Source organism: Lethenteron reissneri, unplaced genomic scaffold (assembly GCF_015708825.2).
Source record: "Lethenteron reissneri isolate LAM-NWPU_2019-01 unplaced genomic scaffold, ASM1570882v1 scaffold_1640, whole genome shotgun sequence".
NCBI classification, from domain to species: Eukaryota; Metazoa; Chordata; class Hyperoartia; order Petromyzontiformes; family Petromyzontidae; genus Lethenteron; species Lethenteron reissneri.
Genome location: NW_026891378.1, coordinates 4,012,485 through 4,084,338, shown reverse-complemented (window position 1 = coordinate 4,084,338; position 71,854 = coordinate 4,012,485). Strand labels below are relative to the sequence as shown.

Genomic DNA, 71,854 nt, shown 5'->3' with positions numbered 1-71,854 from the left:
AGTGTAGTGTATAGTGTAGTGTATAGTGAGGAGGCCGCTTATATGCGCCTCGGCGTGTCCGGGCGCACACCCCGGCCACGCCCACCTTCGAGAACTCTCGAGAAGGCTATTCTTCTGACCACGTGGCCCCAGGGTGCCCCCAGGCCCCCACCTTGATCCGGTCACGTATCCAGCCGGGTTCATCCAGAGTGCCACGGCCTCACACAACCCCCGCGGCCCTGACCCACGGCCTCCAGACCCCCCGGTCCGGCCGTGATGTCATTCCCGCATGCAGACGTAGTGACGTCATGTGCGTATGGACCCGCGCGATATAGTGACGCTCCCCCAGGTAGTGACGTCACGCGTGTGTGTGTAGGCGCTGTTGTATATTTGCCGGGTTTTGAAATTTTGATAAAAATTGGGAAAATGTGTAATCGCGGAAATTATGCTAATTTATGTAATTATATGCATAAATTATGATAACCATGTAGATAATCGTATTAATGCATGCGAATGCTTGCGCTTATGTTAATGTGGGCAGTTATGATAATTAGGCTTAGCTTCGTTATCCAGAGTTGTATCAATCGGGATAAAACGATTATCTTTGATTAAACATTTATTGATTATCTTAGTGTGTTTATGTTATGTTAGGTCTCCAAATTAATATCTCAACACAGGATACAGTTCTTATAATTAAGATGGTTATGCATAAACTTAGGAACGAAACACTCAACCACTTTTGTGTTAAGCAATTTTAATTCTAAACAAACATATGACACTTTAATGTGCGAACTCTCATGCTCGGAATTATCCACAGTACCATCGGGGAGATTTCTCTCAGTGTGCAGCACTCTTAACCATCAAGGCTTGCGTTGTTTCACTTTGGCAACTGCACACATCATTAATTCCACCGCGTAACGAGCACATCCGGCGACAGGTAGGGTCTTAAAACAGGCATGCAACGAAAGTCATACGAAAGGCAATAAGCAAATTATTATATCCCGAGGGCAAAAGTATACGTCAATAGATTCATCGGCAAGATTATGTAATTAACGAAAATGAATGACTAAAACACTTCTAACAACCGTATTCATGTAACTCGACGGGCAGCAACTGTTTTGCACGATCAGTTGATATTGAACGCACCACCTTGAATTGGCAACCCTTTTCGAAACACCAAGATAACTTTTTTGAATAGTCTTATTCGTCCCGATGTGTGTGTTGTGTGTGCGTTGTCCCCTTGGCAAATTATTTATTTAGTTTTCTTCTAAGAGCCGGGAGTTGTGTTGTGAGCTTGCGGGGGGGGGGGGGGTATAGTAGCGAGCCACGCCGGCTTTCTCTCTCCGCAGCTAGATTGAGCGGCGTTGGCATGATGTCCTTGAAGAGGCTCGGTCACTTGACGCTCGGTGGCGCCCGGGTGGTGCTGCTCGTGAACTCGTGCGCTGGCGGCTGGCTACGCTCGTTCGCTTGTGCGCTGGTGGCTGGCACCTTTGTGCTCTATGGCCGTTGCAGCTGTTTGTCCACAGCTAGATGACGAGTCGGCATGACGCTCGCCGTTGTGGTGCGCGATGATTTCGTCGTCGGATAGCGCGCAGCTCCTCCGCTGCTGGATGTCTTGTCTGTCCTCAGCGGGTGCTGGTCGATGTGTGTGTGTATTAAACACACGGCACATTCGATGGCGCTTTCCTCTTCCTCACGGGCGGCAGATCAGGCTCTTTCCACTGCTCCGTTTTCTCTCCTTGCTTTCGCATTTGGCGTGCAGCTGACAGCTTCACACGAGCACCCGCTGATGCCCCTCCCGCCCTCACTTCAGGGCTGCGCTGGTTCAGGTTCACTTCGTTCTGCGAGAAGCGACACTGGCCATCGGTATTGGTGTTTGCTCCCTCGCGACGGCACCGCCAGTAGTGTGTGGTGGTGCTGTGTGAGGTGGTGGGGAGTACGTGTAAAAGTGAGTTTGTGTAAAGTTAGGTGCTCATAGTCTGTTGTGGACTATACAGAGGGATCGTCATCTGTGGATTTATGTGTAGTGACTGACTCATAAACACTAAGAGTAGGAGGCACTTTATTTACACGGCCATAACAGTTAACACTTGGTAACTACGGTTCCCAGTCAGGACAGCTGATAGACTGCCTGACTGGTGACGCCGAGATGGTGAAGACGGAGACGATGGTGAAGACTCCAGCAGCATGACGAGATCCCACTACAAACGACAGCCCCGAGGTACCCTCCCGGAGCCCCTCTTATACTGCCAGTGTGGCCTGGCTCCGCCCCTGTCCACGCCCCCTTCTGGAACCTACTAACGGATTCTCGATGTGCCCTTTCGTAACCTTCCCCTAGATCCCTCTCTGGTCTATCACGTGACTTGCTGTCAGTCAGGGCTGCTGTGAGCTGCAGATCACTTTCCCTGTCAGCAGACAGCGCTATGCTGCTACGTGACCGATTCCACGTCACTACACTAGTGCAGTGTATAGTAGTGTAGTGTATAGTAATGTGTATAGTAGTGTATGGTGTAGTGTATAGTAGTGTAGTGTATAATAGTGTAGTGTATAGTAGTGTAGTGTATAATAGTGTAGTGTATAGTAGTGTAGTGTATACTAGTGTAGTGCAGAACCCCTCCCCAACGATCACCTCTGTTAACGACTAATCGCTTAACAACGGGTCTCCATTGAGCACATTCCCCTGTACGTTTTTGGGTGAATAAAGGGTAACTTTCGAAGCTATCAGAACAAATTAAACCTTTAACGGGTATTTCATATTTAAATCTTTCGTGACTGCAGGGATTCATCTTCTTGGTTCTTTCGGTAAAGTCACGTAGAAGGGAAGTAATAAAATAATAAAAAGAAAACATAATAAAATAATTCTCACGACGTTTCGGCCACAACGCAAGCAGCTGTCCTCAGGTGAAAACCAGGTCTGTCGAGGCGACTGCGTCTGAATGAAACAGCACACGTGCTTGGAGCATATATATAAGCTGGGTTGGAAGGGGGGGAAAGGGTGCCTTGACAAAAGAAATTTGCATATCAAGAGGAATTTAGCATATTTATGGGAAATGCAGGTATGTGATTAGTACTACTTATGCCCGTGCATTATGCAGGATTAGCAGCATCAAAGGGAGGGGATATGGGAAATGCAGGTATGTGATTTGTACTACTTATGCCCGTGCATTATGCAGGATTAGCAGCATCAAAGGGAGGGGATATGGGAAATGCAGGTATGTGATTAGTACTACTTATGAGGAACCCTCACAATTTGCATGCCTGCGATCGTGATCCAAGGTATGCGGTGATGTTGATGTGTTACGGCCGGTCCGCCTGGTGGGGCACCTGCCCCTCGCCCACATGAGCGGGTAACGGTGCTGGGTTCAGCAAAGGGCCTCGCTCGGACTTTGAGCCACAGACCCGTGACTCAGTTAAACACGAGCAACTCTCACCGGTGAGGTGAGTTGAGATGAGGTGAGTTGCAATGAGGTGAGTTGAGGTGAGTTGAGGTGACGTGAGTTGAGGTGAGGGGAGTTGAGTTACGATGAGGTGAGTGAGGATGAGGATTTGAGACGAGGTGATCCGAGTCTTATTAAGCCATCCCTGGAGTGGAGACGTCTGTACTCTCTCACACGTCAACACATTCCACGGCACGCCTCGTGACATGCAAATCAAACTGCAAGACTTCCTACTTGTCACCTATTAACGTGGCTTGTTCCTCGTTTAGCGTCTGAGACGCAGCCAGAGACTGCCTGAGATACAGACAGAGACTGCCTGAGCTATAGCCAGAGACTGTCTGAGAAACAGACAGATACTGCCTAAGATACAGTCACTGCCTGAGATACAGTCACTGCCTGAGATACAGTCACTGCCTGCACTGTAAAAATATATCCGTAATTTTTCGTGAGAAAATACTGTATTTGGTCATGGAAAAATTACTGTAATAAAAAATTAAACGGAATATCCGTTATATTCCGGAGTAGTGCATTGTGGGATAGCTCGAGAAGAAGGCGGGAAAGAGATTGAGAGTTACTTAGTCTTCAACACTCTGCCATATTTCTCTTCCTCGGTTTTTGCTGGTAAGACTCTCTCTTGCTGTGTGATGAAATGTAAAGGCATATAAAACACATATACTTCAATTATCATCGACTGGACTGAAAAAAAAACAATTGGACAAAGGCCAGGACTTCAACAAAACGTTAGTAAGTAGCCTACAGTTTAGCAAAGTGTGATTTTAACGGGTTGCAAAGTTTTGTTCCTGGTGGGCTTAACTACCTAATTTAACTAATTATTGTGTTAATTGGACCATTTTAATTTCTCTTCTTGGTTCAGAAGGTATTGGTCATTTTGGGAGACCTATAAAACATGCTAGACTGTGGCTGCCAGCACCAGGGTTGAGAACCACTGCTGTGAAGATGCATCAGTGTATACTATGATGCTAGTTTGTTTAGACTTCTTTTCGAAGCCATTAAAGATTATCCATTGCACACACAATGTCCAATAGAGGTGAGTTGAGGTGAGGTGACATTAGTTGAGGTGAGGGGAGTTGAGTTACGATGAGGTGTGTGAGGATGAGGATTTGAGACGAGGTGATCCGAGTCTTATTAAGCCACCCCTGGAGTGGAGACGTCTGTACTCGCTCACACGTCAACACATTCCAGGGCACGCATCGTGACATGCCAATCAAACTGAAAGACGTCTTGCTTGTCACCTATTAACGTGGCTTGTTCCTCGTTCAGCGTCTGAGACGCAGCCAGATACTGCCTGAGATACAGACAGAGACTGCCTGAGATACAGACAGATACTGCCTGATATACAGACAGACTGCCTGAGATACAGAGACTGTCAAGAGCTACAGCCAGACACTGCCTGAGCTACAGCCAGACACTGCCTGAGCTTCAGCCAGTGCCCATCTGAGTGGAGCCACAGGACCATGGCGAGAACAGCTCCCAGTGGTCACGAGGCTCCAGGGGAGTTGACCTGCCCCATCTGCCTGGACGCGTTCCGCTGCCCCTGCACGCTCAGCTGCGGCCACTCGTTCTGCCTCAAGTGCGTGGAGGGCGCCTGGGATGTGGCCAAGTCCTTCTCCTGCCCCCAGTGCCGAGTGACCTTCCCTCAGAGGCCCCAGCTGAACAAGAACTTCACGCTCGCCAACCTGGTGGAGCAGCGCAGTGCTGCAGAGAAAATGGCCACCGTGGTCTTGTGTGACTTCTGTAACGATGGCACGACTGCTGCCTTGAAGACCTGCCTCAGGTGTGATACCTCCTACTGTGTGACTCATGTAAAGCATCATCAGGAGAACGCGAAGTTCAGAGACCACATTCTGGTGGCTCCAGCCACGAATGCTGAAGAACGCAAGTGCAAGAAACACAGAAAGAAGATCAAGTTTTACTGCCGACAGGAAAAGAGCTTGGTCTGCACAACCTGCATCATCGCAGGAGACCACAAGGGTCACGATGTGGCGACGCTGGAGGATGAGCACAAGACACGGGAGGTGAGACGGTCTGAGTGTGTGAGAGGGATCCTCTCCTGCGTGAAGTCATAATTTCCCAGTACGATCTGAACAATGATATCCAACTAAATATTATATCATTCCTTTCTCAGCTGCCCCTTGTTTCTTAAAAAATTAACAACGTTGGTTTAATATAAAGTATGCTGAGGTTATCATAGTGCAGAAATAATACAAACACATGTTATGATCAATCCTGTTATATGACAAATATTTAAACGTGCTCTTCGTATATTTTAATAAAACTGAAGGACTTACGTGCGTAGAATGTGTTCTCAAAATGACGTGAGTGCATAGACCATGGTTCGAATACAAAAGCAGTCTAAAGAGGAGCATTCACTAAAATATAAACGAAATGTAAAACGACTGGAACTGCGTGAGCCGCAGTGCTCACCACTTGCTAGCCTCGTGCCATTCTGTCCCAGTTTAGCGCCGCACTCTACAGACCAAGTAATTCGTGACCATACTTATATTTTCATCAAGATTCTCTCTATCAAATTTCTCCGACACTCAACAGTGACATGGCACTCTTGATTAACACTAAACTAAAACTTGTTTTATTTTACCAAGTGAAGCTCACCGAGCTATGTAGCAATTTTGCAGAGGCAAACATGGCCACAAATGACAGCTCAAAGAAGTGGCTTATCAAGTCGAAATTCTTAGCAGCCAAATTCTCTAAACGCACGTTTTAAATGTAGAGGGAAAACCGGAGGACGTGGACAAAAATCCATGCGACCATGGGGAAAACAAACTCCAAACATTCAGGTGTCAGGGTGGGATCGAAACCATGACCTCCTGTATACCAGGCAAGGCAGATTAACATCTCGCGGCGCCTTTTCCACTCACTACTCAGAGCCCCACCCATTGCTCAGGTAGCCTCACCCACTGCTCAGGTAGCCCCGCCTACGACTCAGGTAACAGTGTAGAGTGATTGGGTCCACAGGCTTACGCTCCTGCGCGTGCTATCTGAGCCCAGCTATATGTATGCTGAACTTATTTTGCACCAAACGTGGCCAACCGTGCTTATCGGAGGTGCGACGGAATGACAACTAAAGACAAAATGCTCCAGGAGGCGTGTGAGCTCCTCGTGAAATCGGTTCCCTGCAGCGCTCGCTCCCCCAGCCTCCATTGCTGCACAGGGGTCGCTGCAGCCTGGAGATGGAACCGTCACTGTGGAGGGGTCCGTGTGGAGCAGGGGTGAGAGGGGGCGCTCAGAGAGTGAGCGGAGTCTCCCCTGGTGACGTCTCTCACAGAAACAAGTGGGAGAGGACACGCGGGCGGTGGAGAAGAAGAGGAGGATGGCGAAGGAGTCTGTGAGGCGGATGGAGGCCGCTCGCAGGGACGTGCAGGTACCGTGTCTGGGCCAGACTCTGTGACCCCGTGACTCCACTCTGAGTAGGGTTTGTGATGGAGGACAACTCCATTCATTCACGTGGACTTCCATTGACTCTGAACACATCGTGGGACTAAAGACACAACGGTCAAAACGCCTCAATACCCAGGACAAGCAAATAAGTGGTTCTCATCTCCAATAAGGAACTGAATCAGTGGTGGAAATTCCACATTTTTCAGATGGGGGACCAATATCCCCAAGTGAACTGACAATTAATCTTCTGTTATAAATCTATCTATTCTGGCCAGATGAGGTGGCACATACCTGTTATCCAGTACATTGGTGGCAGGGTTCATATTATATATGTTTACAATATGTATCGCTTTGTGCAAGTCACCTGAGATCAACTCCCTGCGATTACAAACATCAGTAGCGAGTAATATCTGTCAAGCCACAACAACGCAATACACTGAATGCACGCAGTGTGCTTTATACAATGTGCATAATCACGTATCCTATTCACATAGTACACTCCCATTCAATATATTGCAATGTGCTATGTGAGCATTAATGTTCATTTGAATTTAGAAAGAGTATCCGACAAAGCACAGAGACATTTCGAGGTAAGGTCACCAAGTTGCATGTCCAGTTCTCACCGGTGCACCGATCTTATCACTTAATTCTAGATTTGAAGCTTTCGTGACTGCAAGGATTCATACTCTTAGTTCTTTCGGTAAAGTCACGTAGGTAAAAAAATTAAATTAAAATTTAATAAAAATAAAATAATAAAAATCACGACGTTTCAGAGGCAACACAAGTCTCCATCATCAGGTGGGACCGTCACAGCCAGATTAGCTGCATCAAGTGAGGGAGGGATTCAAGATGTAAGCTCTTAAGTACCAGTTAAGGGAGGAGGGGGGGGGGGCTTTTCAGAATGTGGTAGCCAATGAATGGAAAGTATCGGGAGGGGGGGGGCGGTACTTTACCGAGTGTTAACATCCCTAACGTTTAACAGTACTCTCTTTATTGTCAGCCAACATTGGTATAAACATGGGCATTTTCTTTCCTTTCCTATTATGTACATCCACAGTGACTTGCGCATAAACACGTCCTTGACCTCGACCACGAGTACCCCGTCCCTCTGTTAGCCCCTAAGAGTATGGATCATATCACTGCCCAGTCACGAAACCCAGCTCTCATGTCCAGTCCCAGCTGGGCTTGTTTTATGGTAGGAATACAGCTTGGAAGCGTTGCTGATCAGGCAGCTTCAATGATGACCTTTAGCTTTGTCACTCTTCTCGCATTACACACACCTTGCGCAACTCTACGAAAAGATGGTGTTCATATTTAATTACAATTTAAATTCCTTATTTTTCTCATATTTGTGATGTACTATTTGCGATTGAGTCCTGTGTTATTTGCAGGGTTATGAAAGATGGCAAATCAAGATTGACAATTGTATTGTTTATTGGCTACCATGGCCGTGATTCACAGGACGTTGTTCATCCTCCATCAGGTCACCTGGGTTACAGGTCAAATCGTCTCCCATAGTATGGGTTGCATGGCCACAGTGGCAAGAGTGTGGATTGACGTTAATGCATCTTTATAGGTCTCGATGGGTCTCTGTGTATCTCTGAGTGTCTCCATGGGTTTAGTATACAGTCCATAGTTTGGGTTGTAAGACCACAGTCACACTGTCCTGGATTGACTCAAATGGGTCTCTATGTGTCTCTATTTGTCTCCATGTGTCTCTGTTTCTCTATGGGTCTCTATATCTGAGTCTCTATGTGTCTCTACGGATCGCGAGGTATATCTATGGGTCTCTATAGGTTTACTTTATTGCCCATAGTTTGCATTGTATGGCCACAGTCGCTTTTATATTTATGATTCAGGAAGAGTGTTGTAAACGCCACCTCCCTAAGACATAGATCAACTGTTGCGAGATTAACTCCGTTAATTATTTAATACAAACAAACCACACGCCCTGGCAGAGATCGATGACCGAGGTGAGGCAGCGAGTCAATGGCGAGTTCGCCCGCATAAGAGCAGCTCTGGACGAGGACGAGAAGGCAGCTCTGGCTCGTGCGGCCAAGAAGGAGCGCGAGCTGCTGACCCAGATCGAGAAGAACATCGCTCACTACCAGCGCGAGATTGGGGAGCTCCAGGCAGCAGCCACTCGCCTGCAGGCCCTAACGCAGGAGAGGGACTCGCTCACATTCCTGCAGGTGAGCGATGAGTCTCCTGTGTCGCAAATTTGTACAGAGCCATCGGCAGCGTCAAAGTTGAGGCTCCTGAATGAGGTTTTCACATCGACTGCGCTTTGTCACGCACGGCCTGAGCTTCCGCCCAGTCCTTGCGTGGCATTGTCCCCAATCACGAGGTCATAAGCCAAGACTTTGTAGTGTAAATTCCACCTGCGGTGTTGCAGTGGGAACTCCACTGATCCCATAGGAATAAAAGCAGAGATACAGTAATGCACCGCTCTCTATATCTCCCACAGGGTTACCTGGAGGAGACGCGCAGGTACAGACGACGATCACTCACGATTCGACACACGACAACATGGGACTGAGTGTGAGGCGCGGGCAGTGAGACACTGGCTGTTTGTGGGGATGCTGTGTGTGTGATGATGCTGTCTGTGGTGAAGCTGTGAGTGGTGGTGCTGATTATGATGATGCTATGTGGTGATGATGTGAAATGTGAGTGGTGATGCTTTGTGATGATCCTGTGTAACACAATTTTTGTCCCTGGGTAGTAAGTGTTATTTAGTAATTGTTTATGCTTATAAAGTATAGAAAATGGCTATTATTCCCCACAAACATTGTTTTTGTGACCAGGACAATGATATTTAGAAATTGACCTATTTTCAATGAGAAAACGGGCCGAATTTGTGTCTTTTCGTTCACATAAAGTCAGAAAAAAACAACATATTAATCCAAATTTACATATATTTATCCTAAAGTAATACAAGAATGACTACAAAATATTTGGAAGTGAGTAGTTTTTCGAGATTTACGATTATACTGTAAATCACTATGACGAATCAATTTGAAAAATCTTAACAAATTTTATAACATTAAATTCCGAGCAACAATTTTCCATCTTACCTTCCAGAAACGTTTTTGCATTGTTCGCAGGTGAAATTAGGTGCCCAGGGTTTGTCTTGATCCTCGACAGGCATGCTGAAATATGCCTTGTAGGCCTCACATATCTTAGCAGATGCTTCCACAGGGTACTTTTTCGCTCTTGTCTTAATAAATTGGCCGCAGACATAGCAAAATGCGTCTGCCGGATGCTTGCAGCCTCTTGATGCCATCTCAGAAAAATGCAGATATGTATCCACTTAGGCAGCTGGAACTAAACTGAACTGGTGGGCTTAAGGTCCTTGTATTTATACCATTTGTTTTACTGGAAAGTTCCAGTATGTTCTAGAAGTTACTCAGTACTGAATCTATTTGGAATGTTTTGGAAAATAGGTAAATTTCAAAATATCAATGTCCTGGTCACAAAAGCAAAGTTTGTGGGAGTAGCCATTTTCTGTACTTTTGAGGCATAAGCAATTAGGAAATAACACTTACTATCCGGGGACAAAAACAATTATGTTATTTGTGAGAAAGTGGCTGTGTCTGCTCTGTTTTCACAGGACAGGGAGGGTTAGAACAGCTCAACCCTCAGCTCCCAGCCAAGAGGCCATTGCCTCACTTAAAGTCCTGGAGACAACTACTGTCAAGTTCATGTGTGAGTTATTCAGTGTGAATCATGGGTGATGGGGGCCATCTTGACAACAGATGAACTCCGTGTTTGTGCTCGAGGTCAACTCACCCTCAAATAATTACGTGGTGCTGTGTAAACATCACCACGAGGTAGACAAAGTCGGCCATGCATAGTGCTGGCCACCCACCCCCTCGTGTGTCGTGCCAGCCTTCAACGGCGCTGATTTGCCCCAACAGTCTGTAAAGGCTAGGCGGGGGATATTGCGCCTTTTGGCGTCATCTGGTCCAACACCATGTGAGACTAGGCTCTAAGAAAGCTGTCTCGGGTTTGGACCAATCAACTTCAAGGACAGTGCATATCATTATCAGAGTTATGTTTTTTGTTTGCATTACGGCTGCAGGTATTGTGGTCTATGCAAACATGACTCCTTGTAAAAAAGGTGTCAGTTTTGTTGCCAGATAGAAGGGTAAAAAACCAATTAGGATATTTCTTTGTTTACATCATGATGTTGATGTTCATAGTGTTGATGATGGTGGTTGTTTATGTTGTTGTCATCGATGATATTGATGGCGAGAATGTTTGATGATGATGTTTGTGATGTTATCGGCCAGTCATCTCAGTCGACCCATGGCACCTGGGTTTGCCCCTGACCTCCTGCCAGTGGGTGTTCTACACTTCACGTGGCCTCAACGTTCAAAGCGCCGTTGTGACGTCACCGCCACTTAGTGGCGAATGGCGGTTATTGTTGTTGGTAATGATGCTGATATTGGTGATAATGTGAGGGATGGGAATGGTGACGAATTTGGTGAGTGATGGTGTTGGTCGTGGTGATCGTAATGATGGTGACATTGGTGATAATATAGGTGATGGTTTTGCTGATGGCGCTGATAATATTCGTGATGATATTGGCTTTGGTCATAATGGTAGTGATGGTCGTGATGGTTATGATGCTTTTCGCGTGGGTGATGGTGATGAAGATGTTAGGGATGGTGGTAATGGGGATAGTGGTGATGGTCGAGGTGATGGTATGGTAGTGATGGTATGGTAGTGATGATGCTAGTGGTGGTGATGATGATGGTTGTGATGTTGCTGATGGTGATAGTGATGTTGCTGATGTTCATAGTGTTGATGGTGATGTATATGTTGTTGTCATCGATGCTATTGATGGCGAGGATGGTTGGTGATGGTGATGTTTGTGATGTTATTGTTGATGGTGAAATGATGGTTGGTGATGGTAATGTTGATGGTGGTGATGGTGGATAATGGTGATGATGTTGTTTTGTAGTGATGTTGCGATCACTCTTATCACAGATGGATGCTCACCGACTCTGGAAACAACCTCTGCTCATAACCAACTCCAGATGTCCTCGGATCTCAGGACGATGACAGCAGTCCTTGCCTCCCAGGGTCGCCCCGATCACCCACACCGGTTTGATTACTGGTCACAAGCCCTGTGCTGTGAGAGCTTCTCGTCGGGCCACCACTACTGGGAGGTGGACGTGGGGGACGCGCGGTGGTGTCGGGTTGGAGTCGCGTACGGGACAATCCCACGGAAAGGGGAACGTGCTGCACGGCTGCTGGGAGGGAGCGACGCATCCTGGTGTTTAGAGAAATGTGATGACAACTTCTCAGTGGTTCATGGTGGAGTGAAGACTGCACAGTCGGTGAGGGGGGCCCCCTCCCCCCGCAGAATCGGGCTTCACCTGCACTGGGAGGGGGGGCTCCTGGCGTTTTACCGCGCCGACTCCATGGAGGTGATCCACGAGGTTCGGCAGAGATTCTCGCAGCCTCTCTACCCTGGGATGTGGGTGTTGTATTGTAATGATCGATTGAAGATCGTGGATCTGAGTTGTGCATCCTGAGGATGGGGAGAGACAGAAACCCAAAAAACCGAGACAGAAACCCAAGAAATGGAGGAGAGGGAGATGGTGGGTGACTGAATGATTGAGTGAGTGCATGGTTGATTGGGTGAGATGGTGGGTGAGTAGACTTGGGAGATGGTTGGTGGGTGAGTGAGTGCATGGGTGAGTGGATTGGTGGAGTGTTTGAGTTAGTGAGAGGGCAAGTGGGTAAATGATTGAGTGCTTGAGTGAGTAGATTAGTGAGTGAACGATTGAGTGCATGGGTGAGTGAGATGGTTGGTGAGTGAGTGGCTAAATGGGTAATTGGTTAAGTTAGTAAGCGAGAGGGTAGGTTGAGTGAGTAAATGATTGAGTGAGTGAGTTCAAGTGTATCGTCTGTAACCGGGTGTAGAACTCGAAAGACCAGGACAGGAGTCTCATTTGCAAGAGTGACCTGGGGCTGGGGGGGGGTCTCCAAAATAACAAAAATGACAACGTGCGCACAGGGAACAATAACGAAGCGAAAATAAATTAGCGCAAAAAAGAAAACAACAACCACCACCGTGTTACAGACGGAACCGGAAAAAAACAGCGTCCCGAACAAACTCCCAAAATTGCAAGGGTGGAGACAGCGTCTGTACACCCAACTCACAGTCGTGTCCACGTGTCGTCTACCCAGGGCCACCTGTCCGGCGTCCAATTCGACGAAACGACGACTCCCACAGACAACACCGACAGCCCACTCTGCCCGGTCCCCCCCCCCCCCCACCATGGTTCCTGGGTTTGTCGTCACGGAAGCGGACCGGTAGCCGCTGCAAGCTGCGCAGGGCGTAATGTGTTCAAAGCGGCTAACCCGCCGGATCATCCGGGCAGCTGCATTCTGAACTGGAGCCTCTGCACCAATCCAAGTGGAAGCTCTGCATCATAATCCAGGCGTGTTGAGACAAAGGCATGAACTAATGATTACAGGTTAGGGGCAGAAAGGAGCGGGCACAACCCTCTAAGTGTTTGTAGGTGGTAGAGATCTACTCTGAACGTAGCTATGAGCGGCGAGCACACGGTCAAGCTCTGATCGAACAGCACACCGCGGTTGCGTACTTTGGACACACGGAGAGGCGAGTACAACCACCGTCTTGTTGAGTGCATACTTCTAGAGATCAGTTGTAAGTTCAAAAAAAGACACCCCTGCTGGGTGCTGGGAATCCTTGAGGCTGCAAACGACCTTCACTGCAGGTGTGTGTATCCCCGGTTCATGCTGCCTCATCCCTTCACCCAAGAGTGGAGCGTGTGTGAGGGTTTGTACGACGATCGCCGTGCTAATTGATAATTGTTTTTGTTACCATTTTATCTGCCAACAAAACTGACCACAATACTTGCGGTCGGAATGCAAACAAAAAACACAACTCTGATAATGTATGCACTGTCCTTGAAATTGATTGGTCCACACCCGAGACAGCTTTTCTTAGAGCCTAGTCTCACACGGCCCCTCTTATACTCTCAGCGCCGCCTTGCTCCGCTCCAGCCACGCCCCCTTTCTAGAACCTTCTATCGGGTTCCCGGGGATTCCCGATGGGCCCCTTCTGTGACCTTTCCCCGAGATGTCCCCCTGTTGTGTATATCGTGGCCTGCTGAATAGAGCACTGCCGAACACCTCAGTTCCCCCTTTTCACCAGCAGCCAGCGCTATGCTACTACACTTGGACCCGGCTTGTATCTATGTTGTGAGGATGCACCGATACCAGAACACCATGTTCATAATTACAAGCCCATGGATTGCACAGAAGTCTAGGAGGCTCCTACCGTATTATTGAGCTAGTTTGGCCCATGCCTTCTGGTCGCTCTAACCCAGGTGTCTGCTTCATGACCCGCTCGGGTATTAAAGTCACCCAACAGGATGACTATCCTGGGGGGCCACTTTAGCTCTCACCTGGGACAGCAGGTTATAAAAGGCATCGGACTCATCGGCCTTCTCTGCATCCCTCCACTGATGTTCATCTTTGGTGGGGGCGTAAGCAACCACCACCACCATTCCTCGCCTCTTGTTGATGGGGAGGCAAGCCCACCGTAGCCTGGGACTTACAGATTCTCACACCTCACTGCCACACTCCCAAACCACCTTAATTTTTTCGCTAAAAAGAAGTGCCACTCTCTGTTGTTTCCTGCCCCGAGTGGAGAAGTGTCCACCCCTCATGATGACTGGAGCCAGAACCGGTCCACCGGATCTCCTGTATACCACAGAGGTCCAGGCATTACCGGTCCATCTCCCAGCAGTGCAGTGGCAGCCTCTCTCCCACAACGAGAGTCCGAACATTCCACGTGGCCAATCGCAGTGTTCTCCTGCTCCTGGAGAAACCCTGATGGGAGGGGGCGATGGGTTCAGTCTGGCTCTACCAGATGGGAGTGTCCCCCTGGTCTCTGGCATAAGCCTTTCGGTGTTTCCGTCGTGGTGCTTGATAGAAATAGTGTCAGGAGAAGGGGTTACCAGCCCCTAACACGCAATAATCTAGCTACATACACTCATACCACTACGGCTCACACACACACACAGCCTGCAGCACACTCACAACACATGACTCGCACTGTAAACACTGTAGTGCACTACATGCTGTGCTATACAAGCTACAATGGACCAGAGACTACAGTCAACCACTACATTACGCCACGCTTCTCGAACACTGTACAGTAATCCACACGAGGGTGTATCGCACACTAATGTATAAAGTCCACCACGTTAAAAAGGAAACCATGCACACGTAAACACACAAGTACACAAACACACAGATACATAAACACACATATACACAAACGCACATATACATAAACACGCAGATACACAAACACACGGACACACAAACACACAGATACACAAACACACAGATACACAAACACACAGATACACAAACACAGATACATAAACACACAGATACATAAACACACCGATACACAAACACACGGATACACAAACACACAGATACACAAACACACAGATACACAAACACACGGACACACAAACACACAGATACACAAACACACAGATATACAAACACACAGATACACAAACACACAGATACACACACAGACACAACTGTGGTGCCACGACCGTGGAGCAACTCTGCAAGCGCCGCGACTCCGTCCCGCCCCAAGCACTAAACACCCACCCGCATGCAGCGCACCCACGTAGTGTCCTGGCAGGGGGTTGCCTGGCACAACGGGTTTTAATACAAATGGCCCCTAGGGGGAGAGTCCCACAGTTTCCCGGTGCCAGGAGATTGGCCGACCCCCACAGGACAGGTTACATTGCGGTGCCCCTAAATTGGCTTAACATTGTATGGGCGCAAACAGCAGAGGTTCCCTGGGCCAACCGCAATGAGTTACTCACAACATCGGGGGGAGGATGGAGGGTGGAAGATTAGGCGTGAAGAGAAAAACCGAAGGCTCAAACTCAGTGGCGGCTCCTGCAAAATCTCTCAGGGGGGGGCAAATGTTTGGATGATTGATAAGGATAAGGTCCACCCATGCAATGGATAAATTAACAGCTTAAGCATGTAAAGGCAACTTCACTTCTTTAATATTAATGAAAAATAAAGTGACTCTTACAATACATCTTGTTTGTTTCTATACTCACTATTATTACAATCCACTCAGTTTCTTTTATTAAAGATTCCACTAGGTGGCGACAAATAATATTGTTGACTGAAACGTGCTTACGTATGATGACGTAAGTGCGTTAGTGCGAGCCCTCCCGGAAGCCATAGAAAATGCATTGGAGCGCCCGCCGTTCGAAAAAAAACATCTTGGAATGTAAGTCTATGGGAACACTCTGGGCGATTCTCAGCCAGAGTGAAATCGCCCAAAAAGAGGCGGTACTCCACAGAACGTGACATGACGCTGATTGGACTATATCCAGAGGCACAGTAACGGCTAGCGTAACTCTGTGGTTGAATGACATTGGTGGTGCGTCGTCCAATCGCCCTAATGAAGAAACCGCCCCTGCTCAAACTAAGAAAACGATGGTTGGAGGCATAAAGGACGCTCCAGGTGAGGGCGGGGCATCACTTGAAAGGTAGGCACGTGATTGGCTGCGCGACGCGACGCCCCCCCCCCCCCCCCGGGCCTTTAAAGTTTAGAGTATAAAGGTGGGAGCCCCGGGATGATTGGGTTAGTTGTCTACAACCTCCGGGCCGTCACGACCCACTCCCTGCCTGCCGTCCTGCCGCTTCAAGCCACTCACAGCATCCGTGTGATGCTAGCCAGCTAGCGAGTGCTGCTGCGAGACAGTGATTGGGCAAGTCTTCTTTCGTCCTTCTCCCTCCGACTCTCTCGGCGTCCGTGAGACACCGCGAGTCCAGTTTCAAGGTACGTGGTAGGACGTGTGAGTAACTGGGTTCATAGGCAGAGTTACGCTAGGCTCTCCGCGCGAAATATTCATCCGCCGGGTAATGCGTATTGGCGCCATTAATAAACTCTAGTACAGAATATCGGTGCAGTGTGATTTCTGTGTGTGTGGGCAGAACCTCGGTGTAGTGCCTGTGATCTGTGTGTGGTGCGTCAGCGTGGAGAGACGGTGTGCCCGGCGTGAGCGCGAGCACAGGGCTGCAGCGAGGGGGTGGTGTGAGTGTTTTGAGCGTGAGGCGCGTGAGGCGCGTGGACTGCAGCACACAGAGCCGCCGTCGTGTGCACGTGCTCGCGCTCGCGTGCGTGTTTACACAGCGCGCTTTTCGCAGCGCGTTTACACAGTAGAAATCGCGTTAACGGTGAGGCGTGCCCCATAGCCCTGTCCCAGCCGTTCCTTTTCCCGCTAGCATTAGCCTCAGTTTGCTTTTGGATTAAGGCTTATCCACGTGGAGGTAGGGGTGCATATTCATACCGCCACCGTTTATTTTCAGTTTACATTAGTGTAGAGGTGTAATTGCGCATGGCTACGAATGTTGAGGTGTGATTATGCATGGCTACGGATGGCCAACAAACACAAGGGGCGGGGTTACGGCCGTACACAAGGGTGGCGCTCGCACCGACGTCCGAATGTGCATCCCCCACGGGCCCCCCCTCGGGGGCGAGTCCTATAAAAGGTGATGAGCTCGAGGGCTCGAGGTCGGGACTCAGCTTAAACCAGAGAAGAAGGAAGACCTGCTAGAATAGGCCCCAGAGCTCCCCTGGCTCGCTGTCCTTATAAGGGCCGACCAGGGCAAGCCGGTGGCGTGGCCCCGAGAGCCCAGACTAAGCTGGTCTGGTGACTCAGGGTGCCGGGGTCCCAGCTTAACCAGGCTGGGACAGATAGCCTCCCCTAGCCCCGTAGTGGAGGAATTGGCTTAGGTTAGAGGGGTTAGCTGTCGTGAAATCCCTGTAGCCAAGTGACCTGTAATTACTGTGTTGGTGTAATAAACAAGTGTGCCTCCGATCCTGTCGTCAAGCCTCCCATATACTTACTACATCTGGTGTCAGAAGTAAAACGTCCAACGATGGACACACGAGGGACGACACGTACCAGGGAGTCGGAGATGGAAGATGCCGCGGCCGAATCAACACCAGAGATGGCCGGGGTCGGATCGGAGCAGCCGGGGCCGAGTACGCCCGCGCCGCTACGACAAGAGGGGGGGGATGCGTCGGCCGAAGGACTCCGGCTGGCCCACTCCTGCCTGGCGGAACTGCTCTACGCCGCGGCCGCCGCGTTGGAGGAGATCACGCGGCTGGGGGCTGGAGGGGCAGCGCGGGTCGACGACGGCAGCCGATGCGCGGCGACGTTTCCCGCCACCCCGACGCGGCTCGCGGTTAAATTTCCCGCCATCACTACAGTGCGAGCGGAGGGCGGGGCCGGCCCGCGTCACGTGACTGCTGAGCGCCAAGCACAAGCCGTGACATCATCAACACCGGCCAGCGCGTCAACATCAGAGCGACCGGCGATGCCATGCTCACAGCCCGCCCACACTGTATCATCGGCGGGGAGCGACGGAGAGCGATCTGCAGCCACGGACGTCGCCTTGCAGCAGCGTCTGCCGCCTCTAAAAGAATTCGTAGGCGCAGACAGAGACTGGGGCGGCTTCAAGAGGCGGTTCATCGCTCATCAAGAGATGGCGAACTGGACGGACGCCGAGGCTCTACGCGCGCTGCCGGCGATGCTGGACAACGACGCCCTGGCTACCCTCACCTCGGCGCCTAGGGAAAAGCGCGCCACTCTACACCTGGCGTTGCAGCTGCTGTCAGCCGTCTATGGGCCGCCTTCGGACTGCAGGCAGCTGTTCCACGATCGGCGTCGGGGCGCCAACGAATCGCCCCTGGCCTTCCGGACGGCTCTCCTGGCCCTGGCGAAGGCTGCTTTTCCAAGGATGGACGAGGAAGGAGTGGATGCCATGGTGGCTGAGAAGCTGCTGCTACTCGCTGATGAGCTGGACGTCAACGTCCTGGCTCAAGACGACGCGGAGATGTCGTCCCTGCTGGTCGCGCGCCACATCCACGGGGGCTTGCGGTCCCTACGTCGAAAGGCGGCAAAGGGGGCGGCCGGCCATGCCATGGCGGCCACCGCCCTCCCATCGGAGGAGGTCTGCGGGGTGGAGCGGCGAGGGGAATGGAGATCGGCGGCACCACAGGCTCGGAATGGACCGAGCCGCCAGGAGCAGCCCAGGACATCTGGGGCGCTCACACGCTGCTACAACTGTGGCCTGCAAGGCCACGTTGCGTCAGGATGCCGGGCTCCCCGTCAGCGCGGGGCGACACCTCGTCAGGACGCCACGCCGTCTCCTCCCAAGCTCCAGCAGAGAAATACGGCGAGTCGCGGCACCTCACACGTTTGGCCCACGCACACATCTGACACACACTCACGCGCTCAACTAAACAGAGCTCCAAATTCCCCGTCCGTCGCGCGCGATTGTTCTGTAATGCGGCGAGCGCTCCAACCGGGTCAGTGGTCGGAGCTCGCCCATCGTGTCGTTGCTGCGTCGGCGGGATCATCGGTTGTGGTCGGTCATATTGATGGGGTAGAGGTGCGGATTTTAATTGACACAGGGGCATCGGCGACCATTATATCTGATTTGATTTATAACATCCTTCCCGTTCAAAGTCGTCCCTTGATCCCTGTTGACGTGCCATGCTATGCTGCTAACGGGGGCTCGCTGGGCATTATTGGGCAAATCCGCGCCACTATCTGCATTGGAGACATTAAATTATCCGGGCCTGTTTTGGTTTCCTCCTCACTCGCGGTTCCGTGCCTGTTGGGGACGGATTTCTTGGCCAAAATGCCCATCCGTATCCTGATTGACCAGGGGTGCATTGAGCTCCCATCGGGCCGACGCGTTACATTTTTGTCTTCCCCCACCACGGAGCGTCGGGCATTTGCCACCGTGCAGGCGCTCGTGACAAAAACTGTGCGCGTACCTCCGGGGGCTCAGATGCTCGTCCCTCTTAGGTTGCGTTGGCCGTTTAATGAAGGGGTTGCGGATCGGGGGGTCTTGTTGGGACCATCTCGAGCCGGGGTCAATGGACCCGATTTGCTCGCGGCTCAGACCATGGTGAGAGGGGATGGGGACCCCTTCATTGCAGTCCTTAATGTAGGATCGCGAACGGCCGTGGTTCCTCAAGGGACCGTGCTTGCACACGCAACGCCGGTACCCTATGAGGAACCACTCGTGGGTCAGGTATCCACCGATCCTCCGTCGCGACCGCATTCGGACTGTGATGACGGATGGCTGGATGCGCTTTGCGCGGGTTCAGTGGACCTGTCCGACTCGCAGCGCGCGCAGCTGCGAGTTCTTCTGAGCGAATTTGCTGACGTTTTTAGTCAACACAAATTTGATATTGGTTGTACTAAATTGCTGCGACACCATATTGACACGGGTGACAGCGCGCCAATCCGCCAAAATCCCTTTCGGTTGAGTCCCGCCGAAAAGGATCATGTCAAATCGGCTGTTGATGACATGCTAGCCGCCGATATCATTTCCCCTTCCAACAGCCCGTGGGGCGCGCCGATCGTTTTGGTGAAAAAAACACGATGGCTCACTGCGGTTTTGTGTCGACTTTCGGCGTCTGAACAAAATCTCTGTGGCAGATGCGTACCCGCTTCCTCGAATGGATGAGTCGCTCGATGCCTTGGCGGGGGCGCGATTCTTTTCCACCCTCGATTTGCTATCTGGATTCTGGCAGCTTCCTCTGGATGACGAATCAAAACCTAAGACTGCTTTTCGTACACCGCAAGGTCTCTTCCAATTTAACCGCTTGCCGATGGGTTTACATTCTGCGCCGGCAACTTTTCAGCGGTTAATGGAATTGGTCTTGGCAGGCTTGCAATGGGATTCGTGTTTGATTTACTTAGACGACGTCATCGTCTTTAGCAAATCCTTCGAGGAACACCTCCAGAGGTTGCGTGCTGTTTTTCTCAAGATGCGGGCTGCCAATTTGAAATTTAAACCGCAGAAGTGCCATTTACTCCGCGAATCGGTGCGGTATTTGGGTCACATTGTTGGGCGCTCGGGGATATCCACTGATCCCGCCAAAACGGAATGCGTCAGCTCCTGGCCGACTCCCACCTCGGTGGGAGAGGTCAGGAGTTTCATTGGGTTCGTGTCGTATTATCGACGGTTTGTGGCTGACTTCGCTACGATTGCGAAACCATTGCATGCCTTGACGTCCAAGGGAGTCAGGTTTCATTGGGGGCCGGAGGAGGAGGCTGCTTTTCGCGCCCTCCGGAATGCTTTGATGGGGGCTCCGCCGTTGAATTACCCCGATTTTTCACAACCCTTCTTGCTCGATACGGATGCAAGTAACACGGGCATCGGGGGCGTGCTGTCCCAGCTCATTGGGGGCGTAGAGCATGTGGTGGCTTACGGTAGTCGGGTACTGTCTCCAGCCGAACAGCGGTACTACATTACCCGTCGGGAATTATTGGCGATTGTTTATTTCATTCAGCAGTACCGCCCGTATCTGTACGGTCGGCGGTTCACCGTCCGTACAGATCATGCGGCCCTACAGTACGCCCTGCGGGTTCAACAACCATCGGGCCAGTTGTCTCGATGGTTGGAGATTCTCCAAGACTATGACTTTGTCACCACATATCGTAAGGGTGTCCGCCACACGAACGCTGACGCCCTGTCACGATTGCCACCCGCTTCGGAGTGCGCGTGCCTCTTGGGTTCGGGGCGTTGTAGGCCCCCGAACGTCACCACCGATTCGGTCCTCGTGGCCGCTGCCGATGCGCCTTCGGCTTCGGGTCCTATCGAGCAAGAAGGGAGGGATTCGTTGCTGGGGTTGTCAGTCGCGGAATGGGGACGCCTCCAAATGGAGGACACCTCCCTCCTCGCTCTGCGCCGTCGCGTCGGGGGGGCTGGTCAGGGGGTGGCGAACGTTGACTCGTGGGGGTTGTTCCAGGGTCTTTTAATGCACTGGGATGGAAAAACCCGCCGCCAGCGGCTCGTGGTGCCTGCAGCATTAAGGGGTAAGGTGGTATGGGCTGTTCATGAGCGGCTTCTGCACTTGGGGGTTCACAAGACCTTTGCCACGCTCCAGCTCGATTTCTTCTGGCCGGGCATGGCAAAGGACGTGGGGGATCTCCTGGGGTCGTGCACGCAATGCGCGCAGAGGAAGCCACCTGCTAGGGGGTCCAACCCTCCGCTGCAGTCCATAAAGGTTTCCCGGGTTAACGAGCTCGTCGCTCTGGACATACTCGGCCCATTTCCCGCTACGCCCAGGGGCAATAGGTATTTATTAACGGGGGTCGAGTACTTCACAAGATGGCCTATGGCCTGGCCCCTGGCCAACCAGTCGGCAGCAGCCATCACGGAGGCCTTTGTCCAGGGCTATGTCCTCGACAAGGGTGCTCCGGAACGGCTGCTTACTGACCAGGGTAGGAATTTTTCTGGTAAACTCCTACGCGAGGTGTGCGACCTCTTGGGTACGGAGAAGGTTCGGACCTCTCCGTATCACCCACAAACTGACGGGATGGTGGAACGGCTGCATCGGACCATCACGTCTATGCTGTCCCAGCAGGTGTCAGTATCCCAGACGGATTGGGACCTTCGTATAGCCGGTGTGTTGCAGGCCTACAGAATGGCTCCCCATGCGGCCACCGGATTTTCCCCTTTCTTTTTAATGTATGGGCGCGAGGCTAACCCCCCTGTGACGACCCAGCTGAAGCTCTCGGCGCCCCAGGCGAAGTCTAACTTGTCCGAACACGTTAAATTTAACATCAGCAAATTGTCTGAGGCGCGGGAAGCGGCCGTGCAAAATTCTGAACTCCGCCAGAGGGCGAACGAGAGGCTTCGGTTGGGGCGGGTACAGGTGGTCAAATGGAAACCAGGGGACAGGGCGTGGTTGCACTGTCCCCAGGTGCCGCTGGCAACCTCGTCAAAATTGGTACGGCCGTGGCGGGGGCCAGTGGAGGTCGTACAGGTCTTGCGGCCGCAATGTGTTCGCGTCAAATGGGGGAGGCGCCGGTGGTATGTGCACCCCTCAAGGTTGAAACCATTCATCGCGCCGCCCCGTGGTTCACACACACACACGCATGGCCAAACGTGTGAGGGTTCCGCCGATTCCCCGACGTCGCTGCACTCGCCTAACCTGACATCAACTGTTCCGTCCCCAGGTGCAACAGGAGTGACGGGTCCACACCCACCAACCCCTCCCGGAGGGGTCGGGGGTCACTCGGCAGCGACGCCTGACTCTCTTGCACCCGGACCGTCAACAACCGTCACTGAGCGTGCCGGGACGGGCCCTTGTGACGGGCCCGCCGCGAGAACGCGCGCCAAAACGCGCAGACTTTTGTGAGGTCGGCCGTTGGGGGGCCTTGCGGACAATGGGAGGGGTGGCGTCCGGAGTCTGTGTATATATGTTGGTTTTGGGGTGTTTATTCGGGGGGGGTCCGTCGGGTTATTTTTTTTTCTCTCTCTCTCTCTCTTCCTGTTTTTGTTCTTGTTGAGGTTCTCTTGTTCTTGTTAAAAATTACGCGAGGCACACACACGGGGTTTTCGTGAGGGATGCACCTTTATTCTGATTTTTTTTGCAGCCAGGGACGGCTGCGAGCTGTACAGGGGGGGGGGGTGATGTAGAGGTGTAATTGCGCATGGCTACGAATGTTGAGGTGTGATTATGCATGGCTACGGATGGCCAACAAACACAAGGGGCGGGGTTACGGCCGTACACAAGGGTGGCGCTCGCACCGACGTCCGAATGTGCATCCCCCACGGGCCCCCCCTCGGGGGCGAGTCCTATAAAAGGTGATGAGCTCGAGGGCTCGAGGTCGGGACTCAGCTTTAACCAGAGAAGAAGGAAGACCTGCTAGAATAGGCCCCAGAGCTCCCCTGGCTCGCTGTCCTTATAAGGGCCGACCAGGGCAAGCCGGTGGCGTGGCCCCGAGAGCCCAGACTAAGCTGGTCTGGTGACTCAGGGTGCCGGGGTCCCAGCTTAACCAGGCTGGGACAGATAGCCTCCCCTAGCCCCGTAGTGGAGGAATTGGCTTAGGTTAGAGGGGTTAGCTGTCGTGAAATCCCTGTAGCCAAGTGACCTGTAATTACTGTGTTGGTGTAATAAACAAGTGTGCCTCCGATCCTGTCGTCAAGCCTCCCATATACTTACTACATTAGCATTAGCATTGCGGGCACGCGGATTAGGGCTTCACCACCAGCAGTGGAACGTGCATATTCATACCGCCGCCGTTCCTTTTGGCCAGCGCCAACATTGAGGAAGAAACGCACCTGCAGGGGCGCTTACGGGCACGCCTCCATGTTCGTTTTTGTGTGGTGGGGATCGTGTGCGTGGGGGAGATAACCGCGGTTGGTGGTGAGCCAGCCGAGTAGCGATGTCCCTCAGAGAGGGCGTTGGCGTGGGGGGGGGGCGATCACCCGATTGGTGGGGGCCCGGCGAGAGGCGGCCGAAGAAGAGGAGGGGGAGTGGAGTGGGTGGACGTTGCGCCCCGCCCGCTCACAGGGATTGGGGAGTCGGACGTCGGCCCCCACACAACACTACAAATGGCACAGATACTACAGACGCACGTGTTTGCTCACAAGTACGTGGACGATTAAAATGCGCACCAAAAACAAACCTCTGAGAAAAACGTCAAACAATCATTAATGTTAAACAATATTTAACGCTACATAAATGGACACGAATAAACATCTAGATACATACACCCAAAGATAAAGATCCCCCTGTATGGTCCACAACAGACCCACTCACTTTCACACGTATTCCCCACCACCTCACACAGTACCACCACTACTACACAGCACCACTACAACCAAACACACTACACTATAACACACTACAGCACTATACACCAACAGCAGCCGCCATTCGCCAGTGAGTGGTGGTGACATCACCACAACGCGTGTGCCAGGCCACGTGTACCAGATGGAAATTCTTCTGGTACAGCCATCGAAGGCTTCACGAACTACGTGGTCGAAAAAGTTGTTAAATAATGTGGGAGCTAGAAGACATCCCTGTCGCACCCCAAGGTGAACAGGGAATGGCTCTGACTTCCGGCCACGTAGTTTTACACAGGCCCACTCACCATCATGAAGGTCCTTAATGATCGTGATCACAAGGTCAGGGACTCCGAAAGCAGGAAGAATAACCCAGAGCCCAGGCATACTTATGGTATCATAGGCCTTGACCAGGTCAATAAAGCAAAGATGTATGTTTTATTGGAATTCCCTACACCTCTGCTGTAGTAGACGGACAGAAAATATGGCATCTGTGCAGGACTACCCTTTCCTGAAACCGCATTGGGGCTCAGCAAGCCTCTCCTCAGCGTGACTCGCAAGGCGATGTTGAATAATTCTTGCCAGGACCTTTCCCGGCACACTGAGGAGTGAGATGCCCCTGTAGTTGTTATAGTCTGTGCGGTCCCCCTTCTTAAAGAGGGGGACCACCAGGGCATCCTTCTAATCCTGTCCAGTGGTCTAGACTGTTGTTATGTTTCGATTTTTAAAGCTTTCGTGACTGCAGGGATTCATCTTCTAGGTTATTTTGGTAAAGTCACGTAGAAGGGAAATAATAAAAGAATAACAAATAAAACATAATAAAATACAATTCTCACGACATTTCGGCCACAACGCAAGCAGGTGAAGAACAGGTCTGTCGGAAAGACAGCGTCTGAATAAACACCACCAAGCTTGGCAGCGTATATTTAAGCTGGGTTAGAGGAGGAAGGGCGCCTTTACAAAGGAATTTGCATATCAACAGAGGAATTTAGCATATTTATGGAAAATGCAGATATGGAATTAGTCCCTACTTGTGGAATGCGTAGGAGGTGGGGGGGGGGGTCTCAAAGTCATGTTATGTAGGATTAGCAGCAACAAAGGGAGGAAGTAGGGTTAGCATTAATAAAGGGAAGGAATTTTAATAGTAAGGAGCTGCAGCAGCTAAACCACCACGTAAAAAAATAAAATATAAACTACATCAATATCATCAATATACTAAATATACTCTCCATAAGCTGAGCTACTAACAGTAAGTCATACATTACAATTCTATGTCGCAAAAAATATAATATGCCTCCAGCTAAACGTTTTCATTATATCACACGGATCTACCCCGTACTATATACTGCCATATGTTGTATGTGTTGGATTATGAAATTTTTATAAAAATAATAAAAATTAGTAATTTTCAGAAAAATGCGCAAATCGCATTAATTATGTTAATGTGTGTAATTATATGCAGAAATTATGATAATCAAGGAGATAATCGTAGTAATTTATGCGGATGCTTGCGACTATGTTAATGTGTGCAGTTATGATAATTAGGCTGTTTCGTTTATCCAGAGTTGTATCAATCAGGGTAACACGATTATCATCGATTAAACATTTACTGATTATCTTAGTGTGTTTTAGTTATTTTAGGTCTCCAGTTTCAGATCTCATCACAGGATACAGTTCTCAAGAATAAGACAGTTTTGCATGGACTCGGAAGGAACACTCGATATGCTTCTGTGATAACAATTTTATTCTAAATGTAGAGGTGATACGCGCTGGGATTAGAGATTGTATGCCAGCGCGTAATGATTGGCTGTGTAGGTGGTGACGCGCGCTGACGGTGGAGGATCAGGGGTCAGCGCGGGGTCGTGGGTTACGGGGTACTGATTGGCTGTGGGCCGGTGACGTGCTGAAAGGGAGTGATCGGGTGGCAGCGCGGTGTGATTGGTGGAGGAGTGTTAACACGCGCTGGGGAAAACGGATCGTAAAGAGAGTGCGTCGTGATTGGTTCTTTAAGGAGCGAGGCTCACGTTGACGTACGCATCAGCTCCGTCTCTCGTGAGCAGGGGCTATAAAAGGGGATGCACACAGGCGTGAGAGCAGTGTGTAACCAGCGAAGAATGAAGACGGGGATGAAGACCTAGGGCCCTGCGGTACCTAGTCCCGCTGTCCTAACGGGACCGGGACTCTGTGTAACCCAGAGGCGAGTGTAGTGTGTGTAGCCAGAGGCATAAGGTCTACACGAGCCGAATGCAGTGTGTGTAGCCAGGGACATAGGGTCTACACGAGTCGAGTGTATTGTGTAGCCAGAGGCATAGGGTCTACACGAGTGAAGGGTATCGTGTGTAGCCAGAGGCCTAGAGTTTACACGAGAGTAGTGGAGTGTGAAGTCGGAAGAAAGGAGACTACACGTTGTATTTTGATACGTAAAGATTTAATAAAAAGTGTGTTCCCGTCAAGAAGTTCCTGCCGTCAATTCCCATACTTCAACTGGCGTCAGAAGTGAAACGGTCTTCCAAGCATGGATACAAGGAGGAACCGTCGGACCCACGGGATTGACCACGGGGACAACCTCGACGACGCGGGCCAGCTGGCATCGGGGGGTGAGGAAGAGGAGTTGCCCACGGGGCAGGATCCGCCGACGGCGCCGGACGAGCGACGGGGGACTGACGCCGTGCTTCGCGAAGCGCACTGCCGTCTGGCGGAGCTGCTGCTCGCCGCCGCGTCCATCCTGGCGGAGATCAGCTCGTCGGGAGGAGCGGGAACGGCGGCCGACGTTCTGCAGGGTCGCCCTGCAGATTCCCGCCAAAACGATTTGGCGATGGCCGCCATTTCATCTGCACCGACTTTTGGCGGGAACGGCCATCACCACGTGGCAGCGGTTCTCCATGCGCGCCCGCTGACGTCACCAACGCGCGCGGCGGACCGCCATCACACACCCGCCGAGGGGGCCGCCATCTTACACACCGACGGGGCGGCAGAGAGGAAGCACGAGGAGGAGGACGACTTCATCTTTCAGCAGCGCCTTCCCACGTTGTCAGCCTTCAAGGCGGAAGGCGGGGATTGGAGCCAGTTTCAGCGCAGATTTTTGGCGCATCAGGAGATGTCCGCCTGGTCCGACGCTACAGCACTGCGGGCACTGCCTGCCATGCTGGATGACAACGCGCTCGCGGCCTTCACGTCCGCACGCAGGTCGGACCGCTCCACGCTCAAGGATGCGCTGGCTCTCATGGCCAAGGTCTATGGTCCTCCCTCGGCGTGCCGCCATCATTTTTATGCAAGACGGAAGGCGGACACGGAGACCGTGCTCGCCTACCGCACGGCGTTGCTTGCTCTCGCCGACGCTGCGTTCCCTCGTATGGACGAGGAGGGCCAAGATGCCATGGTTTTGGAGCAGCTGCTCAAGTTGGCGCAGGACCTGGGGGTCCCCATCAACACGGCCGATGAGACCGATATTTCATCCTTACGGGTCGCCACAAGCATACAAGCGCACGAGGTCCTTCAACGTAAACAGGGAGTCGTCTGCAACGCTGCCGTGGCCTCAACTCCGGGCCCAGTTGTCACCGTGCCCCAAGTCGTCAGCCCACGAGAGGAGGCGTTCATCGCGGGACGACCGGGGGACTGGAGATCGGGGGGTCGTTCGCCTCTGCGAGCGGCCCGCAAGCTGGAGCAACCGAGATCTCCGACGACTGTCATCACCTGCTATAACTGCGGCCTCCGGGGCCACGTGGCCTCCGGTTGCCGCGCCCCACGTCAGCGCGCCATGGGACCTCGGCTGGACGACGACCAAGGCCCCAAGTCGTCCCTGCAAACCCCGGCAAGTCGCGGCACCTCACATGCTCGGCCCGCATACTCGGCACATATGGGTCGTCGCGTTGCGGCGGGGGAGAGCCGAGTAGAGTTCGGGGATTCGGTTCAGAGAGGGCGATTCGGCCGGGACCGGGGAGACATTAAATGGTCGGAGTTGGGGCACAGAATAGTGGCTGCCTCAGTGGGTTCATCCGTCGTTACCGGATCTATTGATGGGGTCGAGGTCAGGGTGTTAGTGGACACGGGGGCATCGGCGACTATTATATCGGATCTCATTTATAATATTCTCCCTGTACAATGTCGTCCGCTTCTTCCGGTGGATGTGCCATTTTACGCCGCTAACGGGGGATCGTTGGGCATTATCGGTCAGATTAGGGCGTCCATTTGCATTGGTGATATCAAATTGTCGGGACCCGTTTTTGTTTCGTCCTCCCTGGCGGTCCCTTGTCTATTGGGCACTGATTTTTTGGCAAAAATGCCCATCAAAATTCTCATTGATCAGCGTTGCATTGAACTACCATCGGGTCGCCGTATTTCATTTTTGACGAGCCCTAATGAAATTCGGACGGCGTGCGCTACCATACAGGCGTTAGCGACACAGACCGTGCACGTGCCCCCGGGTTCACAAATGTTAATTCCCCTCCGGTTGCGGAAGCCATGGGGGAAGGAGGCCTCGGAACAGGGCATGCTTTTGGGTCCTTCTAATAGGGCTGTTGGAGGTCTCGATTTGTCGGTGGCTCACACTTTGGTGGGGGCTGACAGGGATCCGTTTGTGATGGTTTTAAACGCTGGGGCGCGGCCGGCCGTCATTCAGCAGGGCACCGTGCTAGCTCACGCGGCGCGGGTCCCTGCGGAGGAGAGGCTGGTTGCGCAGGCGGATCCGAGTCCCACGAAAAAAGTTACATTGAAGGAGGACCTCGATTGGGTTGATTCACTGTGCGCGGACTCTGACGATTTGTCAGCGGTACAGTTGGGTGCGCTGCGCGGGTTGCTCATTGAATTTTCGGATGTCTTCAGTAAACATAAGTATGACATTGGGTGCACGGACCTGCTACGCCACCACATTGAAACGGGCGATGCGGCACCGGTCAGGCAAAATCCCTTCCGACTGAGTCCTGCTGAGAAGGAACATGTTCAGTCGGCAGTTAACGATATGCTAGAAGCCGACATTATTTCGCCTTCCTCCAGTCCTTGGGGAGCACCTATCGTGCTCGTTAAAAAGCAGGACGGGTCCCTGCGATTTTGCGTCGATTTCCGTCGCCTGAATAAGATCTCTGTGGCCGACGCGTATCCGCTCCCCAGGATGGACGAGTCTCTCGACGCATTGTCTGGTGCGCGATACTTTTCGACTCTTGATTTATTATCCGGATTCTGGCAGTTGCCACTCGACGAAGAGTCTAAGCCTAAGACTGCATTTCGGACTCCAGGGGGCCTGTTTCAGTTTAACCGGTTACCCATGGGACTTCACTCCTCTCCGGCGACGTTTCAGCGTCTTATGGAATTGGTTTTGTCGGGCTTGCAGTGGGATACGTGCCTCATTTACCTTGACGATGTCATTGTTTTCGGTAAAACGTTTGAAGAACACCTCCAGCGATTGAGGGGGGTGTTCTTGCGAATGCGATCGGCTAAATTAAAGTTTAAACCGGCCAAATGCCACCTTTTTCGTAAATCCGTGAGGTACTTGGGTCACATTGTCGACTCTTCGGGGATTTCTACCGATCCTGCGAAGACGGACTGTGTCAGTTCGTGGCCGACGCCCACGTTAGTGTCAGACGTACGCAGTTTCATCGGTTTTGCTTCGTATTATCGCCGATTCGTTGAGCACTTCGCCACCATTGCAAAACCCTTGCACGCTCTAACGGCGAAAGGAGTGAAGTTCCGATGGGGACCCGAGGAGGAGGCTGCATTCTGCTCCCTCCGGGACGCCTTGGTTAGGGCCCCACCCTTGCGCTATCCGGACTTCGCGAGTCCCTTCTTGCTAGACACGGACGCTAGCAACACGGGCATTGGGGGAGTGCTGTCCCAAGTCGTTGGAGGGGTCGAACGAGTGGTCGCCTATGGTAGCAGGGTGTTGTCGCCGGCAGAGCAGCGCTACTGCGTCACCCGTCGCGAACTGCTTGCCATTGTTTTTTTTGTACAACAATTCAGGCCATATCTCTATGGTCGTCATTTCACGGTCCGGACGGACCACGCGGCGCTCCAGTATTCATTGCGGGTCGCCCAGCCCTCGGGCCAATTGTCGCGGTGGTTGGAAGTCCTCCAGGACTATCAGTTCACGACTACGTACCGTAAAGGGTTGCGACACACAAATGACGATGCCCTGTCGCGGTTGTTGCCTTGTCACAAATGTGCGTGCTTATCGGGATCGGCGCGCTGTAAACCGCCGGTTACGGAAGGTAGGGAGGCGTTGGTTGCGGCTGCGAGCACACCAATTGGGGATGGTCCCGCTACCCCTGGGGGTCAGGACTCGCTGCTCTCACTGTCATTGATTGAGTGGGGCCGTCTCCAAATGGCGGACAGCTCCCTGCTGGCATTGCGCCGCAAGACGGGGGGTTCCGAAGGCAACCACGACCGAACTGGCTCCTACGAGCTTAAGCAAGGCCTATTGATGAGATGGGACAGTTTGTCCCGGCGGCATGCGATTGTGGTGCCTGCTGCTGTAAGGGGGAAGGTTGTCTTGGCCGCACACGAACGCCTCTTGCATTTGGGAGTTAACAAAACGCTTGCCCTGCTTCAGCGTGACTATTATTGGCCGGGAATGGGGGGTGACGTGGTGAATATTCTGAAGGGTTGTGTTGAGTGCGCCAGACGGAAACCACCGCCTGTGGCAGCTAATCCACCGCTGCAATCCATCCAGGTCTCGCGCACTAACGAGCTCGTTGCACTCGATATTCTGGGGCCTTTTCCGGTCACGCCTAGGGGTAATAAGTACCTGTTGGTGGGGGTCGAATATTTTACCCGGTGGCCTATGGCGTGGCCACTCGCCAACCAGTCGGCGGCGGCTGTGACGGACGCCTTTGTCCAGGGCTACGTCCTGGACAAGGGGGCTCCCGAACGCTTGCTGACTGACCAAGGGAAACATTTTTCGAGTAAATTACTGCAAGAGGTGTGCGACCTGTTGGGTACCAAGAAGGTGCGTACCTCCCCGTACCACCCGCAGACGGACGGGATGGTGGAGAGGCTTAACAGGACATTGACTTCTATGTTGTGCCAGCAGGTGTGTGAGGCACATGTTGATTGGGACCTGCAGGTCCCTGGGGTCCTCGCCGCGTATAGAATGGCCCCCCATGCAGCTACGGGATTTTCCCCGTTTTATCTGATGTACGGTCGGGAAGCCGACCCGCCCATGGAAACGCAGCTGGGTCTGCCCGCACCACGAGCTAATTCAAAATTGGCAGAGCATATTAAATTTAATATTCATAAGCTGACAGAGGCAAGGGAGGCCGCACGGCTTAATTCGCGGGCTCGCCAAATTGCAAACGAGCGGTTGCGGGCACGGAAGGTGTCCGTGCACACTTGGGAACCAGGTGACAGGGCCTGGCTGCATTGCCCTCAGGCACCTTTGGCTACGTCGCCTAAATTGTTGAAGCCGTGGCGGGGACCCGTGGAGGTCGTGCGGGTTGCACGCCCCCAGTGCGTTCAGATAAAATGGGGAAAACGCCGTTGGTACGTCCACCCCTCCCGACTGAAACCGTTCTCGCCTCCGTACGGCTTCCCCTTGTGTCATGAGGGCCGAGCATGTGACGTGACCAGCGACCCTGAGGGGAATTGTCTTTGCCTGCTCCTCACATGTCTCCGCCTGATCCGCTCCCAGGTGTCTCGGAACTGACAGCTGCCGACCACCGGCGGCCGGATCTTGAGCGGCCGGAGCCACCGGACGGTCGCCAACGTCCCGTCCCATACGACGGACCAGCCAGACGGACTCGCGCTAGGTCGCGCTACTTTGTGTGACCTGCCACGTGAAGAGTCGAGGCAGCCGGAGCGCCTCGGCACTGCGTTTAGTCACGGAGACACTTGGCGCGTTCGTTTTTCGGTGTTCGCTTCTATTGTGTTGTTCGTCGGGCTGTATATTGCTTCATATTTAAGTGTTGTGTTGTGTTGTTGTTGTTGCGTTACGGGGCACACTGGGAGGTGGAGTTCTTTATTAATGCGTTGACGTTAGGTTGTATTGTTGGTTAACAGCCGGGCCGGCTGCAAGCTATGTGGGAGGGGGTGATGTAGAGGTGATACGCGCTGGGATTAGAGATCGTATGCCAGCGCGTAATGATTGGCTGTGTAGGTGGTGACGCGCGCTGACGGTGGAGGATCAGGGGTCAGCGCGGGGTCGTGGGTTACGGGGTACTGATTGGCTGTGGGCCGGTGACGTGCTGAAAGGGAGTGATCGGGTGGCAGCGCGGTGTGATTGGTGGAGGAGTGTTAACACGCGCTGGGGAAAACGGATCGTAAAGAGAGTGCGTCGTGATTGGTTCTTTAAGGAGCGAGGCTCACGTTGACGTACGCATCAGCTCCGTCTCTCGTGAGCAGGGGCTATAAAAGGGGATGCACACAGGCGTGAGAGCAGTGTGTAACCAGCGAAGAATGAAGACGGGGATGAAGACCTAGGGCCCTGCGGTACCTAGTCCCGCTGTCCTAACGGGACCGGGACTCTGTGTAACCCAGAGGCGAGTGTAGTGTGTGTAGCCAGAGGCATAAGGTCTACACGAGCCGAATGCAGTGCGTGTAGCCAGGGACATAGGGTCTACACGAGTCGAGTGTATTGTGTAGCCAGAGGCATAGGGTCTACACGAGTGAAGGGTATCGTGTGTAGCCAGAGGCCTAGAGTTTACACGAGAGTAGTGGAGTGTGAAGTCGGAAGAAAGGAGACTACACGTTGTATTTTGATACGTAAAGATTTAATAAAAAGTGTGTTCCCGTCAAGAAGTTCCTGCCGTCAATTCCCATACTTCATAAACAACATGTGACATTCTAACATGCAGGTCAAACATGCGTCATTCAATTCATGAGCAAGATTATGCAATTAACGAAAATGGATAACTAAAAATACTTCTTCATTTGCGAGACTATGCATTTAACTAAATTGAATAACCAAACTCTCATGCATTTGCGAGATTATGCATTCGACTAAAATGAATAACTAAAACTCTTATGCATTTGCAAGATTAGGCATTTAACTAAAATGAATAACAAAAAAACGTATGCATTTGCGATATTATGCATTTAACTAAATTGAATAACTAAAACTCTTATGCATTTGCGAGATTATGCATTTGACGAACTGAATGACTAAAAACCCTCCTAACAATTGTAACCTCTACCTTTCTACCAGGCATCTCATTAGTTTCCCCATGTATCGATCACAATCGGCGACTGGCCGAGTTTGAAAACAAGCATGACACTCTTCATATGGCGGTAATAAAAGCACTTATTGTACCCCGAAAGCGAAGCATACTTCAATCGATTCGTCGGCAAGATTACATCTGTTAACAGAAGGTTTGAAACAATGGTGCGTGAGGCGTGTGTTGGAGGTGTGAGAGCGAATCTGGCTCTGTTTTAATTAATTCTTAGGCGAGACTCTGACAAAAGAACTGGTTTGACAAGATATTTCTCTCTGTGTACGGGTCGATTCGTAATGAGGATTTCGAGAGGTTGAGTTTGCCTCGACGAGTCTATTGATCGCCTATGTGATGAGCGGAACAAGGGAAAGGCACGGAAAACAACCTCACTCTTATAACCGACGGACTCTTAATCACTCGATGGGCCACGATTCCTCATGGCCAGCTGATGGTTCATGTAATTGATAATCAGTCTTCCGATAATTGTGTAGGGTTGATATGATGGTAAGGACGAAATAGATAGTCTCACAGGGGGGTGGGCGTCGACGCGAGCGCGTGTGAGCCTAGGTGAGGGAAGTTGTGGGTACGAACGACTTTCGGAGAAGGGCCCTCTGGCTGGCGCGGCTGCGGTGATCGGCTGCTTCCAACTCCTCCCTCGGCTGAGCCCGTACGAGGATTGACAGCGCGGCCGCGCTCGTTTGCGTGGTCAGGCGAGCGCCTCGGCGTGGTGGCGGCAAGGGAGCTGGCTCGTTCACTCGTGTGCGGCAGGCGAGCACCTCGGCGATGCACGTCAAGGCGATGCACGTCGCCACCCCACGAGCCTCGTCCTTCTGGATGACGAAAGCTTCTTCGTTGGCGGCGACGAGGAGAGATGGCTGTAGCCCTGGAGATCTCTGGTGGGCTGAAGCCCCGGAGACGAGATGCTTTGAATGGATTTTGCCTTTGCTTATATCGGGAAAATCCACTAGTTTTTTTTTTGAGTTGTTCAAAAGGCTGTGTCATAAAACATTCCTGTGGGGGTGAACGCATATGCGTCCGTGTGTGTTAGTCCGTATGTTTATTAACTTTGAAGACACATCTGTGTAATTATTCTGGAAGGAGGGGTGGGGGCCTCGTGACGGCGCCACCTAAGTTATCCATTAACCAGACCGACGATCCATGTTTTTGTTTCTAAATAATATTTGTCGCGAAAGCCTACACGTTAAGCGAGCTTAATGATTCCCTCCCTTGCTCGGGAATCATATCTTTTGTCTCGCACAGCTCAAGTTGTTTTGGTTTGGAAGTTGAAATGCGACTTATTTGCTGCTTGGTTCCATTGTGAGTTGATTGCAAGCGACCCAAGTTAATGCGTAACCGTGTTCACGGTATTTCATCGTGACCCGATCTCCCATGGAAATGTTATTTGCTCGCGTGTGCAAATCCTGCTGTCCGTGTTGCGGGGAGACAAAGGTGGCTGTGATGCTTCGGCCCGGCCGCGTAGAAACTACCAAGTGTACATAATGTCCGTATGGAATTAATACATGAGGATTCAAACCCGTCTGTGTTTTTTTTGTTGTCGATGCTATTTTCTTTGTTAAGAATATAATTATATCTTCCTCTGTGGTGCCTGGTTTTGTAAGACTTTTTAACGAAAGAATGTCATTCTAACCCCCCGCCTGCAATTCTCCCCTCCCCTGTTCCTCTTGTGTGAAATTCGGGGAGTTTTTATAACCTTGACTGCCCTCTTTCATGCCCTCTTTCCTTTGAAATGAGGTATGCGCGCATCTGTGGAAGTGTGGGTGCGTGTCCGTTCCCACGTTGCCCCGTGTCTATTAAAAAAAACAATATTATATATGTTGGCAGAATAATTCTTAATGGAAATAATAAAATAAAATAAAAATGAAAAAGGGGGTATAGACACAACACATAGACAAACCCAACATTAAATTATATACTGCATTACTATACACCACCTTAGACTATACATTGTTATATTACACTATATTATTCTACCCACCCTACTGTATACCACACTGCTGTATATTCACTATACAATTACGATACTATATATTACCTTATACATTATATTAAACATTACACTTTTATACTATTTATTATGATACAATCTGCTATATGCTATGCCATTGACCGTCGCGTGAAAGATACTAAGAGGAAGCAACGAAATATGTCAATGGGAGAGTGGTGAAATGAGACTTGCAGCGGAGCAAAGACTTCATTCCCTGCGGAGAACACAAATGATATATAGTCAATGCCAATGAGTGGACTGCGGTCTGAAACTCACCGTAAATGTGAACACAATCAGTTAAGATCCGAAATGGTTTATTACGTCCTTCCAATGATTGCTGAGCCAGAATCCATCTTCTCGGTTGAAATTGTCTGTGTTTGTATATGTGGATCGCCTCATGAACGAATCTCTCATAGTAGCCAGATGGCTTGCAGAGAACCTCTGTCTTCTTGGTTCTTTCGGTAAAGTCACGTAGAATGGAAATAATAAAATAATAAAAATAAAACATATTAAATAATTCTCACGACGTTTCGGGTCTGTCGAGAAGACAGTCTTCTCGACAGACCTGTTCTTCACCCGAGGACGGCTGCTTGCGTTGTGGCCGAAACGTCGTGAGAATTATTTTATTATGATTTATTTTTACTATTTTATTATTTCCATTGTACGTGACTTTACCGAAAGAACCAAGAAGATGAATCCCTGCAGTCACGAAAGCTTTCAATCGACAGAGAACCTCTGTCTTGGAGAAGTCAATGTCATGTGAGCCCACTGAATTGTAACAGTGATCTGCCACGGCTGAGGTGTTTGTCCTACCGTGTTTCAAGTCCGCTTTATGTTCACGATGTGGTCCGAGACGTGTCGTTTGGTTTCTCCAATGTAACTGCTACCACAGAGGAAACTTAGTTTGTAGACGCCAGAGTACTGTATGTCTGGAACCACATCTTTTACAGACGGGACCAGATAACGGATTTAATGTACTGTGTTGAATCGGACCTGGATCTTGTGTTTATTCAAGATTTTGGAAATCTTTTCTGTGACACCCGCAATTTAGGGTAAGGTGATGGTTTTGAATGGCTCCTCAACAGCATCCTTCTTGATGGTTGGAGTGATGGCTTTGCGGATTGTGTAGTCGGAGTAACCATTAGCCTTAATAGCTTGGCGTACATGCTGCTTGCGTTGTGGCCGAAACGTCGTGAGAATTGTATTTTCTTTTTTTATTATTTTATTATTTCCCTTCTACGTGACTTTACCGAAAGAACCAAGAAAATGTTGTTATGTTGTCATGTAAGGCAGTCTGCACACAAACGCCGCCACCCCTCAGCATTTTGCTTGGCAGATCATCTCTGCCTGGTGCCTTTCCTGGTCTCAGACTCTGGATCGCCTTTAGTACTTCCTCAACATATGGCACCTCACCCAGCAGGGTCATCGCCACTTTGTCCCACGATGTTTTCCATGCCGAGGGATATCCCCTCCCCCAGGACTTCACAGAAATGCTCAGCAAATCTGCACATCTATTCCTGGGGGTTGGAGATTGGATCACTGTTCTTTCCCCTAATGATGGTTATAGGTGTGGCGCTGCAGGTTACTTTTTTGATGGAATTAAAGAGTGATTTGTGATCGTGGGCCATTGAGGCAGACTCCATCTCCTCGGTGACCCGCGACCACCTTCCATCCTTGCAGTGCCTCACAGCTCTTCGAACTTCGAAGGCTGTGGTAAGCCTCCTCATTCTCTGACCTGGGATGCTGTAGACGGTGAGAGTGAGCCTATCCCTTTTTCTCAGCCAGCGTGAACACGTACTCCGTCCAGACCTCCAGAGACCCTGGCTGACAATGTACCCCCAGCAACTATTGCAGCTGTATGAGCCACAGTTCTAAACCTCGCCCATTTTCCCTCGACATCTGGAGGAGTGGGGGACAATGCCAACCCCAGCCGCACGCGATGATTAAATTATCACTTGCAACGTTCATCAGCTAGCTGAGACCAGGCCACCTTGGGTTTGAATGGGGTCCTGGGTGTACACCCACCACCGGAGTGGAAGAATGGCAGGCGCATCTTGCAGATGACTAGTCGATGGTCAGTGGTCAGATCAGTTCCATGGTACGTCCTGGTGTCAAGGACATAGGCCTACATCCGCTGTTCCGTCACTACGTAGTCAAGCAGATGTTTTTGCTTGGACCCGGCATGCATCCATGATATTGTGTTGATGCGCCAATGCCGGAACAGCGTGTTGGTAATTACAAGCCCATGGGCTGCACAAAATTCTAGCACCTTTTTTATTAAGCTGATATGGCCCATGCCTTCCAATCACTCCAGACCAGCATCATAACCAACTCGGGCATTGAAGTCACCCAACAAGATGCCTTTCTCCCCAGGGGCCACTTTAGCTTGCACCTGTGACAGGAGGTCATAGAAGCAATCTGACTCATTAGCCTTGCCTGCATCCCTCCACGGATGTTCGTCTTTGGTGGGGGCATAAGTGACCATGACCACCACCCCTCGCCTCTGGTTGATGGGAAGGTGAGCCTAAAGTAGTCTTGGGCTTCCCGCTTCCCACACCTCACCGTCACGCGCCCACGCCGCCTTCATTCTTTTGTACAGAAGAAGAGCCACTCCCCGTTGTTTGGCAGTCTCCTGCCCCGAGTATAGGACTGTCCACTCTTCATGGTGGCAGGAGCCAGAACTGGTCCACCGGACCTCCTGAATACCACAGAGATCCAGGCAGTACCAGTCCAGCTCCTGACAGAGGAGTGGCAGCCTCTCCTCCGCAGTGCGCATTCGAACATTCCACGTGGCCACCCTCAGTGGTTTTATGTTGGTTCTGGAGGAGCCCCGAGGGTAAAGATTAAATCTCCTGGCTCTGCCAAATGGGGTTTGGCCAGGAGACGTCAGAGACGCTTGTCTCCCTGAGGCCTCCGGCACAAGCTTAATTAGATATTTTCGACGTGGGTTTGTGGTAATTGAAGGTGGAGGGGTTACCAGCCCCTTGCACTCGTCCAGAGTTGCCATTTGGCCGCTGTGGTGGTTACAAAAGCCATGAGGGGAATGGCCCATATAAATTTGCCCTCCCCCCCCACGGCACTGCCCATCACAGCGTTGCCGCCCAGAACCACGAGGAGGTAGGGGGTTGTATTTTCCGGACTGTATACCACACCAATATACACTACAATGTTTTACTTTGGTTCTTGCCTACTTCTCCAGGCTCACCTTTATCGCTGCCACTATAATATTTTTGGTAAGCTAAGTCACGCCAGTGTATAGTTTGGGTCGAGTCTAGTGAGATAAAAATTGATACCAAAACTTTGAGGCAATTCTAGAGGGTTAGTTTGTCTTTAATTCGTAGACCCAGCTTTCATGCCGTAGTGGATCTCTTGGCAAATGCGGTGCGCTCACGACACACCACAGGATGACTCCTTCATCCCGACACTCACACCCGAGCCTACGCGTTCCTCAACACTGACTCATCCTGAAGGCACTTCGAGCCTCAGATGGCGTTCACCGTCCGCTTTGGGCTACATTCACGAGCAACCCGACTTCAGGGTGAAGCTCGATGCCGCGTGTCGTGCACCACCACCGGCCTGACACCGTCGTCGTCATAGGAAAGGAAGCGAGCCGGCGCCTGCTGGCTCCTTTCCGCCATAGGGAGGTGTCAGAGGCAGCCTCCTTGTGCTCCTCTGCCCCTTCCCTGCTCCCCACCGGGTATCCAAGCTGGAAATGTGGTCAGTTTCTGGATACCTCTCGTTCTACAGCACCAGCAACGTGTGCAGGGAAGCCGTCTCCAGCCCTGACCCACGATGGACCGAAGCCTCAACATCCCCGTGGAACGACATCAACAACAACCACAATATCAACAACTACAGCAACCACAACTACAGCAGCAGTGGCGGCATAACCGACTGTGGTTCTGTGTGAGTGTATATATCTATTCGTGAGTCTATGGGTCTCTGTGTGAGGGAGTCTGGGTATTTGTATGGGTCTCTGTGTGAGGGAGTCTATGGGTCTGTCTGAGTCTATAGGTCTCTGTGTGACGGAGTCTGTGTGAGTCTGTGTCTCTGTGCGGTGAGTCTATGGGTCTGAGTTAATCTATCAAAGTGCTAATGCATGAAATCTTTCATGTTCACCATGCAGCAGACTTGGCACATTTTTTTTGATAGACAGAACGAGCACTACAATAGGATTTGTATTGAATCAGATAGCGAGTCCTGGTCTGGTCACACACAAACTCACGTCAAATTCGTCTGAGTCGTTGTACGTGTATTGCTTTCTATAGACTGTAGGTTAAAGTCGCTTTGTATACACAGTAATACTCAAAACAATAATACGTGCTGTGATTTTTTTTATTGAACATTTGTATTTTCTAATCAAACACGACCAGCCCGCATGGCCTTTGTACCTGACTGTCTGTCCCACCAGGGGCGGTTTCTTCATTAGGGCGATTGGGCGACGCACCACCAATGTCATTCAACCACAGAGTCACGCTAGCCGTCACTGCAGCCTCTGGATATAGTCCAATCAGCGTCATGTCACGTTCTGTGGAGTACCGCCTCTTTTTGGGCGATTTCACTCCGGCTGAGAATCGCCCCGAGTGGCCCCATAGACTTACATTCAAAGATGTTTTTTTTCGACCGGGGGGCGCTGCAATGCATTCTCTATGGCAGGGGTCCTCAAACTTTTTAAACAGGGGGCCAGTTCACTGTCCCTCAGACCGTTGGAGGGCCGGACTATAGTTAAAAAAAACTATGAACAAATTCCTATGCACACTGCATATATCTTATTTTGAAGTGAAGAAACAAAATGGGAACAAATACAATATTTAAAATGAAGAACAAGTAAAGTTAAATCAACAAACTTGCCTGTATTTCAATGGGAACTATGGGCCTGCTTTTGGCTAATGAGATGGTCAATGTCCGGTTCCATATTTGTCACTGCTAGTCGTAACAAGTGATGCAAGTGTGCATCCGTTAGTCTAGATCTGGTTGGAGATTTCAAATGTTTCATTCTGGAAAAAGTCTGTTCACAGACATAAGTCCTGCCAAAGATGGTTGCCATTTTGAGTGCATGGTTCCTAAGATGAGGCTATGTCTCAGAGGGGAGAGATGCATAGAAATTATGAAGGCTGCTTGACTTTAATGCGTCTTTCAGAGTCACAATTCTGCAGTTCAGCCAGTTCCATTTGGTAAATTATATCCACATTTTCAATGTCAATAGAAAATGGGTTATGGAAAAGCTGTATGCCCTGTTCATGGAGATGAAGCTCTTTAAATCTAAATTGGAACTCCTTTTGCAATGTTTCCAGTGAATCCACACATGTTTTGTTTGGGAATTGCAACCAATGGTTTTTCCGCTAACAGATTTTGAGTTGTGGGGAGATGGCAGAAGTTTTCCTCCTTAACTTGTTTGATGAGGAGGCCTAATTTTATTTCAAATGCTTTGACATGTGATTGCATATCACAGAGGAGCTTCCCCTTTCCTTGAAGTTGCACATTGAAACTGTTGAGTAGCTCTGTTACATCTGTCAGAAAGGCAAGGTGCCATTTCCATTCTGCATCATTGAGCTCTGGTACTTCTTTGTTTTTTGAAAGCAGAAAAGCTGTAATTTGTGGAAGTAAGTCATAGAAACGTTTCAAAACTCTACCTCGACTCAGCCAACGGACTTCTGTGTAGTACAGAACATCTTCATAGTCAACATTTAGTTCAGACAGAAATTCCTGAAATTGTCTGTGGTTTAGTGCATGAGCTCTAATGAAGTTAACACAAGATACCACAATTTTCATAACAGAGTCCCACTTCAGTGATTTACTACACAGCGCTTGTTGGTGGATGAGGCAGTGTATGGCTATTGGATGAGAATGGTTATGTTTGTCCATCTCTTGGTTAATGCGAGCAATTACTCCTTTCTTAGACCCCACCATGCTCGGAGCACCATCCGTTGTCACACTGGCTAGTTTAGCCCAATTCAGCTCCAAACCATTCACAGTTTGGCAAACCTTTTCAAAGATCCTCTCCTGTAGTTGTTCCTTTGATGCTTTGCAGTGCAGCAAGCTCTTCTGTGACTTCGAAATAGTCATTCGTCCCACGAATAAAAATTAGAAGTTGTGCAGAATCACGAACATCATTGCTTTCGTCGAGTGCCAAGGAAAAATAGGAAAGTTTTTTTGTGGAGTTTTGCAAATGCTGATGCAAATTGTCTCCCATTTCTTCAATCCTCCGTGTAATTGTAGGTCCTGAAAGACTCACTGTACTAAATAAATCGGCCTTCTCTGGACACATCTCTTTGGCAACAGAAAGAAGGCATTCTTTAACAAATTCTCCCTCCACGAATAGTCTGCCAGTGCACGCTATTAGCTTGGCAACTTGAAAACTTGCTCGCAGTGATGAAATATTTAGCTGCTTCTGCTTCACAAAAGTATTTTTCTGAGTTGTTAATGCATTTTTCAGTTTTAATATTTTATCTTTTCTCACTTCTCCGACCAAACAATCATATTTATCTTTATGTTGAGTTTCATAGTGTCGACGTAAATTGTATTCTTCGAACACAGACACTATATTCTGGCATATCAGACACACAGCTCTTTCCTTGTACTGCATGAAAAAGTAATCATAAGTCCACTGTTCTTTAAATATCCTACACTCCGAGTCAATTTTTCTCTTTCTTGACATCATTGTTTCCTAGGGAGTCAAAATTGATATTAGTAAAATACCAATATATATATACAGCGCTACAAAAACAATATACCAGCAATAACTTTGCCCACACAGAGACATACAGACTGCACTGCCCATCAATGCAGTCTGATTGGGGGAACTCCGCTTTTACCCCAGGCTCACACTGGTGCGTGTGCCATTATAAAGTTAATTACACCTGCAGTTTTGTTCACAGATCGCAGTACATCCCCAGCACACAGGAATATCACTGGGAGTGGAGCCGAGGGGCAAGTGAGGGAGCTGAGGGAGAGCCAGTCAAGTGCAACCAGGGGAGGGCTGGCAGCCTTAGGCCTGGGGGGCAAGTCCAGTCAATTGGCCCATTGAACAATTCACCAGCGCAGCCCAATGAGTGCCCATCGCCGCAGCTCAATCAGTGCCCACCGCCGCAACTCAATCAGTACTCACCAGCGCAGCCAAATCAGTGCTCGCCACCGCAGCCCAATCAGTGCCCACCACCGCAGCCCAATGAGTGCTCACCAGCGCAGCCCAATTAGTGCTCACAAGCGCAGCCCAATTAGTGACCATGGGCCGGATAAATGTCCTCGGCGGGCCGCATGTGGCCCGCGGGCCGTAGTTTGAGGACCCCTGCTCTATGGCTTCCGGGAGGGCTCGCCCTAACGTGCTTACGTCATCATACGTGCTTACGTCATCATACGTAAGCACGTTTCATCCAACAATATAATTTGTGGCCACCTAGTGGAATCTTTAATAAAAGAAACTTGAGTGGTTTGTTTTAATAGTGAGTATAGAAACAAACAAGATGTATTGTAAGAGTCACTTTATTTTTCATTAATATTAAAGAAGTGAAGTTGCCTTGACATGCTTAAGCTGTTAATTTATCCATTGCATGGGTGGACCTTATCCTTATCAATCATCCAGACATTTGCCCCCCCTGAGAGATTTTGCAGGAGCCACCACTGCGTCCCACCATATATCGCTCCAGCCATCCAACCAAAAAAAAATAATTTTTCTAATGTAGTTTGCTAGTATGATGATCTGAATATGATATGATAGCTTGATGACGCATCCCACTCATTTGCGTGGGATGAACGCTCTGGGGTGAATGGTAGATTTGGAGGGAGGTTGTGACGTCAGCACCACGCATGAACCCGATTCAACGCTTTGGGGTGCGGTGGTGACGTCATCCCGCAGATGCACGCCGTGACGTCATCACTTGCTCGCCCGCTCGCCAAGAAGCCAGGCAAGCAGCCAGGAATCCAGTCATCAAATCTTATGAACATTTCCGCACAGTAATGGTTATAATCCTATTGCAGGATTGAACAAAAACGGTCACCGTATTGTGTGGCGTTGTTAGTGGTGCTGCTTCTGCAGCCGCCTTTCCTTACATTATTATGAAGCCACTGGAGCTCTTCACTTTTAAATCATCTAAATTTACAAACTATTTATTTAGAACTTATTTTTGTGTTTAGTTTGTTGTCCTTCCCCCGCACCTGCGATTAGCCCAGTTGGTTACATACATTGCAATATAATTTTAACATACATACAGGCAGGCGGCCAGGAAACCAGTCGGCAAAACTTTGTGAGCCTTGGTTTAAGTAACGCCTGGCTCTGCTGCTGATGAGACACTGAACGTCTGAATCGATCCTTGCCTATGAACATCTAGGCTGTTCGCCAGCATTGCACCTCCGATTTGCACGGTTGTCTACGTACGGTGCGAAGTAAGTTGCTTTACGCGAGCCTGACTCTGCTGCTGATGAGACACTGAATGTCGAAACCTGCACAGAGTGTTGCTTGCGTTGAACCAAATGCCGCTTCAATTAGGCACTCCCAGAAGGCCGTGCCTGCGAATGATGGGATGAGTAAAACGTTACGTGGTGTGTATTGTCTTTAATGATTCATGTGGAGATAAGGGATTTGCGGAGGGGGGGGGGGGGTGATAGTAATTGTGATGGTGATGATTGTGATGAAGGTGGTAGTGGTGGTAATAATGGTGAAATGGTGATGAGGGTGATCGTGGTTTTCACGGTGATGATAGTGATGATAGTGATGATAGTGATGGTGGTGATGATTATGGTGGGTATTGTTGTATTGATGATCATGATGGTGATGATGATTGTGATTATTGTGATGATTATGGTGTTTTTTGTGGTTTTGATGATAGTAATAATAGTAATGATTATGATTACTATGATGATGATGGTGATCATGGTTGCTATAATGATGGTGGTGGTGGTGATCGCGGCAGTGTTGGTGATGGTGATGATGATAGTGGTTGTGATGATAGTGATGCTTATGATGATAGTGATGGATGTGATTATGGTGTTTTTTTGGTGTTGATAGTGGTGGTGGTGATCGGGGTCGTGGTGATGATGGGGATAATGATGTTGATTATGTTGGTGATATTGATGATAGTGATGTTAATGATGATGGGTTGGTGGTGATGTTAGTGATGATACTGGAGCAATGATAATGATGAAGATGATCATGATGATGGTGATGATAGTGGTGGTGTTGGTGATGATGGTGATTGCGGTTATGACAGTGATAGTGATGATGGTGGTGATAGTGATGATTGTGACGATGATGTTGCTGATGGTGATTATGATGGTTTTGGTGGTGTTGATAGTAATCATGATCGTGATAATGCTGTTGGTGATAATGGCGATGATGGTGGTGGTGATGACTATGGTGATTATGATTGGGGCCGTGTTGATGGCGGTGATGATGGGGTGATGATGGTGATGATGGTGATGATGGTGATGATGGTGAATCACAGGGATGAGGAGGTGTGGTGACGTGAGCGCGCACTGCAGGTGAAGGAGCGGCCACACGGACTCTGGGGCTGCGCTGATTTCCCACTCAAATTTCATTCAAATCCCTCAAACTTCCGCACCGGCGATTTGTACTGCACCAGTGACATCGCTCACGCACACCAACCTGAACCTCACCCCATGCTCACCTCACTCTCCCCCTCCACGCTCACCTCACCCTTCCGTCAATTTTCACCTCACCCTCCCATAGCCTCACCCTCCCCTCACCTTACCTCACCTTCCGTTCCACCTTCCGTTTCACTTTTGCCTCACTCTCACTTCACCCTCTCGTCACCATCCCCCTCTCCTCCGTTTATTGGGTTTCTGTCTCGGTTTATTAGGTTTCTCTCTCCCCATCCTCAGGATGCATCACTCAGATCCACGATCTTCAATGGTTCATTAAAACACCACACACACATCCCAGGGTAGAGAGGCTGCAAGAATCTCTGCCGAACGTCGTGGATCACCTCCATGGAGTCGGCGCGGTAAAATGCCAGGAGGCCCCCCTCCCAGTGCAGGTGAAGCCCGATTCTGCGGGGGGAGGGGGCCCCCCTCACCGACAGTGCAGTCTTCACTCTACCATGAAACACTGAGAAGTTGTCGTCACGTTTCTCTAAACACCAGGATGCGTTGCTCCCTCCCAGCAGCTGTGCAGCACCACCACTCCCTTTCCGTGGGATCGTCCCGTACGCGACTCCAACACGACACCGTCGCGCGTCCCCCACGTCCACCTCCCAGTAGTGGTGGCCCGACGAGAAGCTCTCACTGCACAGGGCTTGTGCAAAGCAATAAAACCGGTGTGGGTGATCGGGGCGACCCTGGGAGGCACCGGTCAGCGTCATCGTCCTGAGATTCGAGGAGATCTGGAGGTAGTCATAAGCCGAGTTTGTGTCCAGAGTCGGTGAGCGTCCATCTGTGACAACAGTGATGACAACATCACTACAGAACACCGTCATCACCATTATTCACCATCAACATTACCATCTTCACCATCACCAAGCATCCATGCCATCAATATCAATGACAACAACATAAACACCACCATCATCAACACTACGAACATCAATATCACTATCGCAATAAGCAACATCACAACCATCACCACCACTAGCACCATTGCAAACAATCACCACCACCATCATCACTACCAACACAACTATCCCCATCACCACCATCTTCATCACTATCACCAACATCACCAACACGACCATAATCATTATAACCATTACAATGACCATCAAAACCATCATGACCACCATCACTACCATCACCAATATCAGTACTACCATCAGCGCCATCAGCAAAACCATCACCGCCTATATTATCACCAATGTCACCATCATTACCATCACCACGACCATCACTGCCATCACCACGACCAACACCATCACCAAACCCATTACCATTCTCATCACTCACATTATCACTAACATTAGCATCATTACCAACATCTTCATCACGACCACAATCACCATCATTATGACCATAAAACCAGCATCAGGAACTCATTTGAGGATGAAACTGCCTAGCAGAGGCCCAGGACTGGATCAGATATCACCTGCCATTGATGTTAACCATGGCTGGTAATTATAATCAAACACGGGTAACTGAGTTCGTAGTGCAGTGTGCTAACCACGATGCACCGCTCCCCCCATGCACAAATGCACAGATACATTCACAGGCACACACTCCATCTCAACATCCTAATTACCTCTGACTCGTAATGCCGATTATTTACCCAAGAACACCACACTGAGTCTCATGGTTCTGTTCAGTAGGGTCCAGGAATGGTATGTGAACAAAGACCGAGATCCTTTGTGTAGCCTTCACAGACAATTGGGACAAGTGCTGTCCGTGTTTCTCTATGAAGACTGGCATGGCACACGAGGTAGGTGGCCAGCACCACGCCCGACCACCTTTGTTTCAATAGTGGCGATTTTGTTTACACACCACATGAGGTTCCAGGATGTAAACAGATAAATATCCCCCGTGTAGCCTTTGCAGACTGTGGGGGCAAATCAGCACCGTTGAAGGTTGACATGACACACGAGGGGTGGGTGGTCAGCACTACGCCTGCCATATTTCTCCCTAGTGGTGATGTTTATAAAACTCCAGGCAATTATTTGAGGCTAAGTCGACCTCGTGCACACACACGGGGATCATTTATTGTCAAGATGGCCCCATCACACATGATTCACACTGAAGAACTCACACAAGCGTTTGACTGCAGTTGTCTCCAGGACTTTAAGTGAGGCAATGTCCTCTTGGCTGGGAGCTGAGGGTGGAGCTGATGTAACCCTCCCTGTCCTGTGAAAGCAGAGCAGACATGGCTGCTGTCTCAAATAGAGCATCGTCACTCACTGGATCATCACAGCTCCATCTCACAGGCACTCATCAAACAAAGCATCATCACTCATCTCACAATTACAGCATCACCACACAGAATTACTATTACTACACACAGCATCATCACCACACAGCATTACTATTACCACACATAGCATCATCACATATAGCACCATCACACACAGCATCACCACACACAGCATCCCCACACAGCCAGTGTCTCACTGTCTGCGCCCCACACTCAGTCCCATGTTGTCGTGTGTCGAGTCGTGAATGATAGTCGTCTGTACCTGCGCGTCTCCTCCAGGTGCCCCTGTGGGAGAGAGAGAGAGATGTGTTACTGTGATTCTACCTCCAATCCCATGTGATCAGTGGAGTTTCCACTGCAACACAGTTGAATATAAACCCCAGAGTCTTGGCTTATGACCCTATGATCACAATACTGACTTATGGGGAAAATGTTTCAGAGTGAGACCGCTTGATAGTCAACTAAAAACTAGTATTTTTATTTTTCCAGGTAAGGCCCACGGAGCTATGTAGCTCTTTTTCAGAAGCGACCTGGCCACAAATGATAGCTCAACGGAGTGGTTAATCACGTGGAAATGTATAGCAGCCCAATACTCTAAACGCACGTTTTCAAATGTGGAGTGAAAAACTGAAGGACCTGGAGAAAAATACATGTGACCATGGAGGGAGACATGAAATCTCCAAATATATAAGGAAGTCAGGTTGGGGATGAAATCCACGACCTCCGGCATACCAGGCGAGGTAGTTATCATCTCGCCGCCCCCATGAAGACCAACACTGATTTGCAGGGCAAATATTTCAGAGTGAGACCGGTTGATATTGATCTGTGTTGAGAGTAATTTAGGACTGGTAATTTCTGGTGTTACAAATGCACACATGGCAGGTCTTGTAGAAGTGATGTTCAAGACACAATGATATAATTAATAAGTGTATGAGACCGTGTATATTTTGGCATCCCTAATATGAACAATGAAGGTCGCGCATCAAAGTGGAGGTACACGAAGTAAGAAGCGGAGATGAAATCGGCTCGTGAACAGGTGCTAGTGGATTGTTGCATCGAGGCATCATGGGATGTGGCAATGGCTTAGGGACGCCTTAAACAATAAGTGGATAGATTATGGCTGATGACAATCATGAATACCGTGTACATTGTTGTTTTATGGTTTATTTTATAAGTGAAATTCCAATACTCTTTAGTTCATATTCACCATTAAAGAAACTCAATGGGAATCTGAAGGATGGGAGAGCTAATTCATTTAACTGAGAAAATTTGAGCTGGCCTTCCAAATGGAAGCCACTGGAGCTGTGATGCGAATCCATGAATGGTGCTGTATTCTCAAGCCCAGTGGATGCAAACTCTCATTCAGGAGCCTCCCTCTCCTGCTGCTGGTGAGAGGGCTCTGTACCAATAGCAAAACGGGAGACTCATGGCTCACCTGCAGGAACGCGAGCGAGTCCCTTTCCTGTGCTAGGGCCTCCAGGCGAGTGGCTGCTGCCTGGAGCTCGCTGATCTCGCGCTGGTAGTGAGCAATCTTGTTCTCAATCTGGGACAGCTGCTCGCGCCCTTTCTGCTCCGCTTGCTCTAAAGCCGCCTTCTCCTCCGCATCCAACGCTGCTCTCGTGCGGGCGAATCTGACTGAAATTGAGGCCTTTTCATCTGTCGTGGACCCCTGCAAAGATAAAGAAATGCCACCTCTGTTCATTAAATATGTCTGATTCTTCGTGAAATGACATTCAGGTCGGTGTGACTCGAGTGCAACTGTGAAGGTGTGCAGACAGTGATACGAGTCTGCAGCACTGAAGCCTCCTTCTTCCTCTGCATCCGATAATGCCGCTGTGCATTTTCACTACAACACAATTCGCCATAACGGGAGGGGGCTGTGAGGCATTGAAATCAAAGACCATCCTGAGTACATTTAGCGTCTGTGCCATTCTCATTGCGCAAGGCAATAAGGAAGCGCGCTTGTTTACCTTCGCATGAAGCAAATGGACATCTGTAATTTACCTTCATAAAATACATCCTCAATGAGTCTCTTTTCAATAAAATATTGAAATGGGACGATAGGCCAATTCCTCTTTAAATTAGTGTTTTGATTGTGAGAACAAACCCACCACAGATGTATAAATGAAAATAGGGGATCATGAACCCACTTGCTATACTGCCATCTGGCCAACCAAAATCCAGAACTGGTTTCAGTATTATGGTGTACAACAGTCTATGTGTGATCCACCAAATTTGTCACCAGAGTATTGGATAAGAGGTATTTACTACCTCATCTGACCAATATTACTAACGGATGTTGAAGTGGTAAGTTGTATGCAGATGTGGGAATTTTTTATTTCCACCAATTAATCAATTCCTTATTGGAGATGAGAGCCACCTCTTTGCTCGTCTGAGCATTGAGGCGGATTGACCGTTGTGTCTTTAGTCCCACGGTGTGTTCAAAACCAATGCAAGTCCACGTTAATGAATGGGGTTGTCCATCCATCACAAACCCTATTCAGGGTGGTGTGACAGTGTCTGGCCCAGACGCGGTACCTGCACGTCCCTGCGAGCGGCCTCCATCTGCTTCACGGACTCCTCTGCCTCCCTTCTCTTCTCCTCCACCGCCCGCGTCTCATCTCCCACTTGTTTCTGTGAGAGAGGTCACCAGGGGAGACTGCACTCACTCTCTAAGGGCCCCCTCTCACCCCCACTCCACTTGAACCCTTCCACTGCCGGTCCCAGCTCCAGGCAACAGCGGCCCCGTGCAGTCATGGAGGCCGGGGGAGAGAGTGCTGCACTGAATGCCTCCGGGAGCTGGGCTCCGAGATCACGGAGCTTGAGTCCAGGACCCACTCACTCTGCACTGCACAGGTTCACTTCACGTACATTCATTACCATTGGAGATTCACTGTCATGGTACGTGTATTGTTCCCCCCATAATTTTACATGGTAAACTTGCTAATACAACGTTCATTTTCCTAGTTAAGATACAATTTTAAGATCGTATATGATTTAAATATATTTCTTCTTGAAATAAAAGGAAAATCCAGCCTTTGTCAATCCACTGCTGGATAGAGCCTATCCACTTTGTATCCATCATGGGGATTGTTTTGCCATAAACTTCCACCCACGTCATTGCTTTACGGCAACTCCTTCTGCAAGTTCCCAATGGTTAATATTCACTCGGGGTCCAAGCACTAAAAAACGCATGCAGCATTCCCTAAAACGTAGCCCTGAATGTTCGTTTGTCAGAACGCCAGGAGGTTGGATATACAATCGCTACAGTGATAACTACTGCAGTCAGTAGTTATTAATGTAATCTCAGTAGCTACTACTGAACAGTCAATATATACTACTATAGAGTCAGCAAATACTACTGTAGAGTCGGTAGATACTACTGTAAACTCAGGAAATACCACTGTAATGCGAGCGTAAATGGGGTTGCTGCTGAGCTCTGGTCCAATCACACGGCCCGGGGTATTGGGGGGCGGAGCCTGGTCTGCGGGGCGTGTGGGAGGGGCCACCGTTTACCTCGGCTCCAATGGGAGGCGAGGTGAATGGGGGCGGAGCCAGTGGGGTAGTATGGGAAGGCTGGATCTGACGATCGGGAAGGGGGGGAGTCAGGGTCACGTTGGGGGAATGGATATAAGTGGAAGCCCGGAAGAGATCGGGGCAGTCGGGGAAGTTAAGAGTCTGAGCCACGTTGGGTGGTAAGAGAGAGATCCGCACCATCAGCCACGTGGCCGAAGGACCTCAGCACGCCGTCGGCCAGCGGTGTGCGGAGTGCGGGAGTAAAGGAGCTAACGGAGGAGCGTGCGTGGCACGCGAGAGGGGAGCGTGCGTGGGGCGCGCGCGAGATGACGCTGGTCCGAGAAGGAGACCAGCGGGGTGCGGAGAAGAACCTGAATAAAAGACAAGCGGAGACCAGCAGTGCCTGACGGAGTCTTTTATTAAACTACTATAGAGTCAATATATACTTTTGTAGAGTCAAATGTTACTGCTGTAGAGTGGGCAGATACTTCTGTTGAGTCCGCTGACTACGCCTGGGACAAAGGGTTTCTTTGCCGGGATGAAGAACCCTGGTCCCTCTCGAGACCTGGCTTATATTCTCTGTGGCGTGGCTGGCTCCACCACGCCCAACTTCCAGAATCCTCGGGAAGGATCTGGGTCTCAATCATGTGACCCCCCCCTCTTGGGGCCCCTCCATCAACTTAACCGGTCACGTATCCTCCCGGGTCAACCAGAGTGCCATGGCCTAGCACAACCTTATCCTTCGGTCGGCACCCACACACCCTGTCCTGTAGGGCCAGCACTGCACTTATGGCCTGGTGCCATCCAGCGCTTTTATGTAGCGCACACCATGCCCCTCTAGGGCTGGTACAACACCTACAACATGGTGGCATCCAGCGATGTCATTACACTACTATAGAGTCGGTAGATACTACTACAGGCATTAGATACTACTGTAGAGTCAGTAGTTACTACTATAGAGTCGGTAGTTACTACTATAAGGTCATTAAATACTACTACAGTCAGTAGATACCACTACAGTCAGTATTTACTGCTACTGATTTAGTAGATACGACTATAGAGTCAGCAGATACTGCTATACAGTCATCAGATACTCCTATAGAGTTAGTAGTTACTACTATAGGCATTGGCTATAGAAGTACTATAGAGTTTGTAGATAATACTGTAGAGTCAGTAACTACTACTATAGAGTCAGTAGTTATGACTGTAGAGTACGTGAATTCTACTGTTGCGAGCGCAACTGAGTTTCAGTCATACTATTCGAGGCAACACGTATTTAACACCAACAGAGTAACTGCCCCTTAACAGAATGACAACCTATGGTGGTGACCACCAGGTTAACTACACTAATTACAACATAACTATCTACTACGGACCAGGACCACAGCTCGGGTCCAGGTCCACGTGTTGGAGACTCGGTTGAACGTAGACATAGACGAAGGTTCCTTCAAGATGAACAATCCCAGCCCCTCTGGGGGACCCGGCTTATATTCTCTGTGGCATGGCTGGCTCTGCCCTTGGCCACGACCACCTTCCAGAATCCTCGAGCAGCATCTGGACCCCGACCACGTGATCACCCCTAAGCCCCCACTTGCGGCCCCTTTGTAGACTTAACCCGTCACGTGTCTTCTCGGGTCAACGAGTGTGCCATGGCCTTCAGTTACCCTTTTTGCCCTATGGCCGGCTTTGCACACCAAGCATGATGCCATCCAGCGCTATCAATCAGCACTGACCGAGCCCCTCTAGGGCCGGTACTACACCCACACCGGAGTGGTATCTGCGATGTCAATACACCGCACAGCGTGCCTCTCTAGGGCCGGCACTACACAGTTACATACCGCGATGTCACTACACTACTATAGTAGTAGGTAGATACTACTGTCGTCACTAGATTTGACTGTATAGTCAGTAGTTACTACTATAGAGTCGGTGGAAGTTTGGGGATTCTGGGACAGACAGTGGCGAGGGTTCGGATAGGGGAAACTGGGCTGGTATTGGTCTCCAAGTCGTTGGCTGTGCCCTGCCTTATTGACCAAGGGTGCATTGAAATGCCATCGGGACAGCGATTGGCATTTCTGCAATCCCCTACTAGGCTGGCAGTGGCTAATGCCACGGTCCAGGCCCTGGCGAAGGAATCTGTTACGGTTCCACCAGGTGCACAGATACTGGTGCCCTTATGGCTCAGGAAGCATCTGGAATTGGCGAATCCAAAGGAGGGGGTCCTCTTAACCCGGTCTAAAATAGCGACTCGGGGTCTCAAGTTGTTGGGCGCTCAGACTATTGTCAGAACGTACCAAGAGCCCTTTTCACAGGTGCAAAATGTTGGGCTTTGGGCAGCTGTGGTCCAAACTGGCACAGTGTTGGCCCATGCAACTGCTGCACATTGTGAGGAGACTGACACAGCTGCAACAGAAGTCGTTGGCGTGGTGGAAGGGGGAGGCAAGTCGGACGAGACAGATTCACAAATTGTGCTCCGAAAATTCCGATTCGACCCAAGAACAATGGGAAGAGTTGGGTGCTCTATTGCAAGAGTTTGCGGATATTTTTAGCAAGGGAAAATTTGACATTGGCCGCACTTCGTTACTGCAGCACTGCATCAACATGGGGAACGCAGCCCCGATAAGACAGAGTTCATATAGGATGAGCCCCTAAGAGAAGGACCATGTCCGGCAGGCAGTTGGCGAGATGTTGGCCGCGGACATTATCTCTCCCTCTACCAGCCCGTGGGGTGCTCCCATTGTATTGGTTAAAAAGAAGGGAAGAGAGCCTGTGCTTTTGCATAGATTTCCGGAAACTGAATCAAATTTCCATGGCAGATGCATATCCACTCCCTCAGATGGACAATTCCCTGGATGCGTTGCCTGGTGCCCAGTTTTTCTCTACGTTTGATTTCTTATCAGGGTTCTGGCAGCCGCCCCTGGACTAGAAATCCAAACCTAAGACCGGGTTCTGGACGCCAAAAGGGGTGTTCCAATTTAAATGCCTTCCTATGGGGCTGCATTCGGCTCCAGCTAAGTTTCAAAGGCTGAAGTAATTGGTTTTTGCAGGTCTGTGATGGGATTCGTGCCTCATTTATCTGGATGATGTCATCGTGTTCGGACGCACGTTCAAAGAGCACTTGCTGCATTTATGGTCGATGTTTGTCAGAGTGTTGGTGGCCAATCTTAAATTAAAACCGCAAAAAGTACCACCTCTCACAAACATCTGTCCGGTATTTGGGCCATATTGTTAGCACATCCGGGATAGCCATGGACCCTGACAAAATGGCAGCCTGCCGTCTGTTCTGGACAAAGACGCGAGTGACACAGGCATAGGAGCTGTCCTGTCCCATGTTAAGAATGGAGTGGAGAGGGTAGTTGCATATGGCAGCCGCGTCTTGTCCACCGCAGAACAGCGGTACGGTGTCACCCACAGGGAATTCTTGGCCATGGTGTACTTTGTACAACAGTACAGGCCTTATCTCTATGGCAGGGATTTTGTTGTTCGCATGGATCACGTGGCCCTTCAGTACTCCCTGCGAGTAGACCAACCTTCCGGCCAGCTCTCACGTAGGGCTGGAAATACTTCAGGAGCATTTGTTCTGAGTGACATACCATAAAGGGGTGCGGCATTGTAACGCTGACGTGTTGTCCCACCTGCCCCCGGGGGTGGGTTGTGCGTGTTTGTCGGGCGCGGGTCGATGTACACCTCCGGTGGCGGGGTCTCTGGCCATCATAACGGTGCTCAATGAGGGGGAGCCTGCCAAGGTGGTCGCGCCGGGGGACAGCACTTTCAATCTCACGAGTGCCGAGTGGGGGCGGTTGCAAATGGCGTTGCAGAGTCGCGCTGAGTTGGGGCATAAAGAGTCTACTCCTACGGATGCCCCGCAATCGTTTCTTCATGACGGCCTCTTGATGCGGGGCAGATTGACGTGGGTGGTGCACGAGGATAAAATGTTACATCTCGGGGTACGGAAGACGTTGTTGATGTTGCAGAGCGACTTTTATTGGCCGGGAATGTCGAGTGACATGTACCACTTGGTCAAGGGCTGTATGGACTGTGCGTGCAGAAAGCTGCTGCTAAGGAAGTCCCAGCCTCCGTTGCAGTCCATTTCAGTGTCCCAGATTAACTAGTTGGTCGCGCTCGACATTCTGGGACTTTTCTCGGTCATGCAGAGAGGGGATAATTTATCCTGGTAGGGGTGGAATATTTCTCTCAGTGGCCGATGGCCTGGCCATTGCCCGATCAATCGGCCGCTTCCATTGCTGATGCGTTTTTGCATGGCTACGTAATCATTCATTTAAATAAAATAAGTACCTCCAAGTCTTAGCGTCTCCGAGTTAAGTCACTACACTACTATAGAATCACTAGATGCTACTTTAGAGTCAGTTGGTACTACTATAGAGTCACTAGATACTGCTGACTCTATTGTATGAGGGTGTGTAGGTATATATGACTACAAAATAAAAATTGGCTAGGGGGGGGGTGGTCGACAATTGTCAGAAACCTATTAGATCAGCTATCTACACCGCATTTACTATTACTTTTTGATTCAGGACTTCTGCAAGCCTCTTATAATTTCGTTGATGGACAAATGAACAGACAAACGGAACGCTGGGCTTTCACAATAGCTTAGTATTTGTGTATGTATATGTTTTTTTTTAAGAGAAGACAAGTTTTGAAATAACATTTTCCTGCAGACAAAGCTGGGTACTTTCTTTTAATAAGATACAGTGGTACCCCGGAGATCGAACTTAATTCGTTCCAGAAGGCCTTTCGAACACCGATTTGTTCGAACACCGAATTAATTTTCCCCATAAGAATTCATGTAAATGACATTAATTAGTTCCAGACACAAGAAATCTCTCATTATAAAGCATTTTAACACGAAGTTTACAGTAATTACATGCATAAAAATCATAAAAAAAACAAGAAACACAATAAATGGGATAAATAAATACATATATGGAATAAATGAAATAAATGAACATTGAACTTTACTTTACCTGTAGTTAGGAGAATGGATGGCTTGAGTGGAAGGTGGTGAGGAGGAGGAGGTGGTGGTGTTATTGTTTGTGAAGTATTGGAATTGACGGCAGGAACTTCTTGACGGGTAACACACTTTTATTAAATCCTTTAGGTATCACAATACAACGTGTGGTCTTTCTTCTTCCGACGACACACTCCACTAATCTCGTGTAAGCTCTAGGCCTCTGGCTACACCCGATACACTTGACTCGTGTAGACCCTATGCCTCTGGCTACACACAATATACTCGACTCGTGTAAGCCCTATGCCTCTGGCTACACAATACACTCGACTCGTGTAAGCCCTATGCCTCTGGCTACACAATACACTCGACTCGTGTAAGCCCTATGCCCTGGCTACACACAGTACATTCGGCTCGTGTAGACCTATGGCTACACCCACTACACTCGCCTCTGGGTTACACAGAGTCCCGGTCCCCTTAGGACAGCGGGGCTAGGTACCGCAGGGCTCTAGGTCTTCATCCCCGTCTTCATTCTTCGCTGGTTACACACTGCCCTTACGCCTGTGTGCATCCCCTTTTATAGCCTCTGCTCACGAGAGACGGAGCTGATGCGGCGTCGACGTGAGCGTCGTTCCTTACTGAACCAATCACGACGCACTCTCTCTACGATCCGCTTTCCCCAGCGCGTGTTAACCTTACTCCACCAATCACACTGCGCTGCCACCTGATCACTCCCTCTCAGCGCGTCACCCGCCCACAGCCAATCGGTACCCCGTAACCCACGACCCCGCGCTGACCCCTGATCCTCCACCGTCAGCGCGCGTCACCACCTACACAGCCAATCATCACGCACTGTGCATACGATCCTTAATCCCAGCGCGTATCACCTCTACATCACCCCCTCCCACATAGCTTGCAGCCGGCCCGGCTGTTAACCTACAACACAACATAACGCAACGCAGTAATAAAGAACTCCACATCCCAGTGTGCCCCGTAACACAACAACAACAACATAACACAACCTTAAATACGAAGCAATATACAGCCCGACGAACAACACAATGAAAGCGAACACCGTAAAACGAACGCGCCAAGTGTCACTGTGACCCACGCAGTGCCGAGGCGCTCCGGCTGCCTCGACTCCGCACGTGGTAGGTTACACAAAGTAGCGCGACCTAGCGCGAGTCCGTCTGGCCGGTCCGTCGTATGGAACGGGACGTTGGCGACCGTCCGGTGTCTCCGGCAGCTCTAGACGGCACGGATCGGGCCTGGAAGGACCGGCCCCGCCGTGAAGATCCGGCCGCCGGTGGTCGGCAGCAGTCAGTTCCGAGACACCTGGGAGCGGGTCAGGCGGAGACATGTGAGGAGCAGGCAAGGACAATTCCCCCTCAGGGTCGTCGGTCACGTCACATGCTCGGCCCTCACGACACAAGGGGAGGCCATACGGAGGCGAGAACGGTTTCAGTCGGGAGGGGTGGACGTACCAACGGCGTTTCCCCCATTTTATCTGAACGCACTGGGGGCGTGCAACCCGCACGACCTCCACGGGTCCCCGCCACGGCTTCAACAATTTAGGCGACGTGGCCAAAGGTGCCTGAGGGCAATGCAGCCAGGCCTTGTCACCTGGTTCCCAATTGTGCACGGACACCTTCCGTGCCCGCAACCGCTCGTTCGCAATTTGGCGAGCCCGCGAATTAAGCCGTGCGGCCTCCCTTGCCTCTGTCAGTTTATGAATATTATATTTAATATGCTCTGCCAATTTAGAATTAGTTCGTGGTGCGGGCAGACCCAGCTGCGTTTCCATGGGCGGGTCGGCTTCCCGACCGTACATTAGAAAAAACGGGGAAAACCCCGTAGCTGCATGGGGGGCCATTCTATACGCGGCAAGGACCCCAGGGACCTGCAGGTCCCAATCAACATGCGACTCACACACCTGCTGGCACAGCATAGAGGTCAATGTCCTGTTAAGCCTCTCCACCATCCCGTCCGTCTGCGGGTGGTACGGGGAGGTACGCACCTTTTTGGTACCCAACAGGTCGCACACCTCCTGCAGTAATTTACTCGAAAAATTTTTCCCTTGGTCAGTCAGCAAGCGTTCGGGAGCCCCCTTGTCCAGGACGTAGCCCTGGACAAAGGCGTCCGTCACAGCCGCCGCCGACTGGTTGGCGAGTGGCCACGCCATAGGCCACCGGGTAAAATATTCGACCCCCACCAACAGGTACTTATTACCCCTAGGCGTGACCGGAAAGGGCCCCAGAATATCGAGTGCAACGAGCTCGTTAGTGCGCGAGACCTGAATAGATTGCAGCGGTGGATTAGCTGCCACGGGCGGTGGTTTCCGTCTGGCGCACTCAACACAACCCTTCAGAATATTCACCACGTCACCCCCCATTCCCGGCCAATAATAGTCACGCTGAAGCAGGGCAAGCGTTTTGTTAACTCCCAAATGCAAGAGGCGTTCGTGTGCGGCCAAGACAACCTTCCCCCTCACAGCAGAAGGCACCACAATCGCATGCCGCCGGGACAAACTGTCCCATCTCATCAACAGGCCCTGCTTAAGCTCGTAGGAGCCAGTTCGGTCGTGGCTACCTTCGGAACCCTCCGTCTTTCGGCGCAATGCCAGCAGGGAGCTGTCCGCCATTTGGAGACGGCCCCACTCGATCAACGACAGTGAGAGCAGCGAGTCCTGACCCCCTGGGGTAGCGGGACCATCCCCAATTGGTGTGCTCGCGGTCGCAACCAACGCCTCCCTACCTTCCGTAACCGGAGGTTTACAGCGCGCCGATCCCGATAAGCACGCACATTTGTGACAAGGCAACAACCGCGACAGGGCATCGGCATTCGTGTGTCGCAACCCTTTACGGTACGTAGTCGTGAACTGATAGTCCTGGAGGACTTCCAACCACCGCGACAATTGGCCCGAGGGCTGGGCAACCCGTAATGAATACTGGAGCGCCGCATGGTCCGTCCGGACCGTGAAATGACGACCATAGAGATATGGCCTGAATTGTTGTACAAAAAAAACAATGGCAAGTAGTTCACGACGGGTGACGCAGTAGCGCTGCTCTGCCGGCGACAACACCCTGCTACCATAGGCGACCACCCGTTCGACCCCTCCAACGACTTGGGACAGCACTCCCCCAATGCCCGTGTTGCTAGCATCCGTGTCTAGCAAGAAGGGACTCTCAAAGTCCGGATAGCGCAAGGGTGGGGCCCTTACCAAGGCGTCCCGGAGGGAGCAGAATGCAGCCTCCTCCTCCGGTCCCCACCGGAACTTCACTCCTTTTGCCGTTAAAGCGTGCAAGGGCTTTGCAATGGTGGCGAAGTGCTCAACGAATCGGCGATAATACGAAGCAAAACCGATGAAACTGCGCACGTCTGACACTGACGTGGGCGTCGGCCACGAACTGACACAGTCCGTCTTCGCAGGATCGGTAGAAATCCCCGAAGAGTCGACAATGTGACCCAAGTACCTCACGGATTTACGAAAAAGATGGCATTTGGCCGGTTTAAACTTTAATTTAGCCGATCGCATTCGCAAGAACACCCCTCTCAATCGCTGGAGGTGTTCTTCGAACGTTTTACCGAAAACAATGACATCGTCAAGGTAAATGAGGCACGTCTCCCACTGCAAGCCCGACAAAACCAATTCCATAAGACGCTGAAACGTCGCAGGAGAGGAGTGAAGTCCCATGGGTAACCGGTTGAACTGAAACAGGCCCCCTGGAGTCCGGAATGCAGTCTTAGGCTTAGACTCCTCGTCGAGTGGCAACTGCCAAAATCCGGACAATAAATCAAGAGTCGAAAAGTATCGCGCACCGGACAATGCGTCGAGAGACTCGTCCATCCTGGGGAGCGGATACGCGTCGGCCACCGAGATCTTATTCAGGCGGCGGAAATCGACGCAAAATCGCAGGGACCCGTCCTGCTTTTTAACGAGCACAATAGGTGCTCCCCAAGGACTGGAAGAGGGCGAAATAATGTCGGCTTCCAGCATATCGTTAACTGCCGACTGAACATGTTCCTTCTCAGCCGGACTCAGTCGGAAGGGATTTTGCCTGACCGGCGCCGCATCGCCCGTTTCAATGTGGTGGCGTAGCAGGTCCGTGCATCCGATATCATACTTATGTTTACTGAAGACATCCGAAAATTCAATCAGCAACCCGCGCAACGCACCCAACTGTCCCGCTGACAAATCGTCAGAGTCCGCGCACAGCATATCAATCCAATCTAGGTCCTCCTTTGATGGTACGCTATTCGTGGGGCTCGGATCAGCCTGCGCAACCAGCCTCTCCTCCGCAGGGACCCGTGCCGCGTGAGCCAGCACGGTGCCCTGCTGAATGACGGCCGGCCGCGCCCCAGCGTTTAAAACCATGACAAACGGATCCCTGTCTGCCCCAACCAAAGTGTGAGCCACCGATAAATCGAGACCTCCAACAGCCCTATTAGAAGGACCCAAAAGCATGGCCTGTTCCGAGGCCTCCTTCCCCCATGGCTTCCGTAACCGGAGGGGAATCAACATTTGTGAACCCGGGGGCACGTGCACGGTCTGTGTTGCTAATGCCTGAATGGTAGCGCACGCCGTCCGAATTACATTAGGGCTCGTCAAAAATGAAATACGGCGACCCGATGGTAGTTCAATGCAACGCTGATCAATGAGAATTTTGATGGGCATTTTCGCCAAAAAATCAGTGCCCAATAGGCAAGGAACCGCCAGGGAAGATGAAACGAAAACGGGTCCCGACAATTTGATATCACCAATGCAAATGGACGCCCTAATCTGACCGATAATGCCCAACGATCCCCCGTTAGCGGCGTAAAATGGCACATCCACCGGAAGAAGCGGACGACATTGTACCGGGAGAATATTATAAATGAGATCCGAAATAATAGTCGCCGATGCCCCCGTGTCCACTAACACCCTGACCTCGACCCCATCAATCGATCCGGTAACGACGGACGAACCCGCTGAGGCAGCCACTATTCTGTGCCCCAATTCCGACCATTTAATGTCTCCCCGGTCCCGGCCGAACCCCCCTCTCCGAACCGAATCCCCGAACTCTACTCGGCTCTCCCTCGTCGCAACGCGACGACCCATACGTGTCGAGTATGCGGGCCAAGCATGTGAGGTGCCGCGACTTGCCGGGGTTTGCAGTGATGACTTGGGGCCTTGGTCGTCGTCCAGCCAAGGTCCCATGGCGCGCTGATGTGGGGCGCGGCAACCGGAGGCCACGTGGCCACGAAGGCCGCAGTTATAGCAGGTGATGACAGTAGTCGGAGATCTCGGTTGCTCCAGCTTGCGGGCCGCTCGCAGAGGCGAACGACCCCCCGACCTCCAGTCCCCCGCTCGTCCCGCGATGAACGCGTCCTCTCGTGGGCTGACGACTTGGGGCACGGTGTCAACCGGACCCGGAGTTGAGGCCACGGCAGCGTTGCAGACGACCCCCTGCTTTCGTTGAAGGACCTCGTGCGCTTGCATGCTCGTGGCGACCCGTAATGAAGAAATATCGGTCTCGTCGGCCGTGTTGATGGGGACCCCCAGGTCCTGCGCCAACTTGAGCAGCTGCTCCAAAACCATCGCATCTTGGCCCTCCTCGTCCATACGAGGGAACGCGGCGTCAGCGAGAGCGAGCAACGCCGTGCGGTAGGCGAGCACGGTCTCCGTGTCCGCCTTCCGTCTTGCGTAGAAATGATGGCGGCACGCCGAGGGAGGACCGTAGACTTTTGCCATGAGAGCCAGCGCATCCTTGAGCGTGGAGCGGTCCGACCTGCGTGCGGACGTGAAGGCCGCGAGCGCGTTGTCGTCCAGCATGGCAGGCAGTGCCCGCAGTGCCGTAGCGCCGGACCAGGCGGACATCTCCTGATGCGCCAAAAATCTGCGCTGAAATTGGCTCCAATCCCCGCCTTCCGCCTTGAATGCTGACAACGTGGGAAGGCGCTGCTGAAAGATAAAGTCGTCCTCCTCCTCGTGCTTCCTCTCTGCCCCCCCGTCGGTGTGTAAGATGGCGGCCCCAGTGGCGGGTGTGTGATGGCGGTCCGCCGCGCGCGTTGGTGACGTCAGCGCCCGCGCATGGAGAACCGCTGCCACGTGGTGATGGCCGTTCCCGCCAAAAGTTGGAGCGGAAGAAATGGCGGGAATCGCCAAATCGTTTTGGCGGGAATCTGCAGGGCGAGCTGATCTCCGCCAAGATGGACGCGGCGGCGAGCAGCAGCTCCGCCAGACGGGAGTGTGCCTCGCGAAGCACGGTGTCAGTCCCCCGTCGCTCGTCCGGCGCCGTCGGTGGATCCTGCCCCGTGGGCAGCTTCCTCTTCCTCACCCCCTGATGCCCGCTGGCCCGCGTCGTCGAGGTTGTCCTCGTGGTCAATCCCGTGGGTCCGACGGTTCTTCCTTGTATCCATGCTTGGAGGACCGTTTCACTTCTGACGCCAGTTGAAGTATTGGAATTGACGGCAGGAACTTCTTGACGGGTAACACACTTTTATTAAATCCTTTAGGTATCACAATACAACGTGTGGTCTTTCTTCTTCCGACGACACACTCCACTAATCTCGTGTAAGCTCTAGGCCTCTGGCTACACCCGATACACTTGACTCGTGTAGACCCTATGCCTCTGGCTACACACAATATACTCGACTCGTGTAAGCCCTATGCCTCTGGCTACACAATACACTCGACTCGTGTAAGCCCTATGCCTCTGGCTACACAATACACTCGACTCGTGTAAGCCCTATGCCCTGGCTACACACAGTACATTCGGCTCGTGTAGACCTATGGCTACACCCACTACACTCGCCTCTGGGTTACACAGAGTCCCGGTCCCCTTAGGACAGCGGGGCTAGGTACCGCAGGGCTCTAGGTCTTCATCCCCGTCTTCATTCTTCGCTGGTTACACACTGCCCTTACGCCTGTGTGCATCCCCTTTTATAGCCTCTGCTCACGAGAGACGGAGCTGATGCGGCGTCGACGTGAGCGTCGTTCCTTACTGAACCAATCACGACGCACTCTCTCTACGATCCGCTTTCCCCAGCGCGTGTTAACCTTACTCCACCAATCACACTGCGCTGCCACCTGATCACTCCCTCTCAGCGCGTCACCCGCCCACAGCCAATCGGTACCCCGTAACCCACGACCCCGCGCTGACCCCTGATCCTCCACCGTCAGCGCGCGTCACCACCTACACAGCCAATCATCACGCACTGTGCATACGATCCTTAATCCCAGCGCGTATCACCTCTACATTTGGAAGGGAAGTCCCCTTCCATAATAACGTCCGGTAACTGCCCTTATGGGGTTCTTTCTCTTTTGTGCTTCTTTTCTGCCACTAACTGTGAGTCACTTGAGCTCTTTCTGACTAAAAACTAATTTAAAGAGGTTTGTTTCTGCCTCCGTTTTAGGATGTTTCAAAATGACATTGCATTATCATTAAAAAGATGTCTCACTCAGTTGGCTACTGCCTTATCTGGGTGAGAACTACGCGTTAACTTAGCCTCTCATGCGGTAAAACCTTTGTCTGGGCATGCATCATGACGCTGGCCATACGCGTCTCGGCCATACAGGTTCTTTCAAGTCGCGATTGCCCGTTCGACCTCCGAATTTTCGGTCGGTTTCTGGGGCAAAAAATGTTCCGAAATATCGTTCGAACACCGATTTGTTCGATCTCCGAGGTTCTACTGTATATAAATTGTTACTTAACATACTATCCAGGAGTAACCCGACTTTAACTCTAACATATACATTATTGGATTAAGTTTAAAGAGGTATTGTTAAGCGCACCTGCTCTTGACACATCACAGGACATGGGGATAACTCATGAACAGGGGGACACTGAGACTCAGAGGAACACATGGGCACACGTGGAACACTGAGACTCAGCGGGACATATGGGCACACTTGGAGACACTGAGACTCAAAGGGACACGTGGGAACACTGCATTTATGTGGAGTGTTGTCCATGTCCTATGAAAAATATTAAATCCACTTTAAAATGGCTCTGAGCCACTCGCTGTGGTTTCGTTATAATTAGATGGTGCTGTTGACAGCCAATGACAGAGTTCATCAGCTTATGCTGCTGTATCGTGGGTACTACTCGGTGACTGTGATAACTTTCTCCTCACCTTTCGTTTGTCGTGCTCCATCTTCAGAGTGACGAGCTCATGCCCTCGATGATCCACAGTGACGGTGCAGTCCCTGCAGACGAGGCGTCCATCGTTAACGCAGTAGAAGAGGTACTCCTCTCCGTGTTCCACGCACCGTCGATTCTCCAGGTTCACACCGGGCGACACCAGGACGTGGTCACTAAACTTTGCCAACTTCCGGTGGGGCGCGACGTGGGTCATACAGAACGACGTCTCACACTTGAGGCAAGTCATCACTGCGGGCTTCCTGCAATGATCGCAGCAAACAGCAGAAGCAGCAGAATCGGCAGCCATGGGCTCAGCCACTCGCAGCTGCTCGATGAGGTTAGTGAGCGTCACGCTCTTGTTCAGCTTGGGCCTCCGAGGAAAAGTCACTCGGCACTGTGGGCAGGAGAAGGACTCTGCCGCATGCCAGGTGCCTTCCAGGCACTCGAGGCAGAACGAGTGGCCGCATCCCAGCGTGCAGGGGCAGCGGAAGGCGTCCAGGCAGATGGGGCAGGTCAACTCCCCTGGAACCTCGCTATTACTTGGAGCCGCACTCGCCATGGCCCTGTGGCTTTGCTCAGAGACGGGCGCTGGCTGGAGCTCAGGCAGTCTCTGGCTGTAGCTCAGGCAGCTTCTTGCTGTAGCTCAGGCAATCTCTGCCTGTAGCTCCGGCAGTCTGCCTCTAGCTCCGGCAGTATCTAGCTATAGCCCACGCAGTCTCTAGCTGTTGCTCAGGTAGTCACTTGCGACATCTGAGACACTAAACCAGGAACAAGCCACTTAAATGTGAGGCAGGTTAAAGTACAAAGTCTTTCAGTTTGATTTGCATATCATGAGGCGCACCCTGGAATGTGTTGACTTGTGACCGGGTAGACATGTCTCGGCGCCAGAAATGGCTAGATAAAATCAGCTAATCCAATCTCTAATCACCTCATCTCAACTAACCTCTTGTAACTCAGCTCACGTCAACACACTTCTGTGAAGGTTGGTCCATCTTGGCCCGATGAACCCACTTGTTGTCCACACAGATGCTCTCACAAACAACAGCTACCCTCCAATTACACAAACTTACGAGCCCCACCGTCATGCTCGCTCAGCTCACTGCTGCTGGTGCTGCTGTGCCCCCGCTGGTGACGCTGGCTCAACTGTTGCTGCTGCTTCTCCCGCTGGCGCCGCTTCTTTTGCTGGTGCTGTTCTAAAAGTCAACCCCTTTGTATACTTGAAGGTGCCAATGTGTTTTGGCTACCCGGCCTCTATCCACATCCAGATAATTTCAGCTTCAAATGGACCAGAAACCAGTCGAGTAAGACTCGTAGGATCGTCTCTCCAGCACTCCCAACACAGCTTCACCTGCTGTATCATCATTGAACACCACTGTGAACCACGTAATATTGTTTCCGTGACAACGAGATAGGGTAATGGAGAAGAGGTCAGGCGTTACTATAGAGAAAGAAAGAGGGTAAGAAGTGAGGCTGCTTCATGTACAGGGGCAGTGTAGAGTCTATCAACAGTGTTGAGTCTATGGGCAGTGTTGAATCTATGGGCAGTGCTGTTCAATGTACAGGGGATGTTTATCCAGTGGAGGGTCCAAAGAGGAATACGGATCTATAACGGGATTGAGTACAGGGAGAAAGAGGGACAGAGAGACAAGGACTCAAACTACACCATTGCAACCTGTACTCAACTCATTTATTCACCATCTCACTCACCCACTCATCCATTCACTTTCTCATTCACTCACCCACCATCTCACTCAATTACCTACCATCTCACTATTTCACCCACTCGCCATCTCTGTCACTCAATTACCCCTTCATTCACTCACCCACAAACTCACTTCTTCACTCACCCACTAACCAGCATTTCACTCACCCACCTACAATATCAGGCACTAATTCACCTACTCGCTCATTCAACCATTAATTAACTCATGCGCACACCAAACATCTCAGTCATTTGCTCACTCATTCACTCACTCACTCAGCATCTTAGTAATTTATTCACCCACTAACTCATTTACTCACCCACTAACTCACCCACTCACTCAACCACCATATCACTCACGCACAATCCCACTCGCCCACATATGCATGTCACAAAACGCGCCCTGGAAAGTGCCGACGTCAGGGGTTGATGGTCAAAGTCCATCTCAACTAACCTCCTGTCAACTCACCTAATCTCAAGTAACCTCGTGGAAACTCATCTCAAGTCACCTCATTCTCACACCTCATCTCACCTCAATTAAACTCACTTCTTCTCAACTCACCTCATCCTCACCTTCTCAACTCACCTCACCCTGAAAGACCTCACCTTAAAATCACCTCATCCACCCACTCACTCACCCATTAATTCGCTCATGCTCCATTTCAAACATTCACTCACCATCTCACGCACCGACTTACTCACTCTCAACTGGATAAAGAAATAAACTCCTTGTGGAGCTGCCCATTTACCGTTTCATAACAAAGCCACATTGTAACAAAGCGATGAATTACTACAATGACCACAATCCACAAACACCTGAAACCACCGTCTGCTACACGGTACATGTTAACGAGCCCATGTGTAATGCGGGCGTAAATGGGCGGGGCGGATATGACGATCCGAGAGGGAGGAGTCAGGGTGACGTGGGGGAGAAGTTATAGCGGGGAGACAGGAAGCTATCTGGGTCAGTCGGGGGAGTGAAGGGTGGTGAACACGTTGGGTGGTCGCCGTGCCTCAGCCTGGTGGCTGAGGGGCTCATGACGGCGCCAGCCAGCGGGGTGGAAGAGAGAGTGGAGGATTGAGGTAGGAAGTGGCGAGATAGCCACAGAGGCCACGAAGGGCTGAGGTAGGAAATGGCGAGATAGCCACAGAGGCCACGAAGGGCTGAGGTAGGAAATGGCGAGATAGCCATAGAGGCCACGAAGGGCTGACATTGGGAGGTGGCGAGATCGCCACGCACGGAGGAACAGGGAGCAGAGATGGAGCTGCTGTGAGAGCAGCCAGAGGGCTGCACCAAGAGCCTGCAGCGGAGCTGCAGGAGCGTGGAAGGCTACGGGAGCGAAGGCAGATGTGGGGCTGCCAGGGAGAGAGTCTCAGGAGGAGTGCCGTGTGGGAAGGAGAACGCGAACCCCAAATAAAGGACACGGAGTCAGAGAGAAGCGTCTGAGTCCTTTTATTACACATGCATTGACACTTTCATTGATTCACAAAGAGACCTATAGACTCACCACACAGAAACCAATAGACTCTTCAGAAAGACCCCATAGTCTCACCACGCAGAAAACCATAGACTCACCACACAAATTTGAATTAAGTGGGTGGGTTGCATACATTTTTTAAACATATCGAAAGGAAACCACCCACTTTTATTCAGTAGATCAATTTGATCTATTCTGAGGTCAAATAAATGTATTCTCGTTTTGAGTGCAAATAAAAGTGTGTGCATTTAAACATGTTTTTTACGTAATTTTTTGTATACGTTTTAGTCTAAATATTTGCTTTCAATGCTTTCACAATTTCTCTCTCTCAAAAAGCTGAATTGAAATGTATAAAATAGCAAAGTTAAATGTGTCAATTTTGTCTTGTTATATATAAATATTAACTAGCGGTAAGTACCCGGCGTTGCCCGGGCAAAAAAAACAGACACACACATCGACCTACACACGCAGACATTGACGCACACACACAAAGACATGGACTTACACATACACACATATGGACTCACACATACAGACATCGACTTCAGATACACACACACGGAGTTACACACACAAATCGACATACACACATACAGTGACTCACACCCACACATACGTAGACTCTCACAGACACATTGATTTAAGCACACATATGGAATTACACAAACACACATGTCGACTAAGAGACACGTACATTGACTTACACACACACATGGACGCACGCACACATATGAGCTTATATACAACAACAACAACCGCCATTCGCCACTAAGTGGCGGTGACGTCACCACGATGCTTGTGCCAGGCCAAGTGCACCTTGAGGCCACGTGAAGTGTCGAAAGCCCGCTGGCAGGAGGTCACGGGGCAGACCCAGGTGCCACGGGTCGACTGACCGAGATGACCGAGATGACTGGCTGATGCACCACCTGTGCCTCCTACTGTGCTGACTTGCTGTGCTTTAGCCACCCGGCGCTCCGCCCGTTGTTGTGAGCGTCGCTCCTCCGCCCTCCGTTGTTGTTGGAGGGCGACTGCCTCCAACTGCCCAGTAGCGTCCTTCACGAGCCTCCTCCACTGAGGCCGATCTTGACACCGCTGGTACCAGTCATCGGCAAGTCCACTCAGCTCCACGTCCTCCTGTACCACATCACTCCATCTCTTCTCCAGCCCGTGCCGCGCCCGTCTAGCCCCCTCGATCCGGCCGAACAAAAGCTGTTTAGGCATGCGGTGGCTGGGCATGCGGGCTACATGACCCAGCCAACGCAGCCTTGCCTGCCGGAGGAGCTCACTGATGGGACTTTGCCCAGATCTTTCAAGGATTTGTGAGCTCCTCACACAATCCAGCCTGGTTAAACCCAGGATGGATCGTAGGCAGGCCAGCCTAAATGTTTCCAACCGGCGAAGATGTTCCATTAGGTGAGCCGGTTATGAGCACACTGGCCAGGTATGGGAAACTCTCCACTCTCTCCACTAGGCCTCGGCAAGGTAAGGTACAAGTTAAAAGGTAAAAACAACGAGCCTATGTGGGGGTCGCTGGCTCCCGAGATCCCTCTCTCGATAACGCTAACGGCCGGGCTAACATCATTACTCGCCCCCCCCCGCTGCTAGGCGAACCGCTGCTGGGTTCCTCACCCATGGGGTGGGAGCCGTCGCTCGAGGATTCCCCTCCACCGCGGGTCCGCGTAGTAGGCATGGTTAATTACCGAGTAGTATTACGCCCCCTTCACACTACCACGATACCTCCCTTTCCTAATCGCGCACCTGTATCCTACACGTAGCGAACGTACGCCCACACCCACACACAGCTCCGCTCGCGCTCACTCGCTACGTGTATACACAGTATTGCGCACTCCAAACGCAACCCCTTCCTTTGCGCCGCTCTGCGCAGCGCTCCCACGTGGCGAACCACTGTGTACACAGCACCACACGCGTTCACACTTCTCAACGAGATCACACGAGGCCACGATCAGCTATTAATGATTTATTTTCGGCTACCTGGGAATTGATGTTAAATCAGTATGAATCGACGAGGCTGGCCTCTTCTACTACCCCTGGACCTATTTCCTATTTATCGGCTTATGATACTAATTCACCTTCTTACTCACGGTTCGAAGTATCTGGTGTCCCGTGGATTCTCCTCGCTGCTCGTCTGGGCACGTCGCACGGACGTCCGGAGGGCAGAGCTGGGAGCCACCTTGATCGCTGGCTTCTTGGAGTCAGATCCCTCTACCTTGCTACCATCCCTTTTATCCTCTCTCCCGGACTCCCCGAACACTCTTCGCTCTCTCCCCCGTTCATGCGCGGCGCATATGCTAATCAATCCCTTTCTCATGCATGGTGCCTTGGTTATGCAAATTATGCGGCGGCGTCCATCACAAAGGCATGCCGTGGGAAGTTATGCGTGGAGCCTCCGCGTGTCTCTACCACTTACCCTATCAATTGCGCATGATGCGCCCGAGTCGTCTCTTTGATTATTTGTAATTCCAGCTTTACCCTTTAATTTCCTTAATAATGGTACTTACGTGCTCGAGCCTCTTTTGGCATGTTAAATTATGCCGTGCAGTCCCTCCTCTGCCTGTCTCGTCGATACGTGAGTGGGTGTGGGGGGTGCGTTTCAACCGCAGTGGCCGAGTGGCCCCTCACCGCGACCTTGCAATCTTAATGCCGGTCGCAGCACCGCGAAGTAGCATCGGGGGAGGTCGTCCAATTCCCTGGTCACCGGAAACCGTGAAAGTTATCCCGATAAGGGCTTCTCGGATTAAAACCGGTCAGCCAGGTGACCTCCCCTCGGAGCTCTATGGGGGGGGGGGGGAGGGGAAATGCGTGCGGGTGTGTTTATGTGAGGTGAGGTGAGGGGGAAGCGGGGCTGGCTCCGTCGCTTGGTGGTGGCGAGGTCGTAGATGGGGCGCCCGCCGAGCGGCTTCGTGGTGGCGGCATCACACCTATCTTTACCCTACCTTTTACCTTACCACAATACACTCTACCCTACCTTTTACCCTTTAGCAGGTGAGGTAAAAGGTAAAAAGTTAAAAGCAAGGAGTCTACCTTTTACCCTACCTTTTACCCTTACCCCATACAAATTACCCGATTACAGGGTAATTACTAGGGAACTACACATGAAAACGGTTTATAACGGTAAATGCTAGGTAGAGTGCTTTATGCATATAGAATACTCTCGATGATTCCAATTTTACACGCTTGTTGTTGTCGTTGTAGTCGTTGTTGTTGTCGTTGTTGTCGTCGTCGTTGTCGTCGTTGTTGTATCCTCAAATCTTGTAACTAAATTTTTACCCACTTCCTAATGTGGTATCGACTGCAAACTTGGTATACTTATGTCATACTGATGACAACACTATGTTCTATCATAAAAAATAGAAAACATTTTAAAACATTACTTGTTTATATGTTATGTTTCGGCTTGGGTCTAATTGTCCACAGTCAACTGACGTTGGCTGTAATTGGCCACGGTCCCTTACGTTATGGCAAGCTTCGGGGCCACTTCCCGGAGTCGTGGAGTTCTTCCATTACTAGTACGGTACATTTCATAAAAGCGTGTTTTAAAAAAAGTAAAAAAAAAATATTACTTATTAAATGGAGGCCACGGACTGCGCCACTGAGCTTTTAGTGGTAAACAAGGTACCGTATTTACTGGGTAATACTTCGCGCTACCTTTACCCTACCGGATAATTCTTCAGAGCTACCTTTACCCTACCCATTACCTTACCCCTTGGCATGTCGACACCTTTACCCTTTACCTTTACCCTTTTACCCGGTAAAAAGGGTAAATTACCTTACCTTGCCGAGGCCTACTCTCCACAACTGCCCCATCACCGATTGGGATTAAGGGGGTGGAGTGCCCGATGGTACAAAATACCCAGGCAGGTGCTTCGTTTTGGTGGGGCTGATGGTAAGGCCCCACCTGTTAGTGGTACACACCAGTTTCAGCAGCAGCGCCTCCAACTCTTCCTCTGAGTGAGCAGCAATCACCAGATCATCAGCTTACATAACGTGGTTGACCAATAGGGAGCCATCCCTTGACCGCACCCGGGCATCGATCAGCCTCCCATTGTATCTGTACCAGATGGAAATTCCTCCGGTACAGTTACTGAAGGCTTCACAAACTACGTGGTCGAAATAAATGTGAAATAATGTTGGAGCCAGAGGACATCCCTGTCGCACCCAAAGGTGTACAGGGAATGGCTCAGACTCCCAGCCACGTAGTTTTACCAGGGTCAAGGCCTGCTCACCATCATGAAGGTCCGAAAGCACGAAAGACAACCCAGAGCCCAGGCCTACTGATGGTATCATAGGCCTTGACCAGGTCAATAAAGCAGAGTTGTAGGTCTTGTGGGAATTCCCTACACCTCTGCTGTAGCAGACGGACAGAAAATATGGCATCTGTGCAGGACCGCCCTTTCCTGAAACCGCATTGGGGCTCCGCAAGCCTCTCCTCAGCGTGACTCGCAAGGCGATGTTGAATAATCCTTGCCAGGACATTTCCCGGCACACTGAGGAGTGAGATGCCCCTGTAGTTGTTACAGTC

General features: G+C 50.8%; 2 protein-coding genes across 4 annotated transcripts; one reads left to right on the top strand and one right to left on the bottom strand.

Moving 5' to 3' along the window:
• The first annotated feature begins 4,651 nt into the window (after positions 1–4,651).
• On the top strand, positions 4,652–16,071 carry LOC133339046 (E3 ubiquitin/ISG15 ligase TRIM25-like). 2 transcript variants are annotated; one of them, XM_061547168.1, is made up of 6 exons: positions 4,652–5,452; positions 6,721–6,816; positions 8,792–9,025; positions 9,301–9,323; positions 10,444–10,538; positions 11,826–16,071. In XM_061547168.1, exons 1-6 carry the CDS (start codon positions 4,892–4,894, stop codon positions 12,374–12,376), a joined length of 1,560 nt encoding a protein of 519 aa, XP_061403152.1. In that variant the 5' UTR covers positions 4,652–4,891; the 3' UTR covers positions 12,377–16,071. The 2 variants fall into 2 exon arrangements, with proteins under 2 accessions (XP_061403152.1, XP_061403153.1); XM_061547169.1 differs by lacking the exon at positions 8,792–9,025.
• A 24,047-nt stretch (positions 16,072–40,118) lies between these two features.
• On the bottom strand, positions 40,119–64,868 carry LOC133339112 (E3 ubiquitin/ISG15 ligase TRIM25-like). 2 transcript variants are annotated; one of them, XM_061547235.1, is made up of 6 exons: positions 64,127–64,868; positions 50,065–50,160; positions 48,962–49,195; positions 47,789–47,811; positions 47,365–47,459; positions 45,366–46,065 (listed from the first exon to the last, which is right to left on the bottom strand). In XM_061547235.1, the coding sequence occupies exons 1-6, from the start codon at positions 64,691–64,693 to the stop codon at positions 45,512–45,514; spliced, it is 1,569 nt and encodes a 522-aa protein (XP_061403219.1). In that variant the 5' UTR covers positions 64,694–64,868; the 3' UTR covers positions 45,366–45,511. The 2 variants fall into 2 exon arrangements, with proteins under 2 accessions (XP_061403220.1, XP_061403219.1); XM_061547236.1 differs by lacking the exon at positions 50,065–50,160 and having other exon boundaries at positions 40,119–46,065.
• Positions 64,869–71,854: the final 6,986 nt, after the last annotated feature.

Bases quoted from the DNA above. Each gene is read 5' to 3' on its own strand.
- LOC133339046 (XM_061547168.1), top strand. From the start codon at position 4,892: ATGGCGAGAACAGCTCCCAGTGGTCACGAGGCTCCAGGGGAGTTGACC. The intron at 5,453-6,720 runs GTGAGACGGTCT...CGTCTCTCACAG, and splicing joins ATGAGCACAAGACACGGGAG to AAACAAGTGGGAGAGGACAC. The intron at 6,817-8,791 runs GTACCGTGTCTG...ACGCCCTGGCAG, and splicing joins CCGCTCGCAGGGACGTGCAG to AGATCGATGACCGAGGTGAG.
- LOC133339112 (XM_061547235.1), bottom strand. From the start codon at position 64,693: ATGGCGAGTGCGGCTCCAAGTAATAGCGAGGTTCCAGGGGAGTTGACC. The intron at 50,161-64,126 runs GTGAGGAGAAAG...CCTCTCTCACAG, and splicing joins TGGAGCACGACAAACGAAAG to AAACAAGTGGGAGATGAGAC. The intron at 46,066-47,364 runs GTGAGTTCTTCA...CTGTTGTCACAG, and splicing joins AACTGCAGTCAAACGCTTGT to ATGGACGCTCACCGACTCTG.